Consider the following 72,089-nt stretch of genomic DNA (forward strand, 5'->3'; position numbering starts at 1 on the left):
GGTAAGATGTATTTTTAATATCTCACTGAATGGTACACTCTTGATGTGGAAAAATTTTGGATGTTTTTCCATTCTCCATTATAACCTATGAGATTCATTAAAATGAATGGGCCCATATGGTAAGGGTTAGGGTTAGGGTTAGAGTTCAGGACACACTTATATTTGGGTGAATATTGGGGTTGGGTTTAGGGTTGGGTAAGATGTATTTTTAATATCACACTGAATGTTATACGCTTGATGGGAAAATTTTTTGGATGTTTTTCCATTCTCCATTATAGCCTATGAGATTCATTAAAATGAATGGGCCCATATGGTAAGGGTTAGGGTTAGGGTTAGAGTTCAGGACACACTTATGTTTGGGTGAATATTGGGGTTGGGTAAGATGTATTTTTAATATCACACTGAATGCTACAAGCTTGATTTGGAAAATTTTTGGATGTTTTTCCATTCTCCATTATAGCCTATGTGATTCATTAAAATGAATGGGCCCATATGGTAAGGGTTAGGGTTAGGGTTAGAGTTCAGGACACACTTATATTTGGGTGAATATTGGGGTTGGGTTTAGGGTTGGGTAAGATGTATTTTTAATATCACACTGAATGTTATACGCTTGATGGGAAAATTTTTTGGATGTTTTTCCATTCTCCATTATAGCCTATGAGATTCATTAAAATGAATGGGCCCATATGGTAAGGGTTAGGGTTAGGTTTAGAGTTCAGGACACACTTATATTTTGGTGAATATTGGGGTTGGGTTTAGGGTTGGGTAAGATGTATTTTTAATATCTCACTGAATGGTACACGCTTGATGGGAAAAAAAATTGGATGTTTTTCCATTCTCCATTATAGCCTATGAGATTCATTAGAATGAATGGGCCCATATGGTAAGGGTTAGGGTAAGAGTTCAGGGCACACTTATGTTTGGGTGAATATTGGGGTTGGGTTTAGGGTTGGGTAAGATGTATTTTTAATATCTCACTGAATGGTACACTCTTGATGTGGAAAAATTTTGGATGTTTTTCCATTCTCCATTATAGCCTATGAGATTCATTAAAATGAATGGGCCCATGTGGTAAGGGTTAGCGTTAGGGTTAGAGTTCAGGACACACTTATGTTTGGGTGAATATTGGGGTTGGGTTTAGGTTTGGGTAAGATGTATTTTTAATAACACACTGAATGGTATACCCTTGATGGGAAAAAATTTTCGATGTTTTTCCATTCTCCATTATAGCCTATGAGATTCATTAAAATGAATGGGCCCATATGGTAAGGGTTAGGGTTAGGGTTAGAGTTCAGGAGACACTTATGTTTGGGTGAATATTGGTGTTGGGTTTAGGGTTGGGTAAGATGTATTTCTAATATCACACTGAATGCTACAAGCTTGATGGGGAAAATTTTTGGATGTTTTTCCATTCTCCATTATAGCCTAGGAGATTCATTAGAATTAATGGGCCCTTATGGTAAGGGTTAGGGTTAGGGTTAGAGTTCAGGACACACTTATGTTTGGGTGAATATTGGGGTTGGGTTTAGGGTTGGGTAAGATGTATTTTTAATATCACACTGAATGGTACACGCTTGATGGGAAAAAACTTGGATGTTTTTACATTCTCCATTATAGCCTATGAGATTCATTAGAATGAATGGGCCCATATGGTAAGGGTTAGGGTTAGGGTTAGAGTTCAGGACACACTTATGTTTGGGTGAATATTGGGGTTGGGTTTAGGGTTGGGTAAGATGTATTTTTAATAACACACTGAATGGTATACGCTTGATGGGAAAATTTTTTCGATGTTTTTCCATTCTCCATTATAGCCTATGAGATTCATTAAAATGAATGGGCCCATATGGTAAGGGTTAGGGTTAGGGTTAGGGTTAGGGTTAGAGTTCAGGACACACTTATGTTTGGGTGAATATTGGGGTTGGGTTTAGGGTTGGGTAAGATGTATTTTTAATATCACACTGAATAGTACACGCTTGATGGGAAAATTTTTTGGATGTTTTTCCATTCTCCATTATAGCCTATGAGATTCATTAAAATGAATGGGCCCATATGGTAAGGGTTAGGGTTAGGGTTAGAGTTCAGGACACACTTAAGTTTGGGTGAATATTGGGGTTGGGTTTAGGGTTGGGTAAGATGTATTTTTAATATCACACTGAATGCTACAAGCTTGATCTGGAAATTTTTTGGATGTTTTTCCATTCTCCATTATAGCCTATGTGATTCATTAGAATGAATGGGCCCATGTGGTAAGGGTTAGGGTTAGGGTTAGAGTTCAGGACACACTTATGTTTGGGTGAATATTGGGTTTGGGTTTAGGGTTGGGTAAGATGTATTTTTAATATCACACTGAATGGTACACGCTTGATGGGGAAAAAAATTGGATGTTTTTCCATTCTCCATTATAGCCTATGAGATTCATTAGAATGAATGGGCCCATATGGTAAGGGTTAGGGTTAGGGTTTGAGTTCAGGACACACTTATGTTTGGGTGAATATTGGGGTTGGGTTTAGGGTTGGGTAAGATGTATTTTTAATATCTCACTGAATGGTACACTCTTGATGTGGAAAAATTTTGGATGTTTTTCCATTCTCCATTATAGCCTATGAGATTCATTAAAATGAATGGGCCCATGTGGTAAGGGTTAGGGTTAGGGTTAGAGTTCAGGACACAATTATGTTTGGGTGAATATTGGGGTTGGGTTTAGTTTTGGGTAAGATGTATTTTTAATATCACACTGAATGGTACACGCTTGATGGGAAAAAAATTTGGATGTTTTTACATTCTCCATTATAGCCTATGAGATTCATTAGAATGAATGGGCCCATATGGTAAGGGTTAGGGTTAGGGTTAGAGTTCAGGACACACTTATGTTTGGGTGAATATTGGTGTTGGGTTTAGGGTTGGGTAAGATGTATTTTTTATATCTCACTGAATGGTACACTCTTGATGTGGAAAAATTTTGGATGTTTTTCCATTCTCCATTATAGCCTATGAGATTCATTAAAATGAAAGGGCCCATATGGTAAGGGTTAGGGTTAGGGTTAGAGTTCAGGACACACTTATGTTTGGGTGAATATTGGGGTTGGGTTTAGGGTTGGGTAAGATGTATTTTTAATAACACACTGAATGGTATACGCTTGATGGGAAAAATTTTTCGATGTTTTTCCATTCTCCATTATAGCCTATGAGATTCACTAAAATGAATGGGCCCATATGGTAAGGGTTAGGGTTAGAGTTCAGGACACACTTATGTTTGGGTCAATATTGGGGTTGGGTTTAGGGTTGGGTAAGATGTATTTTTAATATCACACTGAATAGTACACGCTTGATGGGAAAATTTTTTGGATGTTTTTCCATTCTCCATTATAGCCTATGAGATTCATTAGAATGAATGGGCCCATATGGTAAAGGTTAGGGTTAGGGTTAGAGTTCAGGACACACTTATGTTTGGGTCAATATTGGGGTTGGGTTTAGGGTTGGGTAAGATGTATTTTTAATATCACACTGAATGCTACAAGCTTGATGGGGAATATTTTTGGATTTTTTTCCATTCTCCATTATAGCCTATGAGATTCATTAGAATGAATGGGCCCATATGGTAAGGGTTAGGGTTAGGGTTAGAGTTCAGGACACACTTATGTTTGGGTGAATATTGGGGTTGGGTTTAGGGTTGGGTAAGATGTATTTTTAATATCTCACTGAATGGTACACTCTTGATGTGGAAAAATTTTGGATGTTTTTCCATTCTCCATTATAGCCTATGAGATTCATTAAAATGAATGGGCCCATGTGGTAAGGGTTAGGGTTAGGGTTAGAGTTCAGGACACACTTATGTTTGGGTGAATATTGGGGTTGGGTTTAGGGTTGGGTAAGATGTATTTTTAATATCACACTGAATGGTACACGCTTGATGGGAAAAAAATTTGGATGTTTTTCCATTCTCCATTATAGCCTATGAGATTCATTAAAATGAATGGGCCCATATGGTAAGGGTTAGGGTTAGGGTTACAATTCAGGACACACTTATGTTTGGGTGAATATTGGGGTTGGGTTTAGGGTTGGGTAAGATGTATTTTTAATATCACAATAAATGGTATACCCTTGATGGGAAAATTTTTTGGATGTTTTTCCATTCTCCATTATAGCCTATGAGATTCATTAAAATGAATGGGCCCATATGGTAAGGGTTAGGGTTAGGGTTAGAGTTCAGGACACACTTATGTTTGGGTGAATATTGGGGTTGGGTTTAGGGTTGGGTAAGATGTATTTTTAATATCACACTGAATGGTTTACGCTTGATGGGAAAATTTTTTCGATGTTTTTCCATTCTCCATTATAGCCTATGAGATTCATGAGAATGAATGGGCCCATATGGTAAGGGTTAGGGTTAGGGTTAGAGTTCAGGACACACTTATGTTTGGGTCAATATTGGGGTTGAGTTTAGGGTTGGGTAAGATGTATTTTTAATATCACACTGAATAGTACACGCTTGATGGGAAAATTTTTTGGATGTTTTTCCATTCTCCATTATAGCCTATGAGATTCATTAGAATGAATGGGCCCATATGGTAAGGGTTAGGGTTAGGGTTAGAGTTCAGGACACACTTATGTTTGGGTGAATATTGGGGTTGGGTTTAGGGTTGGGTAAGATGTATTTTTAATATCACACTGAATGCTACAAGCTTGATGGGGAATATTTTTGGATTTTTTTCCATTCTCCATTATAGCCTATGAGATTCATTAGAATGAATGGGCCCATATGGTAAGGGTTAGGGTTAGGGTTAGAGTTCAGGACACACTTATGTTTGGGTGAATATTGGGGTTGGGTTTAGGGTTGGGTAAGATGTATTTTTAATATCTCACTGAATGGTACACTCTTGATGTGGAAAAATTTTGGATGTTTTTCCATTCTCCATTATAGCCTATGAGATTCATTAAAATGAATGGGCCCATATGGTAAGGGTTAGGGTTATGGTTAGAGTTCAGGACACACTTATGTTTGGGTGAATATTGGGGTTGGGTTTAGGGTTGGGTAAGTTGTATTTTTAATAACACACTGAATGGTATACGCTTGATGGGAAAATTTTTTCGATGTTTTTCCATTCTCCATTATAGCCTATGAGATTCATTAAAATGAATGGGCCCATATGGTAAGGGTTAGGGTTAGGGTTAGGGTTAGAGTTCAGGACACACTTATGTTTGGGTCAATATTGGGGTTGGGTTTAGGGTTGGGTAAGATGTATTTTTAATATCACACTGAATGGTATACGCTTGATGGGAAAATTTTTTGGATGTTTTTCCATTCTCCATTATAGCCTATGAGATTCATTAAAATGAATGGGCCCATATGGTAAGGGTTAGGGTTAGGGTTAGAGTTCAGGACACACTTATGTTTGGGTGAATATTGGGGTTGGGTATAGGGTTGGGTAAGATGTATTTTTAATATCACACTGAATGCTACAAGCTTGATGGGGAATATTTTTGGATTTTTTTCCATTCTCCATTATAGCCTATGAGATTCAATAGAATGAATGGGCCCATATGGTAAGGGTTAGGGTTAGGGTTAGAGTTCAGGACACACTTATGTTTGGGTGAATATTGGGGTTGGGTTTAGGGTTGGGTAAGATGTATTTTTAATATCTCACTGAATGGTACACTCTTGATGTGGAAAAATTTTGGATGTTTTTCCATTCTCCATTATAGCCTATGAGATTCATTAAAATGAATGGGCCCATGTGGTAAGGGTTAGGGTTAGGGTTAGAGTTCAGGACACACTTATGTTTGGGTGAATATTGGGGTTGGGTTTAGGGTTGGGTAAGATGTATTTTTAATATCACACTGAATGGTACACGCTTGATGGGAAAAAAATTTGGATGTTTTTACATTCTCCATTATAGCCTATGAGATTCATTAGAATGAATGGGCCCATATGGTAAGGGTTAGGGTTAGGGTTAGAGTTCAGGACACACTTATGTTTGGGTGAATATTGGTGTTGGGTTTAGGGTTGGGTAAGATGTATTTTTAATATCTCACTTAATGGTACACTCTTGATGTGGAAAAATTTTGGATGTTTTTCCATTCTCCATTATAGCCTATGAGATTCATTAAAATGAATGGGCCCATATGGTAAGGGTTAGGGTTAGGGTTAGAGTTCAGGACACACTTATGTTTGGGTGAATATTGGGGTTGGGTTTAGGGTTGGGTAAGTTGTATTTTTAATAACACACTGAATGGTATACGCTTGATGGGAAAATTTTTTCGATGTTTTTCCATTCTCCATTATAGCCTATGAGATTCATTAAAATGAATGGGCCCATATGGTAAGGGTTAGGGTTAGGGTTAGGGTTAGAGTTCAGGACACACTTATGTTTGGGTCAATATTGGGGTTGGGTTTAGGGTTGGGTAAGATGTATTTTTAATATCACACTGAATGGTATACGCTTGATGGGAAAATTTTTTGGATGTTTTTCCATTCTCCATTATAGCCTATGAGATTCATTAAAATGAATGGGCCCATATGGTAAGGGTTAGGGTTAGGGTTAGAGTTCAGGACACACTTATGTTTGGGTGAATATTGGGGTTGGGTATAGGGTTGGGTAAGATGTATTTTTAATATCACGCTGAATGCTACAAGCTTGATGGGGAAAATTTTTGGATGTTTTTCCATTCTCCATTATATCCTATGAGATTCATTAGAATGAATGGGCCCATATGGTAAGGGTTAGGGTTAGGGTTAGAGTTCAGGACACACTTATGTTTGGGTGAATATTGGGGTTGGGTTTAGGGTTGGGTAAGATGTATTTTTAATATCACACTGAATGCTACAAGCTTGATGGGGAAAATTTTTGGATGTTTTTCCATTCTACATTATAGTCTATGAGATTCATTAGAATGAATGGGCCCATATGGTAAGGGTTAGGGTTAGAGTTCAGGACACACTTATGTTTGGGTGAATATTGTGGTTGGGTTTAGGGTTGGGTAAGATGTATTTTTAATATCACACTGAATGGTACACGCTTGATGGGAAAAAAATTTGGATGTTTTTCCATTCTCCATTATAGCCTATGAGATTCATTAGAATGAATGGGCCCATATGGTAAGGGTTAGGGTTAGAGTTCAGGACACACTTATGTTTGGGTGAATATTGGGGTTGGGTTTAGGGTTGGGTAAGATGTATTTTTAATATCACACTGAATGCTACAAGCTTGATGGGGAAAATTTTTGGATGTTTTTCCATTTTCCATTATAGCCTATGAGATTCATTAGAATGAATGGGCCCATATGGTAAGGGTTAGGGTTAGGGTTAGAGTTCAGGACACACTTATGTTTGGGTGAATATTGGGGTTGGGTTTAGGGTTGGGTAAGATGTATTTTTAATATCACACTGAATGGTACACGCTTGATGGGAAAAAAATTTGGATGTTTTTACATTCTCCATTATAGCCTATGAGATTCATTAGAGTGAATGGGCCCATATGGTAAGGGTTATTGTTAGGGTTAGAGTTCAGGACACACTTATGTTTGGGTGAATATTGGGGTTGGGTTTAGGGTTGGGTAAGATGTATTTTTAATATCTCACTGAATGGTACACTCTTGATGTGGAAAAATTTTGGATGTTTTTCCATTCTCCATTATAGCCTATGAGATTCATTAAAATGAATGGGCCCATATGGTAAGGGTTAGGGTTAGGGTTTGAGTTTAGGACACACTTATGTTTGGGTGAATATTGGGGTTGGGTTTAGGGTTGGGTAAGATGTATTTTTAATATCTCACTGAATGGTACACTCTTGATGTGGAAAAATTTTGGATGTTTTTCCATTCTCCATTATAGCCTATGAGATTCATTAAAATGAATGGGCCCATATGGTAAGGGTTAGGGTTAGGGTTACAGTTCAGGACACACTTATGTTTGGGTGAATATTGGGGTTGGGTTTAGGGTTGGGTAAGATGTATTTTTAATATCACACTGAATGGTACACGCTTGATGGGAAAAAAATTTGGATGTTTTTACATTCTCCATTATAGCCTATGAGATTCATTAGAATGAATAGGCCCATATGGTAAGGGTTAGGGTTAGGGTTAGGGTTAGAGTTCAGGACACACTTATGTTTGGGTGAATATTGGGGTTGGGTTTAGGGTTGGGTAAGATGTATTTTTAATATCTCACTGAATGGTACACTCTTGATGTGGAAAAATTTTGGATGTTTTTCCATTCTCCATTATAGCCTATGAGATTCATTAAAATGAATGGGCCCATATGGTAAGGGTTAGGGTTAGGGTTAGAGTTCAGGACACACTTATGTTTCGGTGAATATTGGGGTTGGGTTTAGGGTTGGGTAAGATGTATTTTTAATATCACACTGAATGGTACACGCTTGATGGGAAAAAATTTGGATGTTTTTACATTCTCCATTATAGCCTATGAGATTCCTTAGAATGAATGGGCCCATATGGTAAGGGTTAGGGTTAGGGTTAGAGTTCAGGACACACTTATGTTTGGGTGAATATTGGGGTTGGGTTTAGGGTTGGGTAAGATGTATTTTTAATATCTCACTGAATGGTTCACTCTTGATGTGGAAAAATTTTGGATGTTTTTCCATTCTCCATTATAGCCTATGAGATTCATTAAAATGAATGGGCCCATATGGTAAGGGTTAGGGTTAGGGTTAGAGTTCAGGACACACTTATGTTTGGGTGAATATTGGGGTTGGGTTTAGGGTTGGGTAAGATGTATTTTGAATATCACACTGAATGGTACACGCTTGATGGGAAAAAAAATTGGATGTTTTTACATTCTCCATTATAGCCTATGAGATTCATTAGAATGAATGGGCCCATATGGTAAGGGTTAGGGTTAGGGTTAGAGTTCAGGACACACTTATGTCTGGGTGAATATTGGGGTTGGGTTTAGGGTTGGGTAAGATGTATTTTTAATATCACACTGAATGGTATACCCTTGATGGGAAAATTTTTTGGATGTTTTTCCATTCTCCATTATAGCCTATGAGATTCATTAAAATGAATGGGCCCATATGGTAAGGGTTAGGGTTACGGTTAGAGTTCAGGACACACTTATGTTTGGCTGAATATTGGGGTGGGTTTAGGGTTGGGTAAGATGTATTTTTAATATCACACTGAATGCTACAAGCTTGATGGGGAAAATTTTTGGATGTTTTTCCATTCTCCATTATAGCCTATGAGATTCATTAGAATGAATGGGCCCATATGGTAAGGGTTAGGGTTAGGTTAGAGTTCAGGACACACTTATGTTTGGGTGAATATTGGGGTTGGGTTTACGGTTGGGTAAGATGTATTTTTAATATCACACTGAATGGTACACGCTTGATGGGAAAAAAATTTGGATGTTTTTACATTCTTCTTTATAGCCTATGAGATTCATTAGAATGAATGGGCTCATATGGTAAGGGTTAGGGTTAGGGATAGAGTTCAGGACACACTTATGTTTGGGTGAATATTGGTGTTGGGTTTAGGGTTGGGTAAGATGTATTTTTAATATCACACTGAATGGTACACGCTTGATGGGAAAAAAAAAATTGGATGTTTTTACATTCTCCATTATAGCCTATGAGATTCATTAGAATGAATGGGCCCATATGGTAAGGGTTAGGGTTAGGGTTAGAGTTCAGGACACACTTATGTTTGGGTGAATATTGGGGTTGGGTTTAGGGTTGGGTAAGATGTATTTTTAATATCTCACTGAATGGTACACTCTTGATGTGGAAAAATTTTGGATGTTTTTCCATTCTCCATTATAGCCTATGAGATTCATTAAAATGAATTGGCCCATATGGTAAGGGTTAGGGTTAGGGTTAGAGTTCAGGACACACTTATGTTTCGGTGAATATTGGGGTTGGGGTTAGGGTTGGGTAAGATGTATTTTTAATATCACACTGAATGGTACACGCTTGATGGGAAAAAATTTGGATGTTTTTACATTCTCCATTATAGCCTATGAGATTCCTTAGAATGAATGGGCCCATATGGTAAGGGTTAGGGTTAGGGTTAGAGTTCAGGACACACTTATGTTTGGGTGAATATTGGGGTTGGGTTTAGGGTTGGGTAAGATGTATTTTTAATATCTCACTGAATGGTTCACTCTTGATGTGGAAAAATTTTGGATGTTTTTCCATTCTCCATTATAGCCTATGAGATTCATTAAAATGAATGGGCCCATATGGTAAGGGTTAGGGTTAGGGTTAGAGTTCAGGACACACTTATGTTTGGGTGAATATTGGGGTTGGGTTTAGGGTTGGGTAAGATGTATTTTTAATATCACACTGAATGGTACACGCTTGATGGGAAAAAAAATTGGATGTTTTTACATTCTCCATTATAGCCTATGAGATTCATTAGAATGAATGGGCCCATATGGTAAGGGTTAGGGTTAGGGTTAGAGTTCAGGACACACTTATGTCTGGGTGAATATTGGGGTTGGGTTTAGGGTTGGGTAAGATGTATTTTTAATATCACACTGAATGGTATACCCTTGATGGGAAAAATTTTTGGATGTTTTTCCATTCTCCATTATAGCCTATGAGATTCATTAAAATGAATGGGCCCATATGGTAAGGGTTAGGGTTAGGGTTAGAGTTCAGGACACACTTATGTTTGGCTGAATATTGGGGTGGGTTTAGGGTTGGGTAAGATGTATTTTTAATATCACACTGAATGCTACAAGCTTGATGGGGAAAATTTTTGGATGTTTTTCCATTCTCCATTATAGCCTATGAGATTCATTAGAATGAATGGGCCCATATGGTAAGGGTTAGGGTTAGGGTTAGAGTTCAGGACACACTTATGTTTGGGTGAATATTGGGGTTGGGTTTAGGGTTGGGTAAGATGTATTTTTAATATCACACTGAATGGTACACGCTTGATGGGGAAAAAATTTGGATGTTTTTACATTCTTCTTTATAGCCTATGAGATTCATTAGAATGAATGGGCTCAGATGGTAAGGGTTAGGGTTAGGGATAGAGTTCAGGACACACTTATGTTTGGGTGAATATTGGGGTTGGGTTTAGGGTTGGGTAAGATGTATTTTTAATATCACACTGAATGGTACACGCTTGATGGGAAAAAAAAATTGGATGTTTTTACATTCTCCATTATAGCCTATGAGATTCATTAGAATGAATGGGCCCATATGGTAAGGGTTAGGGTTAGGGTTAGAGTTCAGGACACACTTATGTTTGGGTGAATATTGGGGTTGGGTTTAGGGTTGGGTAAGATGTATTTTTAATATCTCACTGAATGGTACACTCTTGATGTGGAAAAATTTTGGATGTTTTTCCATTCTCCATTATAGCCTATGAGATTCATTAAAATGAATGGGCCCATATGGTAAGGGTTAGGGTTAGGGTTAGAGTTCAGGACACACTTATGTTTCGGTGAATATTGGGGTTGGGTTTAGGGTTGGGTAAGATGTATTTTTAATATCACACTGAATGGTACACGCTTGATGGGAAAAAATTTGGATGTTTTTACATTCTTCTTTATAGCCTATGAGATTCATTAGAATGAATGGGCTCAGATGGTAAGGGTTAGGGTTAGGGATAGAGTTCAGGACACACTTATGTTTGGGTGAATATTGGGGTTGGGTTTAGGGTTGGGTAAGATGTATTTTTAATATCACACTGAATGGTACACGCTTGATGGGAAAAAAAAAATTGGATGTTTTTACATTCTCCATTATAGCCTATGAGATTCATTAGAATGAATGGGCCCATATGGTAAGGGTTAGGGTTAGGGTTAGAGTTCAGGACACACTTATGTTTGGGTGAATATTGGGGTTGGGTTTAGGGTTGGGTAAGATGTATTTTTAATATCTCACTGAATGGTACACTCTTGATGTGGAAAAATTTTGGATGTTTTTCCATTCTCCATTATAGCCTATGAGATTCATTAAAATGAATGGGCCCATATGGTAAGGGTTAGGGTTAGGGTTAGAGTTCAGGACACACTTATGTTTCGGTGAATATTGGGGTTGGGTTTAGGGTTGGGTAAGATGTATTTTTAATATCACACTGAATGGTACACGCTTGATGGGAAAAAATTTGGATGTTTTTACATTCTCCATTATAGCCTATGAGATTCCTTAGAATGAATGGGCCCATATGGTAAGGGTTAGGGTTAGGGTTAGAGTTCAGGACACACTTATGTTTGGGTGAATATTGGGGTTGGGTTTAGGGTTGGGTAAGATGTATTTTTAATATCTCACTGAATGGTTCACTCTTGATGTGGAAAAATTTTGGATGTTTTTCCATTCTCCATTATAGCCTATGAGATTCATTAAAATGAATGGGCCCATATGGTAAGGGTTAGGGTTAGAGTTCAGGACACACTTATGTTTGGGTGAATATTGGGGTTGGGTTTAGGGTTGGGTAAGATGTATTTTTAATATCACACTGAATGGTACACGCTTGATGGGAAAAAAAATTGGATGTTTTTACATTCTCCATTATAGCCTATGAGATTCATTAAAATGAATGGGCCCATATGGTAAGGGTTAGGGTTAGGGTTAGAGTTCAGGACACACTTATGTCTGGGTGAATATTGGGGTTGGGTTTAGGGTTGGGTAAGATGTATTTTTAATATCACACTGAATGGTATACCCTTGATGGGAAAATTTTTTGGATGTTTTTCCATTCTCCATTATAGCCTATGAGATTCATTAAAATGAATGGGCCCATATGGTAAGGGTTAGGGTTAGGGTTAGAGTTCAGGACACACTTATGTTTGGCTGAATATTGGGGTGGGTTTAGGGTTGGGTAAGATGTATTTTTAATATCACACTGAATGGTACACGCTTGATGGGAAAAAAATTTGGATGTTTTTACATTCTTCTTTATAGCCTATGAGATTCATTAGAATGAATGGGCTCATATGGTAAGGGTTAGGGTTAGGGATAGAGTTCAGGACACACGTATGTTTGGGTGAATATTGGGGTTGGGTTTAGGGTTGGGTAAGATGTATTTTTAATATCACACTGAATGGTACACGCTTGATGGGAAAAAAAATTGGATGTTTTTACATTCTCCATTATAGCCTATGAGATTCATTAGAATGAATGGGCCCATATGGTAAGGGTTAGGGTTAGGGTTAGAGTTCAGGACACACTTATGTTTCGGTGAATATTGGGGTTGGGTTTAGGGTTGGGTAAGATGTATTTTTAATATCTCACTGAATGGTACACTCTTGATGTGGAAAAATTTTGGATGTTTTTCCATTCTCCATTATAGCCTATGAGATTCATTAAAATGAATGGGCCCATATGGTAAGGGTTAGGGTTAGGGTTAGAGTTCAGGACACACTTATGTTTCGGTGAATATTGGGGTTGGGTTTAGGGTTGGGTAAGATGTATTTTTAATATCACACTGAATGGTACACGCTTGATGGGAAAAAATTTGGATGTTTTTACATTCTCCATTATAGCCTATGAGATTCCTTAGAATGAATGGGCCCATATGGTAAGGGTTAGGGTTAGGGTTAGAGTTCAGGACACACTTATGTTTGGGTGAATATTGGTGTTGGGTTTAGGGTTGGGTAAGATGTATTTTTAATATCTCACTGAATGGTACACTCTTGATGTGGAAAAATTTTGGATGTTTTTCCATTCTCCATTATAGCCTATGAGCTTCATTAAAATGAATGGGCCCATATGGTAAGGGTTAGGGTTAGGGTTACAGTTCAGGACACACTTATGTTTGGGTGAATATTGGGGTTGGGTTTAGGGTTGGGTAAGATGTATTTTTAATATCACACTGAATGGTACACGCTTGATGTTGAAAAATTTTGGATGTTTTTCCATTCTCCATTATAGCCTATGAGATTCATTAAAATGAATGGGCCCATATGGTAAGGGTTAGGGTTAGGGTTAGAGTTCAGGACACACTTATGTTTGGCTGAATATTGGGGTGGGTTTAGGGTTGGGTAAGATGTATTTTTAATATCACACTGAATGCTACAAGCTTGATGGGGAAAATTTTTGGATGTTTTTCCATTCTCCATTATAGCCTATAAGCTTCATTAAAATGAATGGGCCCATATGGTAAGGGTTAGGGTTAGGGTTACAGTTCAGGACACACTTATGTTTGGGTGAATATTGGGGTTGGGTTTAGGGTTGGGTAAGATGTATTTTTAATATCACACTGAATGGTACACGCTTGATGGGAAAAAAATTTGGATGTTTTTACATTCTCCATTATAGCCTATGAGATTCATTAGAATGAATAGGCCCATATGGTAAGGGTTAGGGTTAGGGTTAGTGTTCAGGACACACTTATGTTTGGGTGAATATTGGGGTTGGGTTTAGGGTTGGGTAAGATGTATTTTTAATATCTCACTGAATGGTACACTCTTGATGTTGAAAAATTTTGGATGTTTTTCCATTCTCCATTATAGCCTATGAGATTCATTAAAATGAATGGGCCCATATGGTAAGGGTTAGGGTTAGGGTTAGAGTTCAGGACACACTTATGTTTGGCTGAATATTGGGGTGGGTTTAGGGTTGGGTAAGATGTATTTTTAATATCACACTGAATGCTACAAGCTTGATGGGGAAAATTTTTGGATGTTTTTCCATTCTCCATTATAGCCTATGAGATTCATTAGAATGAATGGGCCCATATGGTAAGGGTTAGGGTTAGGTTAGAGTTCAGGACACACTTATGTTTGGGTGAATATTGGGGTTGGGTTTAGGGTTGGGTAAGATGTATTTTTAATATCACACTGAATGGTACACGCTTGATGGGAAAAAAATTTGGATGTTTTTACATTCTTCTTTATAGCCTATGAGATTCATTAGAATGAATGGGCTCATATGGTAAGGGTTAGGGTTAGGGATAGAGTTCAGGACACACTTATGTTTGGGTGAATATTGGGGTTGGGTTTAGGGTTGGGTAAGATGTATTTTTAATATCACACTGAATGGTACACGCTTGATGGGGAAAAAAAAATTGGATGTTTTTACATTCTCCATTATAGCCTATGAGATTCCTTAGAATGAATGGGCCCATATGGTTAGGGTTAGGGTTAGGGTTAGAGTTCAGGACACACTTATGTTTGGGTGAATATTGGTGTTGGGTTTAGGGTTGGGTAAGATGTATTTTTAATATCTCACTGAATGGTACACTCTTGATGTGGAAAAATTTTGGATGTTTTTCCATTCTCCATTATAGCCTATGAGCTTCATTAAAATGAATGGGCCCATATGGTAAGGGTTAGGGTTAGGGTTACAGTTCAGGACACACTTATGTTTGGGTGAATATTGGGGTTGGGTTTAGGGTTGGGTAAGATGTATTTTTAATATCACACTGAATGGTACACGCTTGATGGGAAAAAAATTTGGATGTTTTTACATTCTCCATTATAGCCTATGAGATTCATTAGAATGAATAGGCCCATATGGTAAGGGTTAGGGTTAGGGTTAGTGTTCAGGACACACTTATGTTTGGGTGAATATTGGGGTTGGGTTTAGGGTTGGGTAAGATGTATTTTTAATATCTCACTGAATGGTACACTCTTGATGTTGAAAAATTTTGGATGTTTTTCCATTCTCCATTATAGCCTATGAGATTCATTAAAATGAATGGGCCCATATGGTAAGGGTTAGGGTTAGGGTTAGAGTTCAGGACACACTTATGTTTGGGTGAATATTGGGGTTGGGTTTAGGGTTGGGTAAGATGTATTTTTAATATCTCACTGAATGGTACACTCTTGATGTTGAAAAATTTTGGATGTTTTTCCATTCTCCATTATAGCCTATGAGATTCATTAAAATGAATGGGCCCATATGGTAAGGGTTAGGGTTAGGGTTAGAGTTCAGGACACACTTATGTTTGGCTGAATATTGGGGTGGGTTTAGGGTTGGGTAAGATGTATTTTTAATATCACACTGAATGCTACAAGCTTGATGGGGAAAATTTTTGGATGTTTTTCCATTCTCCATTATAGCCTATGAGATTCATTAGAATGAATGGGCCCAAATGGTAAGGGTTAGGGTTAGGTTAGAGTTCAGGACACACTTATGTTTGGGTGAATATTGGGGTTGGGTTTAGGGTTGGGTAAGATCTATTTTTAATATCACACTGAATGGTACACGCTTGATGGGAAAAAAATTTGGATGTTTTTACATTCTTCTTTATAGCCTATGAGATTCATTAGAATGAATGGGCTCATATGGTAAGGGTTAGGGTTAGGGATAGAGTTCAGGACACACTTATGTTTGGGTGAATATTGGGGTTGGGTTTAGGGTTGGGTAAGATGTATTTTTAATATCACACTGAATGGTACACGCTTGATGGGGAAAAAAAAATTGGATGTTTTTACATTCTCCATTATAGCCTATGAGATTCCTTAGAATGAATGGGCCCATATGGTAAGGGTTAGGGTTAGGGTTAGAGTTCAGGACACACTTATGTTTGGGTGAATATTGGTGTTGGGTTTAGGGTTGGGTAAGATGTATTTTTAATATCTCACTGAATGGTACACTCTTGATGTGGAAAAATTTTGGATGTTTTTCCATTCTCCATTATAGCCTATGAGCTTCATTAAAATGAATGGGCCCATATGGTAAGGGTTAGGGTTAGGGTTACAGTTCAGGACACACTTATGTTTGGGTGAATATTGGGGTTGGGTTTAGGGTTGGGTAAGATGTATTTTTAATATCACACTGAATGGTACACGCTTGATGGGAAAAAAATTTGGATGTTTTTACATTCTCCATTATAGCCTATGAGATTCATTAGAATGAATAGGCCCATATGGTAAGGGTTAGGGTTAGGGTTAGTGTTCAGGACACACTTATGTTTGGGTGAATATTGGGGTTGGGTTTAGGGTTGGGTAAGATGTATTTTTAATATCTCACTGAATGGTACACTCTTGATGTTGAAAAATTTTGGATGTTTTTCCATTCTCCATTATAGCCTATGAGATTCATTAAAATGAATGGGCCCATATGGTAAGGGTTAGGGTTAGGGTTAGAGTTCAGGACACACTTATGTTTCGGTGAATATTGGGGTTGGGGTTAGGGTTGGGTAAGATGTATTTTTAATATCACACTGAATGGTACACGCTTGATGGGAAAAAATTTGGATGTTTTTACATTCTCCATTATAGCCTATGAGATTCCTTAGAATGAATGGGCCCATATGGTAAGGGTTAGGGTTAGGGTTAGAGTTCAGGACACACTTATGTTTGGGTGAATATTGGGGTTGGGTTTATTGTTGGGTAAGATGTATTTTTAATATCTCACTGAATGGTTCACTCTTGATGTGGAAAAATTTTGGATGTTTTTCCATTCTCCATTATAGCCTATGAGATTCATTAAAATGAATGGGCCCATATGGTAAGGGTTAGGGTTAGAGTTCAGGACACACTTATGTTTGGGTGAATATTGGGGTTGGGTTTAGGGTTGGGTAAGATGTATTTTTAATATCACACTGAATGGTACACGCTTGATGGGAAAAAAAATTGGATGTTTTTACATTCTCCATTACAGCCTATGAGATTCATTAGAATGAATGGGCCCATATGGTAAGGGTTAGGGTTAGGGTTAGAGTTCAGGACACACTTATGTCTGGGTGAATATTGGGGTTGGGTTTAGGGTTGGGTAAGATGTATTTTGAATATCACACTGAATGGTATACCCTTGATGGGAAAAATTTTTGGATGTTTTTCCATTCTCCATTATAGCCTATGAGATTCATTAAAATGAATGGGCCCATATGGTAAGGGTTAGGGTTAGGGTTAGAGTTCAGGACACACTTATGTTTGGCTGAATATTGGGGTGGGTTTAGGGTTGGGTAAGATGTATTTTTAGTATCACACTGAATGCTACAAGCTTGATGGGAAAAAAATTTGGATGTTTTTACATTCTTCTTTATAGCCTATGAGATTCATTAGAATGAATGGGCTCATATGGTAAGGGTTAGGGTTAGGGATAGAGTTCAGGACACACGTATGTTTGGGTGAATATTGGGGTTGGGTTTAGGGTTGGGTAAGATGTATTTTTAATATCACACTGAATGGTACACGCTTGATGGGAAAAAAAATTGGATGTTTTTACATTCTCCATTATAGCCTATGAGATTCATTAGAATGAATGGGCCCATATGGTAAGGGTTAGGGTTAGGGTTAGAGTTCAGGACAAACTTATGTTTCGGTGAATATTGGGGTTGGGTTTAGGGTTGGGTAAGATGTATTTTTAATATCTCACTGAATGGTACACTCTTGATGTGGAAAAATTTTGGATGTTTTTCCATTCTCCATTATAGCCTATGAGATTCATTAAAATGAATGGGCCCATATGGTAAGGGTTAGGGTTAGGGTTAGAGTTCAGGACACACTTATGTTTGGGTGAATATTGGGGTTGGGTTTAGGGTTGGGTAAGATGTATTTTTAATATCACACTGAATGGTACACGCTTGATGGGAAAAAAATTTGGATGTTTTTACATTCTCCATTATAGCCTATGAGATTCATTAGAATGAATAGGCCCATATGGTAAGGGTTAGGGTTAGTGTTCAGGACACACTTATGTTTGGGTGAATATTGGGGTTGGGTTTAGGGTTGGGTAAGATGTATTTTTAATATCTCACTGAATGGTACACTCTTGATGTTGAAAAATTTTGGATGTTTTTCCATTCTCCATTATAGCCTATGAAATTCATTAAAATGAATGGGCCCATATGGTAAGGGTTAGGGTTAGGGTTAGAGTTCAGGACACACTTATGTTTGGCTGAATATTGGGGTGGGTTTAGGGTTGGGTAAGATGTATTTTTAATATCACACTGAATGCTACAAGCTTGATGGGGAAAATTTTCGGATGTTTTTCCATTCTCCATTATAGCCTATGAGATTCATTAGAATGAATGGGCTCATATGGTAAGGGTTAGGGTTAGGGATAGAGTTCAGGACACACTTATGTTTGGGTGAATATTGGGGTTGGGTTTAGGGTTGGGTAAGATGTATTTTTAATATCACACTGAATGGTACACGCTTGATGGGAAAAAAAAAATGGGATGTTTTTACATTCTCCATTATAGCCTATGAGATTCATTAGAATGAATGGGCCCATATGGTAAGGGTTAGGGTTAGGGTTAGAGTTCAGGACACACTTATGTTTGGGTGAATATTGGGGTTGGGTTTAGGGTTGGGTAAGATGTATTTTTAATATCTCACTGAATGGTACACTCTTGATGTGGAAAAATTTTGGATGTTTTTCCATTCTCCATTATAGCCTATGAGATTCATTAAAATGAATGGGCCCATATGGTAAGGGTTAGGGTTAGGGTTAGAGTTCAGGACACACTTATGTTTCGGTGAATATTGGGGTTGGGTTTAGGGTTGGGTAAGATGTATTTTTAATATCACACTGAATGGTACACGCTTGATGGGAAAAAATTTGGATGTTTTTACATTCTCCATTATAGCCTATGAGATTCCTTAGAATGAATGGGCCCATATGGTAAGGGTTAGGGTTAGGGTTAGAGTTCAGGACACACTTTTGTTTGGGTGAATATTGGGGTTGGGTTTAGGGTTGGGTAAGATGTATTTTTAATATCTCACTGAATGGTACACTCTTGATGAGGAAAAATTTTGGATGTTTTTCCATTCTCCATTATAGCCTATGAGATTCATTAAAATGAATGGGCCCATATGGTAAGGGTTAGGGTTAGGGTTAGAGTTCAGGACACACTTATGTTTCGGTGAATATTGGGGTTGGGTTTAGGGTTGGGTAAGATGTATTTTTAATATCACACTGAATGGTACACGCTTGATGGGAAAAAATTTGGATGTTTTTACATTCTCCATTATAGCCTATGAGATTCCTTAGAATGAATGGGCCCATATGGTAAGGGTTAGGGTTAGGGTTAGAGTTCAGGACACACTTTTGTTTGGGTGAATATTGGGGTTGGGTTTAGGGTTGGGTAAGATGTATTTTTAATATCTCACTGAATGGTACACTCTTGATGTGGAAAAATTTTGGATGTTTTTCCATTCTCCATTATAGCCTATGAGATTCATTAAAATGAATGGGCCCATATGGTAAGGGTTAGGGTTAGGGTTAGAGTTCAGGACACACTTATGTTTGGGTGAATATTGGGGTTGGGTTTAGGGTTGGGTAAGATGTATTTTGAATATCACACTGAATGGTACACGCTTGATGGGAAAAAAAATTGGATGTTTTTACATTCTCCATTATAGCCTATGAGATTCATTAGAATGAATGGGCCCATATGGTAAGGGTTAGGGTTAGGGTTAGAGTTCAGGACACACTTATGTCTGGGTGAATATTGGGGTTGGGTTTAGGGTTGGGTAAGATGTATTTTTAATATCACACTGAATGGTATACCCTTGATGGGAAAATTTTTTGGATGTTTTTCCATTCTCCATTATAGCCTATGAGATTCATTAAAATGAATGGGCCCATATGGTAAGGGTTAGGGTTAGGGTTAGAGTTCAGGACACACTTATGTTTGGCTGAATATTGGGGTGGGTTTAGGGTTGGGTAAGATGTATTTTTAATATCACACTGAATGCTACAAGCTTGATGGGGAAAATCTTTGGATGTTTTTCCATTCTCCATTATAGCCTATGAGATTCATTAGAATGAATGGGCCCATATGGTAAGGGTTAGGGTTAGGGTTAGAGTTCAGGACACACTTATGTTTGGGTGAATATTGGGGTTGGGTTTAGGGTTGGGTAAGATGTATTTTTAATAACACACTGAATGGTATACGCTTGAGTGGAAAATTTTTTCGATGTTTTTCCATTCTCCATTATAGCCTATGAGATTCATTAAAATGAATGGGCCCATATGGTAAGGGTTAGGGTTAGGGTTAGAGTTCAGGACACACTTATGTTTGGGTGAATATTGGGGTTGGGTTTAGGGTTGGGAAGATGTATTTTTAATATCACACTGAATGGTACCCGCTTGATGGGAAAAAAAAATTGGATGTTTTTACATTCTCCATTATAGCCTATGAGATTCATTAGAATGAATGGGCCCATATGGTAAGGGTTAGGGTTAGGGTTAGAGTTCAGGACACACTTATGTTTGGGTGAATATTGGGGTTGGGTTTAGGGTTGGGTAAGATGTATTTTTAATATCTCACTGAATGGTACACTCTTGATGTTGAAAAATTTTGGATGTTTTTCCATTCTCCATTATAGCCTATGAGATTCATTAAAATGAATGGGCCCATATGGTAAGGGTTAGGGTTAGGGTTAGAGTTCAGGACACACTTATGTTTGGGTGAATATTGGGGTTGGGTTTAGGGTTGGGTAAGATGTATTTTTAATATCACACTGAATGGTACACGCTTGATGGGAAAAAATTTGGATGTTTTTACATTCTACATTATAGCCTATGAGATTCATTAGAATGAATGGGCCCATATGGTAAGGGTTAGGGTTAGGGTTACAGTTCAGGACACACTTATGTTTCGGTGAATATTGGGGTTGGGTTTAGGGTTGGGAAAGATGTATTTTTAATATCTCACTGAATGGTACACTCTTGATGTGGAAAAATTTTGGATGTTTTTCCATTCTCCATTATAGCCTATGAGATTCATTAAAATGAATGGGCCCATATGGTAAGGGTTAGGGTTAGGGTTAGAGTTCAGGACACACTTATGTTTGGGTGAATATTGGGGTTGGGTTTAGGGTTGGGTAAGATGTATTTTTAATAACACACTGAATGGTATACGCTTGATGGGAAAATTTTTTCGATGCTTTTCCATTCACCATTATAGCCTATGAGATTCATTAAAATGAATGGGCCCATATGGTAAGGGTTAGGGTTTGGGTTACAGTTCTGGACACACTTATGTTTGAGTGAATATTGGGGTTGGGTTTAGGGTTGGGTAAGATGTATTTTTAATATCACACTGAATGGTATACGCTTGATGGGAAAAATTTTTGGATGTTTTTCCATTCTCCATTATAGCCTATGAGATTCATTAAAATAAATGGGCCCATATGGTAAGGGTTAGGGTTAGGGTTAGAGTTCAGGACACACTTATGTTTGGGTGAATATTGGGGTTGGGTTTAGGGTTGGGTAAGATGTATTTTTAATATCACACTGAATGGTACACGCTTGATGGGGAAAAAAAATTGGATGTTTTTACATTCTCCATTATAGCCTATGAGATTCATTAGAATGAATGGGCCCATATGGTAAGGGTTAGGGTTAGGGTTAGAGGTCAGGACACACTTATGTTTGGGTGAATATTGGGGTTGGGTTTAGGGTTGGGTAAGATGTATTTTTAATATCTCACTGAATGGTACACTCTTGATGTGGAAAAATTTTGGATGTTTTTCCATTCTCCATTATAGCCTATGAGATTCATTAAAATGAATGGGCCCATATGGTAAGGGGTAGGGTTAGGGTTACAGTTCAGGACACACTTATGTTTCGGTGAATATTGGGGTTGGGTTTAGGGTTGGGTAAGATGTATTTTTAATATCACACTGAATGGTACACGCTTGATGGGAAAAAATTTGGATGTTTTTACATTATCCATTATAGCCTATGAGATTCATTAGAATGAATGGGCCCATATGGTAAGGGTTAGGGTTAGGGTTAGAGTTCAGGACACACTTATGTTTGGGTGAATATTGGGGTTGGGTTTAGGGTTGGGTAAGATGTATTTTTAATATCTCACTGAATAGTACACTCTTGATGTGGAAAAATTTTGGATGTTTTTCCATTCTCCATTATAGCCTATGAGATTCATTAAAATGAATGGGCCCATATGGTAAGGGTTAGGGTTAGGGTTACAGTTCAGGACACACTTATGTTTCGGTGAATATTGGGGTTGGGTTTAGGGTTGGGTAAGATGTATTTTTAATATCACACTGAATGGTACACGCTTGATGGGAAAAAATTTGGATGTTTTTACATTCTCCATTATAGCCTATGAGATTCATTAGAATGAATGGGCCCATATGGTAAGGGTTAGGGTTAGGGTTACAGTTCAGGACACACTTATGTTTCGGTGAATATTGGGGTTGGATTTAGGGTTGGGTAAGATGTATTTTTAATATCTCACTGAATGGTACACTCTTGATGTGGAAAAATTTTGGATGTTTTTCCATTCTCCATTATAGCCTATGAGATTCATTAAAATGAATGGGCCCATATGGTAAGGGTTAGGGTTAGGGTTAGAGTTCAGGACACACTTATGTTTGGGTGAATATTGGGGTTGGGTTTAGGGTTGGGTAAGATGTATTTTTAATAACACACTGAATGGTATACGCTTGATGGGAAAATTTTTTCGATGCTTTTCCATTCACCATTATAGCCTATGAGATTCATTAAAATGAATGGGCCCATATGGTAAGGGTTAGGGTTAGGGTTACAGTTCAGGACACACTTATGTTTGGGTGAATATTGGGGTTGGGTTTAGGGTTGGGTAAGATGTATTTTTAATATCACACTGAATGGTATACGCTTGATGGGAAAATTTTTTGGATGTTTTTCCATTCTCCATTATAGCCTATGAGATTCATTAAAATGAATGGGCCCATATGGTAAGGGTTAGGGTTAGGGTTACAGTTCAGGACACACTTATGTTTGGGTGAATATTGGGGTTGGGTTTAGGGTTGGGTAAGATGTATTTTTAATATCACACTGAATGGTATACGCTTGATGGGAAAATTTTTGGATGTTTTTCCATTCTCCATTATAGCCTATGAGATTCATTAGAATGAATGGGCCCATATGGTAAGGGTTAGGGTTAGGGTTAGAGTTCAGGACACACTTATATTTGGGTGAATATTGGGGTTGGGTTTAGGGTTGGGTAAGATGTATTTTTAATATCACACTGAATGGTACACGCTTGATGGGAAAAAAATTTGGTTGTTTTTACATTCTCCATTATAGCCTATGAGATTCTTTAGAATGAATGGGCCCATATGGTAAGGGTTAGGGTTAGGGTTAGAGTTTAGGACACACTTATGTTTGGGTGAATATTGGGGTTGGGTTTAGGGTTGGGTAAGATGTATTTTTAATATCTCACTGAATGGTACACTCTTGATGTGGAAAAATTTTGGATGTTTTTCCATTCTCCATTATAACCTATGAGATTCATTAAAATGAATGGGCCCATATGGTAAGGGTTAGGGTTAGGGTTAGAGTTCAGGACGCACTTATATTTGGGTGAATATTGGGGTTGGGTTTAGGGTTGGGTAAGATGTATTTTTAATATCACACTGAATGTTATACGCTTGATGGGAAAATTTTTTGGATGTTTTTCCATTCTCCATTATAGCCTATGAGATTCATTAGAATGAATGGGCCCATATGGTAAGGGTTAGGGTTAGAGTTCAGGACACACTTATGTTTGGGTGAATATTGGGGTTGGGTTTAGGGTTGGGTAAGATGTATTTTTAATATCTCACTGAATGGTACACTCTTGATGTGGAAAAATTTTGGATGTTTTTCCATTCTCCATTATAGCCTATGAGATTCATTAAAATGAATGGGCCCATGTGGTAAGGGTTAGGGTTAGGGTTAGAGTTCAGGACACACTTATGTTTGGGTGAATATTGGGGTTGGGTTTAGGGTTGGGTAAGATGTATTTTTAATATCTCACTGAATGGTACACTCTTGATGTGGAAAAATTTTGGATGTTTTTCCATTCTCCATTATAGCCTATGAGATTCATTAAAATGAATGGGCCCATATGGTAAGGGGTAGGGTTAGGGTTACAGTTCAGGACACACTTATGTTTCGGTGAATATTGGGGTTGGGTTTAGGGTTGGGTAAGATGTATTTTTAATATCACACTGAATGGTACACGCTTGATGGGAAAAAATTTGGATGTTTTTACATTCTCCATTATAGCCTATGAGATTCATTAGAATGAATGGGCCCATATGGTAAGGGTTAGGGTTAGGGTTAGAGTTCAGGACACACTTATGTTTGGGTGAATATTGGGGTTGGGTTTAGGGTTGGGTAAGATTTATTTTTAATATCTCACTGAATGGTACACTCTTGATGTGGAAAAATTTTGGATGTTTTTCCATTCTCCATTATAGCCTATGAGATTCATTAAAATGAATGGGCCCATATGGTAAGGGTTAGGGTTAGGGTTACAGTTCAGGACACACTTATGTTTCGGTGAATATTGGGGTTGGGTTTAGGGTTGGGTAAGATGTATTTTTAATATCACACTGAATGGTACACGCTTGATGGGAAAAAATTTGGATGTTTTTACATTCTCCATTATAGCCTATGAGATTCATTAGAATGAATGGGCCCATATGGTAAGGGTTAGGGTTAGGGTTACAGTTCAGGACACACTTATGTTTCGGTGAATATTGGGGTTGGATTTAGGGTTGGGTAAGATGTATTTTTAATATCTCACTGAATGGTACACTCTTGATGTGGAAAAATTTTGGATGTTTTTCCATTCTCCATTATAGCCTATGAGATTCATTAAAATGAATGGGCCCATATGGTAAGGGTTAGGGTTAGGGTTAGAGTTCAGGACACACTTATGTTTGGGTGAATATTGGGGTTGGGTTTAGGGTTGGGTAAGATGTATTTTTAATAACACACTGAATGGTATACGCTTGATGGGAAAAATTTTTCGATGCTTTTCCATTCACCATTATAGCCTATGAGATTCATTAAAATGAATGGGCCCATATGGTAAGGGTTAGGGTTAGGGTTACAGTTCAGGACACACTTATGTTTGGGTGAATATTGGGGTTGGGTTTAGGGTTGGGTAAGATGTATTTTTAATATCACACTGAATGGTATACGCTTGATGGGAAAATTTTTTGGATGTTTTTCCATTCTCCATTATAGCCTATGAGATTCATTAAAATGAATGGGCCCATATGGTAAGGGTTAGGGTTAGGGTTACAGTTCAGGACACACTTATGTTTCGGTGAATATTGGGGTTGGGTTTAGGGTTGGGTAAGATGTATTTTTAATATCACACTGAATAGTATACGCTTGATGGGAAAATTTTTGGATGTTTTTCCATTCTCCATTATAGCCTATGAGATTCATTAGAATGAATGGGCCCATATGGTAAGGGTTAGGGTTAGGGTTAGAGTTCAGGACACACTTATATTTGGGTGAATATTGGGGTTGGGTTTAGGGTTGGGTAAGATGTATTTTTAATATCACACTGAATGGTACACGCTTGATGGGAAAAAAATTTGGTTGTTTTTACATTCTCCATTATAGCCTATGAGATTCATTAGAATGAATGGGCCCATATGGTAAGGGTTAGGGTTAGGGTTAGAGTTCAGGACACACTTATGTTTGGGTGAATATTGGGGTTGGGTTTAGGGTTGGGTAAGATGTATTTTTAATATCTCACTGAATAGTACACTCTTGATGTGGAAAAATTTTGGATGTTTTTCCATTCTCCATTATAGCCTATGAGATTCATTAAAATGAATGGGCCCATATGGTAAGGGTTAGGGTTAGGGTTACAGTTCAGGACACACTTATGTTTCGGTGAATATTGGGGTTGGGTTTAGGGTTGGGTAAGATGTATTTTTAATATCACACTGAATGGTACACGCTTGATGGGAAAAAATTTGGATGTTTTTACATTCTCCATTATAGCCTATGAGATTCATTAGAATGAATGGGCCCATATGGTAAGGGTTAGGGTTAGGGTTACAGTTCAGGACACACTTATGTTTCGGTGAATATTGGGGTTGGATTTAGGGTTGGGTAAGATGTATTTTTAATATCTCACTGAATGGTACACTCTTGATGTGGAAAAATTTTGGATGTTTTTCCATTCTCCATTATAGCCTATGAGATTCATTAAAATGAATGGGCCCATATGGTAAGGGTTAGGGTTAGGGTTAGAGTTCAGGACACACTTATGTTTGGGTGAATATTGGGGTTGGGTTTAGGGTTGGGTAAGATGTATTTTTAATAACACACTGAATGGTATACGCTTGATGGGAAAATTTTTTCGATGCTTTTCCATTCACCATTATAGCCTATGAGATTCATTAAAATGAATGGGCCCATATGGTAAGGGTTAGGGTTAGGGTTACAGTTCAGGACACACTTATGTTTGGGTGAATATTGGGGTTGGGTTTAGGGTTGGGTAAGATGTATTTTTAATATCACACTGAATGGTATACGCTTGATGGGAAAATTTTTTGGATGTTTTTCCATTCTCCATTATAGCCTATGAGATTCATTAAAATGAATGGGCCCATATGGTAAGGGTTAGGGTTAGGGTTACAGTTCAGGACACACTTATGTTTGGGTGAATATTGGGGTTGGGTTTAGGGTTGGGTAAGATGTATTTTTAATATCACACTGAATGGTATACGCTTGATGGGAAAATTTTTGGATGTTTTTCCATTCTCCATTATAGCCTATGAGATTCATTAGAATGAATGGGCCCATATGGTAAGGGTTAGGGTTAGGGTTAGAGTTCAGGACACACTTATATTTGGGTGAATATTGGGGTTGGGTTTAGGGTTGGGTAAGATGTATTTTTAATATCACACTGAATGGTACACGCCTGATGGGAAAAAAATTTGGTTGTTTTTACATTCTCCATTATAGCCTATGAGATTCTTTAGAATGAATGGGCCCATATGGTAAGGGTTAGGGTTAGGGTTAGAGTTTAGGACACACTTATGTTTGGGTGAATATTGGGGTTGGGTTTAGGGTTGGGTAAGATGTATTTTTAATATCTCACTGAATGGTACACTCTTGATGTGGAAAAATTTTGGATGTTTTTCCATTCTCCATTATAACCTATGAGATTCATTAAAATGAATGGGCCCATATGGTAAGGGTTAGGGTTAGGGTTAGAGTTCAGGACGCACTTATATTTGGGTGAATATTGGGGTTGGGTTTAGGGTTGGGTAAGATGTATTTTTAATATCACACTGAATGTTATACGCTTGATGGGAAAATTTTTTGGATGTTTTTCCATTCTCCATTATAGCCTATGAGATTCATTAGAATGAATGGGCCCATATGGTAAGGGTTAGGGTTAGAGTTCAGGACACACTTATGTTTGGGTGAATATTGGGGTTGGGTTTAGGGTTGGGTAAGATGTATTTTTAATATCTCACTGAATGGTACACTCTTGATGTGGAAAAATTTTGGATGTTTTTCCATTCTCCATTATAGCCTATGAGATTCATTAAAATGAATGGGCCCATGTGGTAAGGGTTAGGGTTAGGGTTAGAGTTCAGGACACACTTATGTTTGGGTGAATATTGGGGTTGGGTTTAGGGTTGGGTAAGATGTATTTTTAATATCTCACTGAATGGTACACTCTTGATGTGGAAAAATTTTGGATGTTTTTCCATTCTCCATTATAGCCTATGAGATTCATTAAAATGAATGGGCCCATATGGTAAGGGGTAGGGTTAGGGTTACAGTTCAGGACACACTTATGTTTCGGTGAATATTGGGGTTGGGTTTAGGGTTGGGTAAGATGTATTTTTAATATCACACTGAATGGTACACGCTTGATGGGAAAAAATTTGGATGTTTTTACATTCTCCATTATAGCCTATGAGATTCATTAGAATGAATGGGCCCATATGGTAAGGGTTAGGGTTAGGGTTAGAGTTCAGGACACACTTATGTTTGGGTGAATATTGGGGTTGGGTTTAGGGTTGGGTAAGATGTATTTTTAATATCTCACTGAATGGTACACTCTTGATGTGGAAAAATTTTGGATGTTTTTCCATTCTCCATTATAGCCTATGAGATTCATTAAAATGAATGGGCCCATATGGTAAGGGTTAGGGTTAGGGTTACAGTTCAGGACACACTTATGTTTCGGTGAATATTGGGGTTGGGTTTAGGGTTGGGTAAGATGTATTTTTAATATCACACTGAATGGTACACGCTTGATGGGAAAAAATTTGGATGTTTTTACATTCTCCATTATAGCCTATGAGATTCATTAGAATGAATGGGCCCATATGGTAAGGGTTAGGGTTAGGGTTACAGTTCAGGACACACTTATGTTTCGGTGAATATTGGGGTTGGATTTAGGGTTGGGTAAGATGTATTTTTAATATCTCACTGAATGGTACACTCTTGATGTGGAAAAATTTTGGATGTTTTTCCATTCTCCATTATAGCCTATGAGATTCATTAAAATGAATGGGCCCATATGGTAAGGGTTAGGGTTAGGGTTAGAGTTCAGGACACACTTATGTTTGGGTGAATATTGGGGTTGGGTTTAGGGTTGGGTAAGATGTATTTTTAATAACACACTGAATGGTATACGCTTGATGGGAAAATTTTTTCGATGCTTTTCCATTCACCATTATAGCCTATGAGATTCATTAAAATGAATGGGCCCATATGGTAAGGGTTAGGGTTAGGGTTACAGTTCAGGACACACTTATGTTTGGGTGAATATTGGGGTTGGGTTTAGGGTTGGGTAAGATGTATTTTTAATATCACACTGAATGGTATACGCTTGATGGGAAAATTTTTTGGATGTTTTTCCATTCTCCATTATAGCCTATGAGATTCATTAAAATGAATGGGCCCATATGGTAAGGGTTAGGGTTAGGGTTACAGTTCAGGACACACTTATGTTTCGGTGAATATTGGGGTTGGGTTTAGGGTTGGGTAAGATGTATTTTTAATATCACACTGAATGGTATACGCTTGATGGGAAAATTTTTGGATGTTTTTCCATTCTCCATTATAGCCTATGAGATTCATTAGAATGAATGGGCCCATATGGTAAGGGTTAGGGTTAGGGTTAGAGTTCAGGACACACTTATATTTGGGTGAATATTGGGGTTGGGTTTAGGGTTGGGTAAGATGTATTTTTAATATCACACTGAATGGTACACGCTTGATGGGAAAAAAATTTGGTTGTTTTTACATTCTCCATTATAGCCTATGAGATTCTTTAGAATGAATGGGCCCATATGGTAAGGGTTAGGGTTAGGGTTAGAGTTTAGGACACACTTATGTTTGGGTGAATATTGGGGTTGGGTTTAGGGTTGGGTAAGATGTATTTTTAATATCTCACTGAATGGTACACTCTTGATGTGGAAAAATTTTGGATGTTTTTCCATTCTCCATTATAACCTATGAGATTCATTAAAATGAATGGGCCCATATGGTAAGGGTTAGGGTTAGGGTTAGAGTTCAGGATGCACTTATATTTGGGTGAATATTGGGGTTGGGTTTAGGGTTGGGTAAGATGTATTTTTAATATCACACTGAATGTTATACGCTTGATGGGAAAATTTTTTGGATGTTTTTCCATTCTCCATTATAGCCTATGAGATTCATTAGAATGAATGGGCCCATATGGTAAGGGTTAGGGTTAGAGTTCAGGACACACTTATGTTTGGGTGAATATTGGGGTTGGGTTTAGGGTTGGGTAAGATGTATTTTTAATATCTCACTGAATGGTACACTCTTGATGTGGAAAAATTTTGGATGTTTTTCCATTCTCCATTATAGCCTATGAGATTCATTAAAATGAATGGGCCCATGTGGTAAGGGTTAGGGTTAGGGTTACAGTTCAGGACACACTTATGTTTGGGTGAATATTGGTGTTGGGTTTAGGGTTGGGTAAGATGTATTTTTAATATCACACTGAATGGTATACGCTTGATGGGAAAATTTTTTGGATGTTTTTCCATTCTCCATTATAGCCTATGAGATTCATTAGAATGAATGGGCTGATATGGTAAGGGTTAGGGTTAGAGTTCAGGACACACTTATGTTTGGGTGAATATTGGGGTTGGGTTTAGGGTTGGGTAAGATGTATTTTTAATAACACACTGAATGGTATACCCTTGATGGGAAAAATTTTTCGATGTTTTTCCATTCTCCATTATAGCCTATGAGATTCATTAAAGTGAATGCGCCCATATGGTAAGGGTTAGGGTTAGAGTTCAGGACACACTTATGTTTGGGTGAATATTGGGGTTGGGTTTAGGGTTGGGTAAGATGTATTTCTAATATCACACTGAATGCTACAAGCTTGATGGGGAAAATTTTTGGATGTTTTTCCATTCTCCATTATAGCCTAGGAGATTCATTAGAATGAATGGGCCGATATGGTAAGGGTTAGGGTTAGGGTTAGAGTTCAGGACACACTTATGTTTGGGTGAATATTGGGGTTGGGTTTAGGGTTGGGTAAGATGTATTTTTAATATCACACTGAATGGTACACGCTTGATGGGAAGAAATTTGGATGTTTTTACATTCTCCATTATAGCCTATGAGATTCATTAGAATGAATGGGCCCATATGGTAAGGGTTAGGGTTAGGGTTAGAGTTCTGGACACACTTATGTTTGGGTGAATATTGGTGTTGGGTTTAGGGTTGGGTAAGATGTATTTTTAATATCTCACTGAATGGTACACTCTTGATGTGGAAAAATTTTGGATGTTTTTCCATTCTCCATAATAGCTTATGAGATTCATTAAAATGAATGGGCCCATATGGTAAGGGTTAGGGTTAGGGTTAGAGTTCAGGACACACTTATGTTTGGGTGAATATTGGGGTTGGGTTTAGGGTTGGGTAAGATGTATTTTTAATAACACACTGAATGGTATACGCTTGATGGGAAAAATTTTTCGATGTTTTTCCATTCTCCATTATAGCCTATGAGATTCATTAAAATGAATGGGCCCATATGGTAAGGGTTAGGGTTAGGGTTAGAGTTCAGGACACACTTATGTTTGGGTCAATATTGGGGTTGGGTTTAGGGTTGGGTAAGATGTATTTTTAATATCACACTGAATGGTATACGCTTGATGGGAAAATTTTTTGGATGTTTTTCCATTCTCCATTATAGCCTATGAGATTCATTAGAATGAATGGGCCCATATGGTAAGGGTTAGGGTTAGGGTTAGAGTTCAGGACACACTTATGTTTGGGTCAATATTGGGGTTGGGTTTAGGGTTGGGTAAGATGTATTTTTAATATCTCTCTGAATAGTACACGCTTGATGGGAAAATTTTTTGGATGTTTTTCCATTCTCCATTATAGCCTATGAAATTCATTTAAATGAATGGGCCCATATGGTAAGGGTTAGGGTTAGGGTTAGAGTTCAGGACACACTTATGTTTGGGTGAATATTGGGGTTGGGTATAGGGTTGGGTAAGATGTATTTTTAATATCACGCTGAATGCTACAAGCTTGATGGGGAAAATTTTTGGATGTTTTTCCATTCTCCATTATATCCTATGAGATTCATTAGAATGAATGGGCCCATATGGTAAGGGTTAGGGTTAGGGTTAGAGTTCAGGACACACTTATGTTTGGGTGAATATTGGGGTTGGGTTTAGGGTTGGGTAAGATGTATTTTTAATATCTCACTGAATGGTACACTCTTGATGTGGGAAAATTTTGGATGTTTTTCCATTCTCCATTATAGCCTATGAGATTCATTAAAATGAATGGGCCCATATGGTAAGGGTTAGGGTTAGGGTTAGAGTTCAGGACACACTTATGTTTGGGTGAATATTGGGGTTGGGTTTAGGGTTGGGTAAGATGTATTTTTAATATCACGCTGAATGCTACAAGCTTGATGGGGAAAATTTTTGGATGTTTTTCCATTCTCCATTATATCCTATGAGATTCATTAGAATGAATGGGCCCATATGGTAAGGGTTAGGGTTAGGGTTAGAGTTCAGGACACACTTATGTTTGGGTGAATATTGGGGTTGGGTTTAGGGTTGGGTAAGATGTATTTTTAATATCTCACTGAATGGTACACTCTTGATGTGGGAAAATTTTGGATGTTTTTCCATTCTCCATTATAGCCTATGAGATTCATTAAAATGAATGGGCCCATATGGTAAGGGTTAGGGTTAGGGTTAGAGTTCAGGACACACTTATGTTTGGGTGAATATTGGGGTTGGGTTTAGGGTTGGGTAAGATGTATTTCTAATATCACACTGAATGCTACAAGATTGATGGGGAAAATTTTTGGATGTTTTTCCATTCTCCATTATAGCCTAGGAGATTCATTAGAATGAATGGGCCGATATGGTAAGGGTTAGGGTTAGGGTTAGAGTTCAGGACACACTTATGTTTGGGTGAATATTGGGGTTGGGTTTAGGGTTGGGTAAGATGTATTTTTAATATCACACTGAATGGTACACGCTTGATGGGAAAAAATTTGGATGTTTTTACATTCTCCATTATAGCCTATGAGATTCATTAGAATGAATGGGCCCATATGGTAAGGGTTAGGGTTAGGGTTAGAGTTCTGGACACACTTATGTTTGGGTGAATATTGGTGTTGGGTTTAGGGTTGGGTAAGATGTATTTTTAATATCTCACTGAATGGTACACTCTTGATGTGGAAAAATTTTGGATGTTTTTCCATTCTCCATAATAGCTTATGAGATTCATTAAAATGAATGGGCCCATATGGTAAGGGTTAGGGTTAGGGTTAGAGTTCAGGACACACTTATGTTTGGGTGAATATTGGGGTTGGGTTTAGGGTTGGGTAAGATGTATTTTTAATAACACACTGAATGGTATACGCTTGATGGGAAAAATTTTTCGATGTTTTTCCATTCTCCATTATAGCCTATGAGATTCATTAAAATGAATGGGCCCATATGGTAAGGGTTAGGGTTAGGGTTAGAGTTCAGGACACACTTATGTTTGGGTCAATATTGGGGTTGGGTTTAGGGTTGGGTAAGATGTATTTTTAATATCACACTGAATGGTATACGCTTGATGGGAAAATTTTTTGGATGTTTTTCCATTCTCCATTATAGCTTATGAGATTCATTAGAATGAATGGGCCCATATGGTAAGGGTTAGGTTTAGGGTTAGAGTTCAGGACACACTTATGTTTGGGTCAATATTGGGGTTGGGTTTAGGGTTGGCTAAGATGCATTTTTAATATCTCTCTGAATAGTACACGCTTGATGGGAAAATTTTTTGGATGTTTTTCCATTCTCCATTATAGCCTATGAAATTCATTAAAATGAATGGGCCCATATGGTAAGGGTTAGGGTTAGGGTTAGAGTTCAGGACACACTTATGTTTGGGTGAATATTGGGGTTGGGTATAGTTTTGGGTAAGATGTATTTTTAATATCACGCTGAATGCTACAAGCTTGATGGGGAAAATTTTTGGATGTTTTTCCATTCTCTATTATATCCTATGAGATTCATTAGAATGAATGGGCCCATATGGTAAGGGTTAGGGTTAGGGTTAGAGTTCAGGACACATTTATGTTTGGGTGAATATTGGGGTTGGGTTTAGGGTTGGGTAAGATGTATTTTTAATATCTCACTGAATGGTACACTCTTGATGTGGGAAAATTTTGGATGTTTTTCCATTCTCCATTATAGCCTATGAGATTCATTAAAATGAATGGGCCCATATGGTAAGGGTTAGGGTTAGGGTTACAGTTCAGCACACACTTATGTTTGGGTGAATATTGGGGTTGGGTTTATGGTTGGGTAAGATGTATTTTTAATATCACACTGAATGGTATACGCTTGATGGGAAAATTTTTTGGATGTTTTTCCATTCTCCATTATAGCCTATGAGATTCATTAAAATGAATGGGCCCATATGGTAAGGGTTAGGGTTAGGGTTAGAGTTCAGGACACACTTATGTTTGGGTCAATATTGGGGTTGGGTTTAGGGTTGGGTAAGATGTATTTTTAATATCACACTGAATGCTACAAGCTTGATGGGGAACATTTTTGGATGTTTTTCTATTCTACATTATAGCCTATGAGATTCATTAGAATGAATGGGCCCATATGGTAAGGGTTAGGGTTAGGGTTAGAGTTCAGGACACACTTATGTTTGGGTGAATATTGGGGTTGGGTTTAGGGTTGGGTAAGATGTATTTTTAATATCACACTGAATGGTACACGCTTGATGGGGAAAAAATTTGGATGTTTTTACATTCTCCATTATAGACTATGAGATTCATTAGAATGAATGGGCCCATATGGTAAGGGTTAGGTTTAGGGTTAGAGTTCAGGACACACTTATGTTTGGGTGAATATTGGGGTTGGGTTTAGGGTTGGGTAAGATGTATTTTTAATATCTCACTGAATGGTACACTCTTGATGTGGAAAAATTTTGGATGTTTTTCCATTCTCTATTATAGCCTATGAGATTCATTAAAATGAATGGGCCCATATGGTAAGGGTTAGGGTTAGGGTTAGAGTTCAGGACACACTTATGTTTGGGTGAATATTGGGGTTGGGTTTAGGGTTGGGTAAGATGTATTTTTAATAACACACTGAATGGTATACGCTTGATGGGAAAATTTTTTCGATGTTTTTCCATTCTCCATTATAGCCTATGAGATTCATTAAAATGAATGGGCCCATATGGTAAGGGTTAGGGTTAGGGTTAGAGTTCAGGACACACTTATGTTTGGGTGAATATTGGGGTTGGGTTTAGGGTTGGGTAAGATGTATTTTTAATATCTCACTGAATGGTACACTCTTGATGTGGAAAAATTTTGGATGTTTTTCCATTCTCCATTATAGCCTATGAGATTCATTAAAAGGAATTGGCCCATATGGTAAGGGTTAGGGTTAGGGTTACAGTTCAGGACACACTTATGTTTGGGTGAATATTGGGGTTGGGTTTAGGGTTGGGTAAGATGTATTTTTAATATCACACTGAATTGTTTACGCTTGATGGGAAAATTTTTTGGATGTTTTTCTATTCTCCATTATAGCCTATGAGATTCATTAGAATGAATGGGCCCATATGGTAAGGGTTAGGGTTAGGGTTAGAGTTCAGGACACACTTATGTTTTGGTGAATATTGGGGTTGGGTTTAGGGTTGGGTAAGATGTATTTTTAATATCACACTGAATGGTACACTCTTGATGTGGAAAAATTTTGGATGTTTTTCCATTCTCTATTATAGCCTATGAGATTCATTAAAATGAATTGGCCCATATGGTAAGGGTTAGGGTTAGGGTTACAGTTCAGGACACACTTATGTTTGGGTGAATATTGGGGTTGGGTTTAGGGTTGGGTAAGATGTATTTTTAATATCACACTGAATGGTTTACGCTTGATGGGAAAAATTTTTGGATGTTTTTCCATTCTCCATTATAGCCTATGAGATTCATTAGAATGAATGGGCCCATATGGTAAGGGTTAGGGTTAGGGTTAGAGTTCAGGACACACTTATGTTTGGGTGAATATTGGGGTTGGGTTTAGGGTTGGGTAAGATGTATTTTTAATATCACACTGAATGGTACACGCTTGATGGGAAAAAAATTTGGATGTTTTTACATTCTCCATTATAGCCTATGAGATTCATTAGAATGAATGGCCCATATGGTAAGGGTTAGGGTTAGGGTTAGAGTTCAGGACACACTTATGTTTGGGTGAATATTGGGGTTGGGTTTAGGGTTGGGTAAGATGTATTTTTAATATCTCACTGAATGGTACACTCTTGATGTGGAAAAATTTTGGATGTTTTTCCATTCTCCATTATAGCCTATGAGATTCATTAAAATGAATGGGCCCATATGGTAAGGGTTAGGGTTAGGGTTACAGTTCAGGACACACTTATGTTTGGGTGAATATTGGGGTTGGGTTTAGGGTTGGGTAAGATGTATTTTTAATAACACACTGAATGGTATACGCTTGATGGGAAAATTTTTTGGATGTTTTTCTATTCTCCATTATAGCCTATGAGATTCATTAGAATGAATGGGCCCATATGGTAAGGGTTAGGGTTAGGGTTAGAGTTCAGGACACACTTATGTTTTGGTGAATATTGGGGTTGGGTTTAGGGTTGGGTAAGATGTATTTTTAATATCACACTGAATGGTACACTCTTGATGTGGAAAAATTTTGGATGTTTTTCCATTCTCTATTATAGCCTATGAGATTCATTAAAATGAATTGGCCCATATGGTAAGGGTTAGGGTTAGGGTTACAGTTCAGGACACACTTATGTTTGGGTGAATATTGGGGTTGGGTTTAGGGTTGGGTAAGATGTATTTTTAATATCACACTGAATGGTTTACGCTTGATGGGAAAAATTTTTGGATGTTTTTCCATTCTCCATTATAGCCTATGAGATTCATTAAAATGAATGGGCCCATATGGTAAGGGTTAGGGTTAGGGTTAGAGTTCAGGACACACTTATGTTTGGGTGAATATTGGGGTTGGGTTTAGGGTTGGGTAAGATGTATTTTTAATATCACACTGAATGGTACACGCTTGATGGGAAAAAAATTTGGATGTTTTTACATTCTCCATTATAGCCTATGAGATTCATTAGAATGAATGGCCCATATGGTAAGGGTTAGGGTTAGGGTTAGAGTTCAGGACACACTTATGTTTGGGTGAATATTGGGGTTGGGTTTAGGGTTGGGTAAGATGTATTTTTAATATCTCACTGAATGGTACACTCTTGATGTGGAAAAATTTTGGATGTTTTTCCATTCTCCACTATAGCGTATGAGATTCATTAAAATGAATGGGCCCATATGGTAAGGGTTAGGGTTAGGGTTACAGTTCAGGACACACTTATGTTTGGGTGAATATTGGGGTTGGGTTTAGGGTTGGGTAAGATGTATTTTTAATATCACACTGAATGGTATACGCTTGATGGGAAAATTTTTTGGATGTTTTTCCATTCTCCATTATAGCCTATGAGATTCATTAAAATGAATGGGCCCATATGGTAAGGGTTAGGGTTAGGGTTAGAGTTCAGGACACACTTATGTTTGGGTGAATATTGGTGTTGGGTTTAGGGTGGGTAAGATGTATTTTTAATATCACACTGAATGCTACAAGCTTGATGGGGAAAATTTTTGGATGTTTTTCCATTTTCCATTATAGCCTATGAGATTCATTAGAATGAATGGCCCATATGGTAAGGGTTAGGGTTAGGGTTAGAGTTCAGGACACACTTATGTTTGGGTGAATATTGGGGTTGGGTTTAGGGTTGGGTAAGATGTATTTTTAATATCACACTGAATGGTACACGCTTGATGGGAAAAAAATTTGGATGTTTTTACATTCTCCATTAAAGCCTAAGAGATTCATTAGAGTGAATGGGCCCATATGGTAAGGGTTATTGTTAGGGTTAGAGTTCAGGACACACTTATGTTTGGGTGAATATTGGGGTTGGGTTTAGGGTTGGGTAAGATGTATTTTTAATATCTCACTGAATGGTACAATCTTGATGTGGAAAAATTTTGGATGTTTTTCCATTCTCCATTATAGCCTATGAGATTCATTAAAATGAATGGGCCCATATGGTAAGGGTTAGGGTTAGGGTTACAGTTCAGGACACACTTATGTTTGGGTGAATATTGGGGTTGGGTTTAGGGTTGGGTAAGATGTATTTTTAATATCACACTGAATGGTATGCGCTTGATGGGAAAATTTTTTGGATGTTTTTCCATTCTCCATTATAGCCTATGAGATTCATTAAAATGAATGGGCCCATATGGTAAGGGTTAGGCTTAGGGTTAGAGTTCAGGACACACTTATGTTTGGGTGAATATTGGGGTTGGGTTTAGGGTTGGGTAAGATGTATTTTTAATATCACACTGAATGGTACACGCTTGATGGGAAAAAAATTTGGATGTTTTTACCTTCTCCATTATAGCCTATGAGATTCATTAGAATGAATGGGCCCATATGGTACAAGTTAGGGTTAGGGTTAGAGTTCAGGACACACTTATGTTTGGGTGAATATTGGGGTTGGGTTTAGGGTTGGGTAAGATGTATTTTTAATATCTCACTGAATGGTACACTCTTGATGTGGAAAAATTTTGGATGTTTTTCCATTCTCCATTATAGCCTATGAGATTCATTAAAATGAATGGGCCCATATGGTAAGGGTTAGGGTTAGAGTTCAGGACACACTTATGTTTGGGTGAATATTGGGGTTGGGTTTAGGGTTGGGTAAGATGTATTTTTAATATCACACTGAATGGTACATGCTTGATGCGAAAAAAAATTGGATGTTTTTACATTCTCCATTATAGCCTATGAGATTCATTAGAATGAATGGGCCCATATGGTAAGGGTTAGGGTTAGGGTTACAGTTCAGGACACACTTATGTTTGGGTGAATATTGGGGTTGGGTTTAGGGTTGGGTAAGATGTATTTTTAATATCTCACTGAATGGTACACTCTTGATGTGGAAAAATTTTGGATGTTTTTCCATTCTCCATTATAGCCTATGAGATTCATTAAAATGAATGGGCCCATATGGTAAGGGTTAGGGTTAGGGTTACAGTTCAGGACACACTTATGTTTGGGTGAATATTGGGGTTGGGTTTAGGGTTGGGTAAGATGTATTTTTAATATCACACTAAATGGTATACCCTTGATGGGAAAATTTTTTGGATGTTTTTCCATTCTCCATTATAGCCTATGAGATTCATTAAAATGAATGGGCCCATATGGTAAGGGTTAGGGTTAGGGTTAGAGTTCAGGACACACTTATGTTTGGGTGAATATTGGGGTTGGGTTTAGGGTTGGGTAAGATGTATTTTTAATATCACACTGAATGGTATACGCTTGATGGGAAAATTTTTGGATGTTTTTCCATTCTCCATTATAGCCTATGAGATTCATTAGAATGAATGGGCCCATATGGTAAGGGTTAGGGTTAGGGTTAGAGTTCAGGACACACTTATGTTTGGGTGAATATTGGGGTTGGGTTTAGGGTTGGGTAAGATGTATTTTTAATATCACACTGAATGGTATACGCTTGATGGGAAAATTTTTTGGATGTTTTTCCATTCTCCATAATAGCCTATGAGATTCATTAAAATGAATGGGCCCATATGGTAAGGGTTAGGGTTAGGGTTAGAGTTCAGGACACACTTATGTTTGGCTGAATATTGGGGTGGGTTTAGGGTTGGGTAAGATGTATTTTTAATATCACACTGAATGCTACAAGCTTGATGGGGAAAATTTTTGGATGTTTTTCCATTCTCCATTATAGCCTATGAGATTCATTAGAATGAATGGGCCCATATGGTAAGGGTTAGGGTTAGGGTTAGAGTTCAGGACACACTTATGTTTGGGTGAATATTGGGGTTGGGTTTAGGGTTCGGTAAGATGTATTTTTAATATCACACTGAATGGTACACGCTTGATGGGAAAAAAAATTGGATGTTTTTACATTCTTCATTATAGCCTATGAGATTCATTAGAATGAATGGGCTCATATGGTAAGGGTTAGGGTTAGGGTTAGAGTTCAGGACACACTTATGTTTGGGTGAATATTGGGGTTGGGTTAGGGTTGGGTAAGATGTATTTTTAATATCTCACTGAATGGTACACTCTTGATGTGGAGAAATTTTGGATGTTTTTCCATTCTCCATTATAGCCTATGAGATTCATTAAAATGAATGGGCCCATATGGTAAGGGTTAGGGTTAGGGTTACAGTTCAGGACACACTTATGTTTGGGTGAATATTGGGGTTGGGTTTAGGGTTGGGTAAGATGTATTTTTAATATCACACTGAATGGTACACGCTTGATGGGAAAAAAAATTGGATGTTTTTACATTCTCCATTATAGCCTATGAGATTAATTAGAATGAATGGGCCCATATGGTAAGGGTTAGGGTTAGGGTTAGAGTTCAGGACACACTTATGTTTGGGTGAATATTGGGGTTGGGTTTAGGGTTGGGTAAGATGTATTTTTAATATCTCACTGAATGGTACACTCTTGATGTGGAAAAATTTTGGATGTTTTTCCATTCTCCATTATAGCCTATGAGATTCATTAAAATGAATGGGCCCATATGGTAAGGGTTAGGGTTAGGGTTACAGTTCAGGACACACTTATGTTTGGGTGAATATTGGGGTTGGGTTTAGGGTTGGGTAAGATGTATTTTTAATATCACACTAAATGGTATACCCTTGATGGGAAAATTTTTTGGATGTTTTTCCATTCTCCATTATAGCCTATGAGATTCATTAAAATGAATGGGCCCATATGGTAAGGGTTAGGGTTAGGGTTACAGTTCAGGACACACTTATGTTTGGGTGAATATTGGGGTTGGGTTTAGGGTTGGGTAATTTGTATTTTTAATATCTCACTGAATGGTACACTCTTGATGTGGAAAAATTTTGGATGTTTTTCCATTCTCCATTATAGCCTATGAGATTCATTAAAATGAATGGGCCCATATGGTAAGGGTTAGGGTTAGGGTTACAGTTCAGGACACACTTATGTTTGGGTGAATATTGGGGTTGGGTTTAGGGTTGGGTAAGATGTATTTTTAATATCACACTGAATGGTACACGCTTGATGGGAAAAAAAATTGGATGTTTTTACATTCTCCATTATAGCCTATGAGATTAATTAGAATGAATGGGCCCATATGGTAAGGGTTAGGGTTAGGGTTAGAGTTCAGGACACACTTATGTTTGGGTGAATATTGGGGTTGGGTTTAGGGTTGGGTAAGATGTATTTTTAATATCTCACTGAATGGTACACTCTTGATATGGAAAAATTTTGGATGTTTTTCCATTCTCCATTATAGCCTATGAGATTCATTAAAATGAATGGGCCCATATGGTAAGGGTTAGGGTTAGGGTTACAGTTCAGGACACACTTATGTTTGGGTGAATATTGGGGTTGGGTTTAGGGTTGGGTAAGATGTATTTTTAATATCACACTAAATGGTATACCCTTGATGGGAAAATTTTTTGGATGTTTTTCCATTCTCCATTATAGCCTATGAGATTCATTAAAATGAATGGGCCCATATGGTAAGGGTTAGGGTTAGGGTTAGAGTTCAGGACACACTTATGTTTGGGTGAATATTGGGGTTGGGTTTAGGGTTGGGTAATTTGTATTTTTAATATCTCACTGAATGGTACACTCTTGATGTGGAAAAATTTTGGATGTTTTTCCATTCTCCATTATAGCCTATGAGATTCATTAAAATGAATTGGCCCATATGGTTAGGGTTAGGGTTAGGGTTACAGTTCAGGACACACTTATGTTTGGGTGAATATTGGGGTAGGGTTTAGGGTTGGGTAAGATGTATTTTTAATATCACACTGAATGGTTTACGCTTGATGGGAAAATTTTTTGGATGTTTTTCCATTCTCCATTATAGCCTATGAGATTCATTAGAATGAATGGGCCCATATGGTAAGGGTTAGGGTTAGGGTTAGAGTTCAGGACACACTTATGTTTTGGTGAATATTGGGGTTGGGTTTAGGGTTGGGTAAGATGTATTTTTAATATCACACTGAATGGTACACTCTTGATGTGGAAAAATTTTGGATGTTTTTCCATTCTCCATTATAGCCTATGAGATTCATTAAAATGAATGGGCCCATATGGTAAGGGTTAGGGTTAGGGTTACAGTTCAGGACACACTTATGTTTGGGTGAATATTGGGGTTGGGTTTAGGGTTGGGTAAGATGTATTTTTAATATCACACTGAATGGTATACGCTTGATGGGAAAAATTTTTGGATGTGTTTCCATTCTCCATTATAGCCTATGAGATTCATTAAAATGAATGGGCCCATATGGTAAGGGTTAGGGTTAGGGTTAGAGTTCAGGACACACTTATGTTTGGGTGAATATTGGGGTTGGGTTTAGGGTGGGTAAGATGTATTTTTAATATCACACTGAATGCTACAAGTTTGATGGGGAAAATTTTTGGATGTTTTTCCATTTTCCATTATAGCCTATGAGATTCATTAGAATGAATGGGCCCATATCGTAAGGGTTAGGGTTAGGGTTAGAGTTCAGGACACACTTATGTTTGGGTGAATATTGGGGTTGGGTTTAGGGTTGGGTAAGATGTATTTTTAATATCACACTGAATGGTACACGCTTGATGGGAAAAAAATTTGGATGTTTTTACATTCTCCATTATAGCCTATGAGATTCATTAGAGTGAATGGGCCCATATGGTAAGGGTTATTGTTAGGGTTAGAGTTCAGGACACACTTATGTTTGGGTGAATATTGGGGTTGGGTTTAGGGTTGGGTAAGATGCAGTGGTGGGATTCAAATAAATTAACAACAGGTTCTATGTCCTAATGACCATTTTAACTATATCAAAAGATATACCGAAAGGTAGTTTAATAATTCACGCATTAAATACTGCAATAAGAACAGTAAAAGAGGTAAAGACAACTAGATTATGTTTAAAGAAAGATTTATTGAAGATATTTCCGTATTGGGAGTTCTGGCCCTCACATTTAAAGGGATGGCACACCTTTTCAATGCCTTCCTTTCATAGGAAATAATGAAGGATAAGGGCACCTTCTTTTGGGGCTTATAGAATTGGACCCCCTGGTCCAATCTTTTTGAAACTGGGAGGGTATTTTGGGGAGAGGCACTACCGTCCTCCACTGCGAAGACTGCCCATTTATACTCACTCTCTGTTTACTATTACTCAGCCAGTTTTTGATCCACAAGAGGACCTGTCCTTTTACTCCATGACTCTCAAGCTTTCTAAGAAGCCTTTGATGAGGAACTTTATCAAAAGCTTTCTGGAAGTCAAGGTAAACAACATCTATTGGGTCCCCTTTGTCCACCCCCTCAAAGAACTGTAACAGGTTACTGAGGCAAGATCTTCCCTTACAGAACCCATCCTGAGTCTTCCTCAATAACCCGTGTTCATCAATGTGCCTGCTCATTCTGTCCTTGATAATGGTTTCTAACAACTTTCCCGGTATTGAAGTCAGACTGACTGGCCTGTAATTTCCCGGAAATCCTCTGGAACCCTTTTTAAAGATGGGGGTGACATTTGCTACCTTCCAGTTTTCAGGAATGGAGGCAGATTTCAATGAAAGATTACATATTTTTGTCAGAAGATCCACAAGTTCAACTTTGAGTTCTTTCAGAACTCTCGGATGTATGCCATCCGGACCTGGTGACTTATTAGTTTTTAATTTGTCTATCAGTTGTAGGACCTCCTCTCTTGTCACCTCAATCTGACTCAGGTCTTTCAACACTCCTTCCAAAATTAGTGGTTTTGAAGCGGGCAAACACTTCTCGTCTTCCACTGTGAAGGCAAAAAATGCATTCAACTTCTCAGCCATTTCCCTACCCCTGATGTAGCCCATCTTTGTATTCAGGTACTCATGATGTTATACATGGTTTACTAGCCTTCCCCTTTAAATCCGCACAACCTTGTGCAGTAGGTGGGGCTGACAGACACAGCACCATCCTTAGGAGATCTAACTCAGACTCTCACGCAGGTCTATGCAACTGGGCTGCATAGGGAAATGGCTTTTGGATTGCACTGATAGTGACTGATTGAAATCAGCCTGTGAGTTTTGCAGGAATCTGACCTTCAGTCTTCCCAGTCCAGAATTCTGATTGCAACAAATCTTGGCTGCTTCTTCTGGCCAATTAAATAAAACACGATTGCTCCTAACTTTGAACAATTTGAACAATTGCTTTGAACAATTTTGAGGAAGAGAAGAAGAAAAAGAAGACCATAGATTTATACCCCACTCTTCTCTCTGAATCAGTCTCAGAGTGGCTTACAATTTCCATTATCTTCTTCCCCCACAACTGACTCCCTGTGAGGTAGGTGGAGCTGAGAGCTCTTCCAGAAGCTGCTGTTTCAAAGACAACCTCTGCAAGAACTATAGCTGATCCAAGGCCATTCCAGCAGCTGCAAGTGGAGGAGTGGGGAATAAAACCCAGTTCTTCCAGACAAGAGTCTGCACACTTCACCACCACAACAAACTGGCTCTTGATAGAAAGAATAAACAGGATAGAAACCTGGTAAACTAGTCACTAACTGCTGTTAATACACCTATGTCCTTAGTAATGTTTGATTTTTTCCCTCTTCAGTGTTGGATCCAACCATTTTCTCGCCATAAATACCAACAACTGTCCATAACAATATAATTCCCAGGGTCCTGGGTGGGACGTGCCAAAAAAGTACCTTTTCAGGTTCAGGTATATTGGACTGGGAATATATTGGTAATTCCAATATTCCTGAATTCCAGATACCTGTATGGTAATTGGATTTGGAGGGTTCCCCCCCCCCCCATTTCCAGTTTTTTCAGGACCATTATTCTGAATGGGGAATGGCTGGGGAAATGGAACAGTTGTTTTGAAAGATTTCCAGGTGGCCGGGGGAGTTGTTTTTAGAAGAAGAAGATATTGGATTTATATCCCGCCCTCCACTCTGAAGAGTCTCAGAGGGGCTCACAATCTCCTTTCCCTTCCTCCCCCACAAAAAACACCCTGCGAGGTGGGTGGGGCTGGAGAGGGCTCTCCCAGCAGCTGCCCTTTCAAGGACAACCTCTGCCAGAGCTATGGCTGACCGAAGACCATTTCAGCAGGTGCAAGTGGAGGAGTGGGGAATCAAACCCAGTTCTCCCAGATAAGAGTCCGCACACTTAACCACTACACCAAACTGGCTTTTAGAGGCACAAGCACCACAATCGCAGGGAAGCTGCTGGTGCCTGTCCTTTCAATCAGTGGCTCCCAACCTTTTTGGCACCAGGGACCAGTTTTGTAGCAGACAATTTTTCCACAGACTGTGGGGGGTGGTGCAGGGGTTCTTGCTGCCCCAGGCCACCCTGCTCCCATGTCCCTGCCCCCATGGGGGTCTTTAAATACGGGGGAGACTGGGGCTGCTTCTGGCCACCTCCCCTGGAAGAGGAGGCAGCCTCAGAGCGAGGCCACACTGCCTCTTTCGTCCACCACCGTCTTTGGAGTGAGGCTGTGTGGGTGGGCAAAAGGGGTGGTGGAGCAAGCCTGCTGTCCTCTATGCCTGGGAAGCAGGGCTTGGAGGAGAGCACACGCCGCTGATCCATCCCACCGCTCTCAGCTTCCCAGATCTGTGACCCAGGAAGCCAAGAGTGCTGTCCCTGTGCAGCCTGGATGCTAACACACCACGGACCGGGACCGGTCCATGGCCTGGGGGTTGGGGACCCCTGCTTTAAATAACCCCCAAGTTTCAAGTCGATTGGACCAAGGAGTGAGTCCAGTTTTATGGGCCTCTGAACATTATTTCCAGTGGAAGGGGGGACAGAAAACCCTGCAAGCTGCTTCCAGGGCAACACCCCCCCCCCCATGTCTGCAAGTAGGAATCACTGACAGACAGCGAGTTCAGCAGAACTTCTACAGAACTCAGTAATCCAGGAGGAACCACAAGCCAATGTGTCAAGCCAGAGAACCAAAATCAAACCAGAGAATCTTGCAGTGGAACCTGAAGCAGGGTGGGGGTGGGAGGTTCAAGCCTGTTACAACCAGTGTACAGACTGCTATGGAAGTGTCAAACTCATTTTGTTATGAGGGCCGAATCTGACATAAAGGAGACCTTGTCTGGCTGAGACATGTGTGTTCCTATTTAAAGATTAGGTAGCAAAGATACAAACTTTATAAAGGACACAAACACAAATATATTTCCTAAAAAACTTAAAACATGCTAAAAGCATTAGCACTTGTTGGTCTTAAAGGTGCTTTCTTTGTATTTCTCCCACGGGATCCAGGGAACTGGGCAAAGGAAGCTCTGGCTCTTTCCTTCCTTCCCCAGGGGACTGGGGGGGGGAGCCTCAGCAAATAGAAGGAAGAGAGGCTTCACTCAGTATCTCTGCTGTGCGATTGAGGGAGCCTGGCAAAGCAAGCTATTCCTCCTCCTTCCTCCCCAAGGGAGGAGCCTCAGCCAATGGAGAAAATAGAAGTTTTGCTCTGCAGTTCCTGTGCAATTGAGGGAGCCTTGCAAAGCAAGCTGTTATACAGAAAGGAGAAAGAAGGAAGCAGATGACAGTCAGTTGCTCAGGGGCCTGATAGGAGCCCTCCGAGGGCCTGATTCGGCCCCCAGGTCAGATATTTGACACCCCGGCTTTGCAGAACGAAGTGTCACTCTGGCAATGTGAGCTTAAGAGGCTGGCCTCCCTAAAAAAGCAGTGTGCCAACCAAAGCTGGTTATACAAGCTTGAGCAAACACGGGTGGAGGACTCACATGTCCAGGCAGAGGGTTTTTTTTACCATCACCTGAAAGCTACTACAGTTGGGGCACCCAAACGCATGCCACAGAACCCATCTGAACAGATCAACCGTTGGCTGGGGAAAAGCCCGGCTATCAAGCCTTGTTTTGCATACATGGCAACACGCTCCAATATTTATCTCTCTGCAAAAAGAAAAATCTGTCACCTAATTTGACTGCCATTTGCAAAAAAACCAAACAAGCCCGACGCCCCCACAAGCGTTTGCAGCCCACAGACCTTCGCCTACTCATCCTTCCAGGAATGAAAGTGGGCGGGGCTTCCTGACTCCGTGAGCGCGCACGAGCGAGCGGAGCCCTTCTTTGCCGAGGGGCATACCGGGTCTGGTAGTCTTTCGAGCCTCCTGCCTGCTGCGCTACCGAGCGCAAGGACTACGAGTCCCAGAAGGCGCCGCAGTGGTTAGCTTGAGCTGCTTTTTCCTCGGCGCCTGGGTTTTAATCACACGTGGGAGTGGTGAAGCTGGAAGGGGCTGGAGGGAGTGAGACGCAATTCCTGGCAGGGTGCGCGTCTAACTTGTTCACTTGGGCTTTTTTGCAGTCTGGTGGGGAAAAGAAACTGGTGAGTTTTAGGCACTTAGAGGGGAAAGTGATCCGAGGGTGCCCGACCAACAAACGGTTCTATAGAACCGATAGCGCATTAGGTAACGGTTCCATAGAACTGGTGCGAACCTGCTGAATCCCACCACTGGAAAGATGTATTTTTAATATCTCACTGAATGGTACAATCTTGATGTGGAAAAATTTTGGATGTTTTTCCATTCTCCATTATAGCCTATGAGATTCATTAAAATGAATGGGCCCATATGGTAAGGGTTAGGGTTACAGTTCAGGACACACTTATGTTTGGGTGAATATTGGGGTTGGGTTTAGGGTTGGGTAAGATGTATTTTTAATATCACACTGAATGGTATGCGCTTGATGGGAAAATTTTTTGGATGTTTTTCCATTCTCCATTATAGCCTATGAGATTCATTAAAATGAATGGGCCCATATGGTAAGGGTTAGGCTTAGGGTTAGAGTTCAGGACACACTTATGTTTGGGTGAATATTGGAGTTGGGTTTAGGGTGGGTAAGATGTATTTTTAATATCACACTGAATGCTACAAGCTTGATGGGGAAAATTTTTGGATGTTTTTCCATTTTCCATTATAGCCTATGAGATTCATTAGAATGAATGGGCCCATATCGTAAGGGTTAGGGTTAGGGTTAGAGTTCAGGACACACTTATGTTTGGGTGAATATTGGGGTTGGGTTTAGGGTTGGGTAAGATGTATTTTTAATATCACACTGAATGGTACACGCTTGATGGGAAAAAAATTTGGATGTTTTTACATTCTCCATTATAGCCTATGAGATTCATTAGAGTGAATGGGCCCATATGGTAAGGGTTATTGTTAGGGTTAGAGTTCAGGACACACTTATGTTTGGGTGAATATTGGGGTTGGGTTTAGGGTTGGGTAAGATGTATTTTTAATATCTCACTGAATGGTACAATCTTGATGTGGAAAAATTTTGGATGTTTTTCCATTCTCCATTATAGCCTATGAGATTCATTAAAATGAATGGGCCCATATGGTAAGGGTTAGGGTTAGGGTTACAGTTCAGGACACACTTATGTTTGGGTGAATATTGGGGTTGGGTTTAGGGTTGGGTAAGATGTATTTTTAATATCACACTGAATGGTATGCGCTTGATGGGAAAATTTTTTGGATGTTTTTCCATTCTCCATTATAGCCTATGAGATTCATTAGAATGAATGGGCCCATATGGTAAAGGTTAGGGTTAGGGTTACAGTTCAGGACACACTTATGTTTGGGTGAATATTGGGGTTGGGTTTAGGTTTGGGTAAGATGTATTTTTAATATCACACTGAATGGTACACGCTTGATGGGGAAAAAATTTGGATGTTTTTACATTCTCCATTATAGCCTATGAGATTCATTAGAATGAATAGGCCCATATGGTAAGGGTTAGGGTTAGGGTTAGAGTTCAGGACACACTTATGTTTGGGTGAATATTGGGGTTGGGTTTAGGGTTGGGTAAGATGTATTTTTAATATCTCAGTGAATGGTACACTCTTGATGTGGAAAAATTTTGGATGTTTTTCCATTCTCCATTATAGCCTATGAGATTCATTAAAATGAATGGGCCCATATGGTTAGGGTTAGGGTTAGGGTTAGAGTTCAGGACACACTTATGTTTGGGTGAATATTGGGGTTGGGTTTAGGGTTGGGTAAGATTTATTTTTAATATCAAACTGAATGGTACACGCTTGATGGGAAAAAAAATTGGATGTTTTTACATTCTCCATTATAGCCTAAGAGATTCATTTGAATGAATGGGCCCATATGGTAAGGGTTAGGGTTAGGGTTAGAGTTCAGGACACACTTATGTTTGGGTGAATATTGGGGTTGGGTTTAGGGTTGGGTAAGATGTATTTTTAATATCTCACTGAATGGTACACTCTTGATGTGGAAAAATTTTGGATGATTTTCCATTCTCCATTATAGCCTATGAGATTCATTAAAATGAATGGGCCCATATGGTAAGGGTTAAGGTTAGGGTTACAGTTCAGGACACACTTATGTTTGGGTGAATATTGGGGTTGGGTTTAGGGTTGGGTAAGATGTATTTTTAATATCACACTAAATGGTATACCCTTGATGGGAAAATTTTTTGGATGTTTTTCCATTCTCCATTATAGCCTATGAGATTCATTAAAATGAATGGGCCCATAAGGTAAGGGTTAGGGTTAGGGTTAGAGTTCAGGACACACTTATGTTTGGGTGAATATTGGGGTTGGGTTTAGGGTTGGGTAAGATGTATTTTTAATATCACACTGAATGGTACACGCTTGATGGGAAAATTTTTTGGATGTTTTTCCATTCTCCATTATAGCCTATGAGATTCATTAGAATGAATGGGCCCATATGGTAAGGGTTAGGGTTAGGGTTAGAGTTCAGGACACACTTATGTTTTGGTGAATATTGGGGTTGGGTTTAGGGTTGGGTAAGATGTATTTTTAATATCACACTGAATGGTACACGCTTGATGGGAAAAAAATTTGGATGTTTTTACATTCTCCATTATAGCCTATGAGATTCATTAGAATGAATGGGCCCATATGGTAAGGGTTAGGGTTAGGGTTAGAGTTCAGGACACACTTATGTTTGGGTGAATATTGGGGTTGGGTTTAGGGTTGGGTAAGATGTATTTTTAATATCTCACTGAATGGTACACTCTTGATGTGGAAAAATTTTGGATGTTTTTCCATTCTCCATTATAGCCTATGAGATTCATTAAAATGAATGGGCCCATGTGGTAAGGGTTAGGGTTAGGGTTAGAGTTCAGGACACACTTATGTTTGGGTGAATATTGGGGTTGGGTTTAGGGTTGGGTAAGATGTATTTTTAATATCTCACTGAATGGTACACTCTTGATGTGGAAAAATTTTGGATGTTTTTCCATTCTCCATTATAGCGTATGAGATTCATTAAAATGAATGGGCCCATATGGTAAGGGTTAGGGTTAGGGTTACAGTTCAGGACACACTTATGTTTGGGTGAATATTGGGGTTGGGTTTAGGGTTGGGTAAGATGTATTTTTAATATCACACTGAATGGTATACGCTTGATGGGAAAAATTTTTGGATGTTTTTCCATTCTCCATTATAGCCTATGAGATTCATTAAAATGAATGGGCCCATATGGTAAGGGTTAGGGTTAGGGTTAAAGTTCAGGACACACTTATGTTTGGGTGAATATTGGTGTTGGGTTTAGGGTTGGTAAGATGTATTTTTAATATCACACTGAATGCTACAAGCTTGATGGGGAAAATTTTTGGATGTTTTTCCATTTTCCATTATAGCCTATGAGATTCATTAGAATGAATGGGCCCATATCGTAAGGGTTAGGGTTAGGGTTAGAGTTCAGGACACACTTATGTTTGGGTGAATATTGGGGTTGGGTTTAGGGTTGGGTAAGATGTATTTTTAATATCACACTGAATGGTACACGCTTGATGGGAAAAAATTTTGGATGTTTTTACATTCTCCATTATAGCCTATGAGATTCATTAGAGTGAATGGGCCCATATGGTAAGGGTTATTGTTAGGGTTAGAGTTCAGGACACACTTATGTTTGGGTGAATATTGGGGTTGGGTTTAGGGTTGGGTAAGATGTATTTTTAATATCTCACTGAATGGTACAATCTTGATGTGGAAAATTTTTGGATGTTTTTCCATTCTCCATTATAGCCTATGAGATTCATTAAAATGAATGGGCCCATATGGTAAGGGTTAGGGTTAGGGTTACAGTTCAGGACACACTTATGTTTGGGTGAATATTGGGGTTGGGTTTAGGGTTGGGTAAGATGTATTTTTAATATCACACTGAATGGTATGCGCTTGATGGGAAAATTTTTTGGATGTTTTTCCATTCTCCATTATAGCCTATGAGATTCATTAAAATGAATGGGCCCATATGGTAAGGGTTAGGCTTAGGGTTAGAGTTCAGGACACACTTATGTTTGGGTGAATATTGGGGTTGGGTTTAGGGTTGGGTAAGATGTATTTTTAATATCACACTGAATGGTACACGCTTGATGGGAAAAAAATTTGGATGTTTTTACATTCTCCATTATAGCCTATGAGATTCATTAGAATGAATGGGCCCATATGGTAAGAGTTAGGGTTAGGGTTAGAGTTCAGGACACACTTATGTTTGGGTGAATATTGGGGTTGGGTTTAGGGTTGGGTAAGATGTATTTTTAATATCTCACTGAATGGTACACTCTTGATGTGGAAAAATTTTGGATGTTTTTCCATTCTCCATTATAGCCTATGAGATTCATTAAAATGAATGGGCCCATATGGTAAGGGTTAGGGTTAGGGTTAGAGTTCAGGACACACTTATGTTTGGGTGAATATTGGGGTTGGGTTTAGGGTTGGGTAAGATGTATTTTTAATATCACACTGAATGGTTTACGCTTGATGGGAAAATTTTTTGGATGTTTTTCCATTCTCCATTATAGCCTATGAGATTCATTAGAATGAATGGGCCCATATGGTAAGGGTTAGGGTTAGGGTTAGAGTTCAGGACACACTTATGTTTTGGTGAATATTGGGGTTGGGTTTAGGGTTGGGTAAGATGTATTTTTAATATCACACTGAATGGTACACGCTTGATGGGAAAAAAATTTGGATGTTTTTACATTCTCCATTATAGCCTATGAGATTCATTAGAATGAATGGGCCCATATGGTAAGGGTTAGGGTTAGGGTTAGAGTTCAGGACACACTTATGTTTGGGTGAATATTGGGGTTGGGTTTAGGGTTGGGTAAGATGTATTTTTAATATCTCACTGAATGGTACACTCTTGATGTGGAAAAATTTTGGATGTTTTTCCATTCTCCATTATAGCGTATGAGATTCATTAAAATGAATGGGCCCATATGGTAAGGGTTAGGGTTAGGGTTAGAGTTCAGGACACACTTATGTTTGGGTGAATATTGGGGTTGGGTTTAGGGTTGGGTAAGATGTATTTTTAATATCACACTGAATGGTACACGCTTGATGGGAAAAAAATTTGGATGTTTTTACATTCTCCATTATAGCCTATGAGATTCATTAGAATGAATGGGCCCATATGGTAAGGGTTAGGGTTAGGGTTAGAGTTCAGGACACACTTATGTTTGGGTGAATATTGGGGTTGGGTTTAGGGTTGGGTAAGATGTATTTTTAATATCTCACTGAATGGTACACTCTTGATGTGGAAAAATTTTGGATGTTTTTCCATTCTCCATTATAGCCTATGAGATTCATTAAAATGAATGGGCCCATGTGGTAAGGGTTAGGGTTAGGGTTAGAGTTCAGGACACACTTATGTTTGGGTGAATATTGGGGTTGGGTTTAGGGTTGGGTAAGATGTATTTTTAATATCTCACTGAATGGTACACTCTTGATGTGGAAAAATTTTGGATGTTTTTCCATTCTCCATTATAGCGTATGAGATTCATTAAAATGAATGGGCCCATATGGTAAGGGTTAGGGTTAGGGTTACAGTTCAGGACACACTTATGTTTGGGTGAATATTGGGGTTGGGTTTAGGGTTGGGTAAGATGTATTTTTAATATCACACTGAATGGTATACGCTTGATGGGAAAAATTTTTGGATGTTTTTCCATTCTCCATTATAGCCTATGAGATTCATTAAAATGAATGGGGCCCATATGGTAAGGGTTAGGGTTAGGGTTAAAGTTCAGGACACACTTATGTTTGGGTGAATATTGGTGTTGGGTTTAGGGTTGGTAAGATGTATTTTTAATATCACACTGAATGCTACAAGTTTGATGGGGAAAATTTTTGGATGTTTTTCCATTTTCCATTATAGCCTATGAGATTCATTAGAATGAATGGGCCCATATCGTAAGGGTTAGGGTTAGGGTTAGAGTTCAGGACACACTTATGTTTGGGTGAATATTGGGGTTGGGTTAGGGTTGGGTAAGATGTATTTTTAATATCTCACTGAATGGTACACTCTTGATGTGGAGAAATTTTGGATGTTTTTCCATTCTCCATTATAGCCTATGAGATTCATTAAAATGAATGGGCCCATATGGTAAGGGTTAGGGTTAGGGTTACAGTTCAGGACACACTTATGTTTGGGTGAATATTGGGGTTGGGTTTAGGTTGGGTAAGATGTATTTTTAATATCACACTGAATGGTACACGCTTGATGGGAAAAAAAATTGGATGTTTTTACATTCTCCATTATAGCCTATGAGATTAATTAGAATGAATGGGCCCATATGGTAAGGGTTAGGGTTAGGGTTAGAGTTCAGGACACACTTATGTTTGGGTGAATATTGGGTTGGGTTTAGGGTTGGGTAAGATGTATTTTTAATATCACACTGAATGGTATGCGCTTGATGGGAAAATTTTTTGGATGTTTTTCCATTCTCCATTATAGCCTATGAGATTCATTAAAATGAATGGGCCCATATGGTAAGGGTTAGGCTTAGGGTTAGAGTTCAGGACACACTTATGTTTGGGTGAATATTGGGGTTGGGTTTAGGGTTGGGTAAGATGTATTTTTAATATCACACTGAATGGTACACGCTTGATGGGAAAAAAATTTGGATGTTTTTACCTTCTCCATTATAGCCTATGAGATTCATTAGAATGAATGGGCCCATATGGTAAGAGTTAGGGTTAGGGTTAGAGTTCAGGACACACTTATGTTTGGGTGAATATTGGGGTTGGGTTTAGGGTTGGGTAAGATGTATTTTTAATATCTCACTGAATGGTACACTCTTGATGTGGAAAATTTTGGATGTTTTTCCATTCTCCATTATAGCCTATGGGATTCATTAAAATGAATGGGCCCATATGGTAAGGGTTAGGGTTAGGGTTAGAGTTCAGGACACACTTATGTTTGGGTGAATATTGGGGTTGGGTTTAGGGTTGGGTAAGATGTATTTTTAATATCACACTGAATGGTTTACGCTTGATGGGAAAATTTTTTGGATGTTTTTCCATTCTCCATTATAGCCTATGAGATTCATTAGAATGAATGGGCCCATATGGTAAGGGTTAGGGTTAGGGTTAGAGTTCAGGACACACTTATGTTTTGGTGAATATTGGGGTTGGGTTTAGGGTTGGGTAAGATGTATTTTTAATATCACACTGAATGGTACACGCTTGATGGGAAAAAAATTTGGATGTTTTTACATTCTCCATTATAGCCTATGAGATTCATTAGAATGAATGGGCCCATATGGTAAGGGTTAGGGTTAGGGTTAGAGTTCAGGACACACTTATGTTTGGGTGAATATTGGGGTTGGGTTTAGGGTTGGGTAAGATGTATTTTTAATATCTCACTGAATGGTACACTCTTGATGTGGAAAAATTTTGGATGTTTTTCCATTCTCCATTATAGCGTATGAGATTCATTAAAATGAATGGGCCCATATGGTAAGGGTTAGGGTTAGGGTTACAGTTCAGGACACACTTATGTTTGGGTGAATATTGGGGTTGGGTTTAGGGTTGGGTAAGATGTATTTTTAATATCACACTGAATGGTATACGCTTGATGGGAAAAATTTTTGGATGTTTTTCCATTCTCCATTATAGCCTATGAGATTCATTAAAATGAGTGGGCCCATATGGTAAGGGTTAGGGTTAGGGTTACAGTTCAGGACACACTTATGTTTGGGTGAATATTGGTGTTGGGTTTAGGGTGGGTAAGATGTATTTTTAATATCACACTGAATGCTACAAGCTTGATGGGGAAAATTTTTGGATGTTTTTCCATTTTCCATTATAGCCTATGAGATTCATTAGAATGAATGGGCCCATATCGTAAGGGTTAGGGTTAGGGTTACAGTTCAGGACACACTTATGTTTGGGTGAATATTGGGGTTGGGTTTAGGGTTGGGTAAGATGTATTTTTAATATCACACTGAATGGTATACGCTTGATGGGAAAAATTTTTGGATGTTTTTCCATTCTCCATTATAGCCTATGAGATTCATTAAAATGAATGGGCCCATATGGTAAGGGTTAGGGTTAGGGTTAAAGTTCAGGACACACTTATGTTTGGGTGAATATTGGTGTTGGGTTTAGGGTTGGTAAGATGTATTTTTAATATCACACTGAATGCTACAAGCTTGATGGGGAAAATTTTTGGATGTTTTTCCATTTTCCATTATAGCCTATGAGATTCATTAGAATGAATGGGCCCATATCGTAAGGGTTAGGGTTAGGGTTAGAGTTCAGGACACACTTATGTTTGGGTGAATATTGGGGTTGGGTTTAGGGTTGGGTAAGATGTATTTTTAATATCACACTGAATCGTACACGCTTGATGGGAAAAATTTTTGGATGTTTTTACATTCTCCATTATAGCCTATGAGATTCATTAGAGTGAATGGGCCCATATGGTAAGGGTTATTGTTAGGGTTAGAGTTCAGGACACACTTATGTTTGGGTGAATATTGGGGTTGGGTTTAGGGTTGGGTAAGATGTATTTTTAATATCTCACTGAATGGTACAATCTTGATGTGGAAAAATTTTGGATGTTTTTCCATTCTCCATTATAGCCTATGAGATTCATTAAAATGAATGGGCCCATATGGTAAGGGTTAGGGTTAGGGTTACAGTTCAGGACACACTTATGTTTGGGTGAATATTGGGGTTGGGTTTAGGGTTGGGTAAGATGTATTTTTAATATCACACTGAATGGTATGCGCTTGATGGGAAAATTTTTTGGATGTTTTTCCATTCTCCATTATAGCCTATGAGATTCATTAAAATGAATGGGCCCATATGGTAAGGGTTAGGCTTAGGGTTAGAGTTCAGGACACACTTATGTTTGGGTGAATATTGGGGTTGGGTTTAGGGTTGGGTAAGATGTATTTTTAATATCACACTGAATGGTACACGCTTGATGGGAAAAAAATTTGGATGTTTTTACATTCTCCATTATAGCCTATGAGATTCATTAGAATGAATGGGCCCATATGGTAAGAGTTAGGGTTAGGGTTAGAGTTCAGGACACACTTATGTTTGGGTGAATATTGGGGTTGGGTTTAGGGTTGGGTAAGATGTATTTTTAATATCTCACTGAATGGTACACTCTTGATGTGGAAAATTTTTGGATGTTTTTCCATTCTCCATTATAGCCTATGAGATTCATTAAAATGAATGGGCCCATATGGTAAGGGTTAGGGTTAGGGTTAGAGTTCAGGACACACTTATGTTTGGGTGAATATTGGGGTTGGGTTTAGGGTTGGGTAAGATGTATTTTTAATATCACACTGAATGGTTTACGCTTGACGGGAAAATTTTTTGGATGTTTTTCCATTCTCCATTATAGCCTATGAGATTCATTAGAATGAATGGGCCCATATGGTAAGGGTTAGGGTTAGGGTTAGAGTTCAGGACACACTTATGTTTTGGTGAATATTGGGGTTGGGTTTAGGGTTGGGTAAGATGTATTTTTAATATCACACTGAATGGTACACGCTTGATGGGAAAAAAATTTGGATGTTTTTACATTCTCCATTATAGCATATGAGATCCATTAGAATGAATGGGCCCATATGGTAAGGGTTAGGGTTAGGGTTAGAGTTCAGGACACACTTATGTTTGGGTGAATATTGGGGTTGGGTTTAGGGTTGGGTAAGATGTATTTTTAATATCTCACTGAATGGTACACTCTTGATGTGGAAAAATTTTGGATGTTTTTCCATTCTCCATTATAGCGTATGAGATTCATTAAAATGAATGGGCCCATATGGTAAGGGTTAGGGTTAGGGTTACAGTTCAGGACACACTTATGTTTGGGTGAATATTGGGGTTGGGTTTAGGGTTGGGTAAGATGTATTTTTAATATCACACTGAATGGTATACGCTTGATGGGAAAATTTTTTGGATGTTTTTCCATTCTCCATTATAGCCTATGAGATTCATTAAAATGAGTGGGCCCATATGGTAAGGGTTAGGGTTAGGGTTACAGTTCAGGACACACTTATGTTTGGGTGAATATTGGTGTTGGGTTTAGGGTGGGTAAGATGTATTTTTAATATCACACTGAATGCTACAAGGTTGATGGGGAAAATTTTTGGATGTTTTTCCATTTTCCATTATAGCCTATGAGATTCATTAGAATGAATGGGCCCATATCGTAAGGGTTAGGGTTAGGGTTAGAGTTCAGGACACACTTATGTTTGGGTGAATATTGGGGTTGGGTTTAGGGTTGGGTAAGATGTATTTTTAATATCACACTGAATGGTACACGCTTGATGGGAAAAAATTTTGGATGTTTTTACATTCTCCATTATAGCCTATGAGATTCATTAGAGTGAATGGGCCCATATGGTAAGGGTTATTGTTAGGGTTAGAGTTCAGGACACACTTATGTTTGGGTGAATATTGGGGTTGGGTTTAGGGTTGGGTAAGATGTATTTTTAATATCACACTGAATGGTATGCGCTTGATGGGAAAAATTTTTGGATGTTTTTCCATTCTCCATTATAGCCTATGAGATTCATTAAAATGAATGGGCCCATATGGTAAGGGTTAGGGTTAGGGTTAGAGTTCAGGACACACTTATGTTTGGGTGAATATTGGGGTTGGGTTTAGGGTTGGGTAAGATGTATTTTTAATATCACACTGAATGGTACACGCTTGATGGGAAAAAAATTTGGATGTTTTTACATTCTCCATTATAGCCTATGAGATTCATTAGAATGAATGGGCCCATATGGTAAGAGTTAGGGTTAGGGTTAGAGTTCAGGACACACTTATGTTTGGGTGAATATTGGGGTTGGGTTTAGGGTTGGGTAAGATGTATTTTTAATATCTCACTGAATGGTACACTCTTGATGTGGAAAAATTTTGGATGTTTTTCCATTCTCCATTATAGCCTATGAGATTCATTAGAATGAATGGGCCCATATGGTAAGGGTTAGGGTTAGGGTTACAGTTCAGGACACACTTATGTTTGGGTGAATATTGGGGTTGGGTTTAGGTTTGGGTAAGATGTATTTTTAATATCACACTGAATGGTACACGCTTGATGGGAAAAAAATTTGGATGTTTTTACATTCTCCATTATAGCCTATGAGATTCATTAGAATGAATAGGCCCATATGGTAAGGGTTAGGGTTAGGGTTAGAGTTCAGGACACACTTATGTTTGGGTGAATATTGGGGTTGGGTTTAGGGTTGGGTAAGATGTATTTTTAATATCTCACTGAATGGTACACTCTTGATGTGGAAAATTTTTGGATGTTTTTCCATTCTCCATTATAGCCTATGAGATTCATTAAAATGAATGGGCCCATATGGTTAGGGTTAGGGTTAGGGTTAGAGTTCAGGACACACTTATGTTTGGGTGAATATTGGGGTTGGGTTTAGGGTTGGGTAAGATGTATTTTTAATATCACACTGAATGGTACACGCTTGATGGGAAAAAAAATTGGATGTTTTTACATTCTCCATTATAGCCTATGAGATTCATTAGAATGAATGGGCCCATATGGTAAGGGTTAGGGTTAGGGTTAAAGTTCAGGACACACTTATGTTTGGGTGAATATTGGGGTTGGGTTTAGGGTTGGTAAGATGTATTTTTAATATCTCACTGAATGGTACACTCTTGATGTGGAAAAATTTTGGATGTTTTTCCATTCTCTATTATAGCCTATGAGATTCATTAAAATGAATGGGCCCATATGGTAAGGGTTAGGGTTAGGGTTACAGTTCAGGACACACTTATGTTTGGGTGAATATTGGGGTTGGGTTTAGGGTTGGGTAAGATTTATTTTTAATATCACACTAAATGGTATACCCTTGATGGGAAAATTTTTTGGATGTTTTTCCATTCTCCATTATAGCCTATGAGATTCATTAAAATGAATGGGCCCATATGGTAAGGGTTAGGGTTAGGGTTAGAGTTCAGGACACACTTATGTTTGGGTGAATATTGGGGTTGGGTTTAGGGTTGGGTAAGATGTATTTTTAATATCACACTGAATGGTATACGCTTGATGGGAAAATTTTTGGATGTTTTTCCATTCTCCATTATAGCCTATGAGATTCATGAGAATGAATGGGCCCATATGGTAAGGGTTAGGGTTAGGGTTAGAGTTCAGGACACACTTATGTTTGGGTGAATATTGGGGTTGGGTTTAGGGTTGGGTAAGATGTATTTTTAATATCACACTGAATGGTATACGCTTGATGGGAAAATTTTTTGGATGTTTTTCCATTCTCCATTATAGCCTATGAGATTCATTAAAATGAATGGGCCCATATGGTAAGGGTTAGGGTTAGGGTTAGAGTTCAGGACACACTTATGTTTGGCTGAATATTGGGGTGGGTTTAGGGTTGGGTAAGATGTATTTTTAATATCACACTGAATGCTACAAGCTTGATGGGGAAAATTTTTGGATGTTTTTCCATTCTCCATTATAGCCTATGAGATTCATTAGAATGAATGGGCCCATATGGTAAGGGTTAGGGTTAGGGTTAGAGTTCAGGACACACTTATGTTTGGGTGAATATTGGGGTTGGGTTTAGGGTTGGGTAAGATGTATTTTTAATATCACACTGAATGGTACACGCTTGATGGGAAAAATTTTTGGATGTTTTTACATTCTCCATTATAGCCTATGAGATTCATTAGAGTGAATGGGCCCATATGGTAAGGGTTATTGTTAGGGTTAGAGTTCAGGACACACTTATGTTTGGGTGAATATTGGGGTTGGGTTTAGGGTTGGGTAAGATGTATTTTTAATATCACACTGAATGGTATGCGCTTGATGGGAAAAATTTTTGGATGTTTTTCCATTCTCCATTATAGCCTATGAGATTCATTAAAATGAATGGGCCCATATGGTAAGGGTTAGGCTTAGGGTTAGAGTTCAGGACACACTTATGTTTGGGTGAATATTGGGGTTGGGTTTAGGGTTGGGTAAGATGTATTTTTAATATCACACTGAATGGTACACGCTTGATGGGAAAAAAATTTGGATGTTTTTACATTCTCCATTATAGCCTATGAGATTCATTAGAATGAATGGGCCCATATGGTAGAGTTAGGGTTAGGGTTAGAGTTCAGGACACACTTATGTTTGGGTGAATATTGGGGTTGGGTTTAGGGTTGGGTAAGATGTATTTTTAATATCTCACTGAATGGTACACTCTTGATGTGGAAAAATTTTGGATGTTTTTCCATTCTCCATTATAGCCTATGAGATTCATTAGAATGAATGGGCCCATATGGTAAGGGTTAGCGTTAGGGTTACAGTTCAGGACACACTTATGTTTGGGTGAATATTGGGGTTGGGTTAGGTTTGGGTAAGATGTATTTTAATATCACACTGAATGGTACACGCTTGATGGGAAAAAAATTTGGATGTTTTTACATTCTCCATTATAGCCTATGAGATTCATTAGAATGAATAGGCCCATATGGTAAGGGTTAGGGTTAGGGTTAGAGTTCAGGACACACTTATGTTTGGGGTGAATATTGGGGTTGGGTTTAGGGTTGGGTAAGATGTATTTTTAATATCTCACTGAATGGTACACTCTTGATGTGGAAAATTTTTGGATGTTTTTCCATTCTCCATTATAGCCTATGAGATTCATTAAAATGAATGGGCCCATATGGTTAGGGTTAGGGTTAGAGTTCAGGACACACTTATGTTTGGGTGAATATTGGGGTTGGGTTTAGGGTTGGGTAAGATGTATTTTTAATATCACACTGAATGGTACACGCTTGATGGGAAAAAAAATTGGATGTTTTTACATTCTCCATTATAGCCTATGAGATTCATTAGAATGAATGGGCCCATATGGTAAGGGTTAGGGTTAGGGTTAAAGTTCAGGACACACTTATGTTTGGGTGAATATTGGGGTTGGGTTTAGGGTTGGGTAAGATGTATTTTTAATATCTCACTGAATGGTACACTCTTGATGTGGAAAAATTTTGGATGTTTTTCCATTCTCCATTATAGCCTATGAGATTCATTAAAATGAATGGGCCCATATGGTAAGGGTTAGGGTTAGGGTTACAGTTCAGGACACACTTATGTTTGGGTGAATATTGGGGTTGGGTTTAGGGTTGGGTAAGATTTATTTTTAATATCACACTAAATGGTATACCCTTGATGGGAAAATTTTTTGGATGTTTTTCCATTCTCCATTATAGCCTATGAGATTCATTAAAATGAATGGGCCCATATGGTAAGGGTTAGGGTTAGGGTTAGAGTTCAGGACACACTTATGTTTGGGTGAATATTGGGGTTGGGTTTAGGGTTGGGTAAGATGTATTTTTAATATCACACTGAATGGTATACGCTTGATGGGAAAATTTTTGGATGTTTTTCCATTCTCCATTATAGCCTATGAGATTCATGAGAATGAATGGGCCCATATGGTAAGGGTTAGGGTTAGGGTTAGAGTTCAGGACACACTTATGTTTGGGTGAATATTGGGGTTGGGTTTAGGGTTGGGTAAGATGTATTTTTAATATCACACTGAATGGTATACGCTTGATGGGAAAAATTTTTGGATGTTTTTCCATTCTCCATTATAGCCTATGAGATTCATTAAAATGAATGGGCCCATATGGTAAGGGTTAGGGTTAGGGTTAGAGTTCAGGACACACTTATGTTTGGGTGAATATTGGGGTTGGGTTTAGGGTTGGGTAAGATGTATTTTTAATATCACACTGAATGCTACAAGCTTGATGGGGAAAATTTTTGGATGTTTTTCCATTCTCCATTATAGCCTATGAGATTCATTAGAATGAATGGGCCCATATGGTAAGGGTTAGGGTTAGGGTTAGAGTTCAGGACACACTTATGTTTGGGTGAATATTGGGGTTGGGTTTAGGGTTGGGTAAGATGTATTTTTAATATCACACTGAATGGTACACGCTTGATGGGAAAAAAATTTGGATGTTTTTACATTCTCCATTATAGCCTATGAGATTCATTAGAATGAATGGGCCCATATGGTAAGAGTTAGGGTTAGGGTTAGAGTTCAGGACACACTTATGTTTGGGTGAATATTGGGGTTGGGTTTAGGGTTGGGTAAGATGTATTTTTAATATCTCACTGAATGGTACACTCTTGATGTGGAAAAATTTTGGATGTTTTTCCATTCTCCATTATAGCCTATGAGATTCATTAGAATGAATGGGCCCATATGGTAAGGGTTAGGGTTAGGGTTACAGTTCAGGACACACTTATGTTTGGGTGAATATTGGGGTTGGGTTTAGGTTTGGGTAAGATGTATTTTTAATATCACACTGAATGGTACACGCTTGATGGGAAAAAAATTTGGATGTTTTTACATTCTCCATTATAGCCTATGAGATTCATTAGAATGAATAGGCCCATATGGTAAGGGTTAGGGTTAGGGTTAGAGTTCAGGACACACTTATGTTTGGGTGAATATTGGGGTTGGGTTTAGGGTTGGGTAAGATTTATTTTTAATATCACACTAAATGGTATACCCTTGATGGGAAAATTTTTTGGATGTTTTTCCATTCTCCATTATAGCCTATGAGATTCATTAAAATGAATGGGCCCATATGGTAAGGGTTAGGGTTAGGGTTAGAGTTCAGGACACACTTATGTTTGGGTGAATATTGGGGTTGGGTTTAGGGTTGGGTAAGATGTATTTTTAATATCACACTGAATGGTATACGCTTGATGGGAAAATTTTTGGATGTTTTTCCATTCTCCATTATAGCCTATGAGATTCATGAGAATGAATGGGCCCATATGGTAAGGGTTAGGGTTAGGGTTAGAGTTCAGGACACACTTATGTTTGGGTGAATATTGGGGTTGGGTTTAGGGTTGGGTAAGATGTATTTTTAATATCACACTGAATGGTATACGCTTGATGGGAAAATTTTTTGGATGTTTTTCCATTCTCCATTATAGCCTATGAGATTCATTAAAATGAATGGGCCCATATGGTAAGGGTTAGGGTTAGGGTTAGAGTTCAGGACACACTTATGTTTGGGTGAATATTGGGGTTGGGTTTAGGGTTGGGTAAGATGTATTTTAATATCACACTGAATGCTACAAGCTTGATGGGGAAAATTTTTGGATGTTTTTCCATTCTCCATTATAGCCTATGAGATTCATTAGAATGAATGGGCCCATATGGTAAGGGTTAGGGTTAGGGTTAGAGTTCAGGACACACTTATGTTTGGGTGAATATTGGGGTTGGGTTTAGGGTTGGGTAAGATGTATTTTTAATATCACACTGAATGGTACACGCTTGATGGGAAAAAAATTTGGATGTTTTTACATTCTCCATTATAGCCTATGAGATTCATTAGAATGAATGGGCCCATATGGTAAGAGTTAGGGTTAGGGTTAGAGTTCAGGACACACTTATGTTTGGGTGAATATTGGGGTTGGGTTTAGGGTTGGGTAAGATGTATTTTTAATATCTCACTGAATGGTACACTCTTGATGTGGAAAAATTTTGGATGTTTTTCCATTCTCCATTATAGCCTATGAGATTCATTAGAATGAATGGGCCCATATGGTAAGGGTTAGGGTTAGGGTTACAGTTCAGGACACACTTATGTTTGGGTGAATATTGGGGTTGGGTTTAGGTTTGGGTAAGATGTATTTTTAATATCACACTGAATGGTACACGCTTGATGGGAAAAAAATTTGGATGTTTTTACATTCTCCATTATAGCCTATGAGATTCATTAGAATGAATAGGCCCATATGGTAAGGGTTAGGGTTAGGGTTAGAGTTCAGGACACACTTATGTTTGGGTGAATATTGGGGTTGGGTTTAGGGTTGGGTAAGATGTATTTTTAATATCTCACTGAATGGTACACTCTTGATGTGGAAAACTTTTGGATGTTTTTCCATTCTCCATTATAGCCTATGAGATTCATTAAAATGAATGGGCCCATATGGTTAGGGTTAGGGTTAGGGTTAGAGTTCAGGACACACTTATGTTTGGGTGAATATTGGGGTTGGGTTTAGGGTTGGGTAAGATGTATTTTTAATATCACACTGAATGGTACACGCTTGATGGGAAAAAAAATTGGATGTTTTTACATTCTCCATTATAGCCTATGAGATTCATTAGAATGAATGGGCCCATATGGTAAGGGTTAGGGTTAGGGTTAAAGTTCAGGACACACTTATGTTTGGGTGAATATTGGGGTTGGGTTTAGGGTTGGGTAAGATGTATTTTTAATATCTCACTGAATGGTACACTCTTGATGTGGAAAAATTTTGGATGTTTTTCCATTCTCCATTATAGCCTATGAGATTCATTAAAATGAATGGGCCCATATGGTAAGGGTTAGGGTTAGGGTTACAGTTCAGGACACACTTATGTTTGGGTGAATATTGGGGTTGGGTTTAGGGTTGGGTAAGATTTATTTTTAATATCACACTAAATGGTATACCCTTGATGGGAAAATTTTTTGGATGTTTTTCCATTCTCCATTATAGCCTATGAGATTCATTAAAATGAATGGGCCCATATGGTAAGGGTTAGGGTTAGGGTTAGAGTTCAGGACACACTTATGTTTGGGTGAATATTGGGGTTGGGTTTAGGGTTGGGTAAGATGTATTTTTAATATCACACTGAATGGTATACGCTTGATGGGAAAATTTTTGGATGTTTTTCCATTCTCCATTATAGCCTATGAGATTCATGAGAATGAATGGGCCCATATGGTAAGGGTTAGGGTTAGGGTTAGAGTTCAGGACACACTTATGTTTGGGTGAATATTGGGGTTGGGTTTAGGGTTGGGTAAGATGTATTTTTAATATCACACTGAATGGTATACGCTTGATGGGAAAAATTTTTGGATGTTTTTCCATTCTCCATTATAGCCTATGAGATTCATTAAAATGAATGGGCCCATATGGTAAGGGTTAGGGTTAGGGTTAGAGTTCAGGACACACTTATGTTTGGGTGAATATTGGGGTTGGGTTTAGGGTTGGGTAAGATGTATTTTTAATATCACACTGAATGCTACAAGCTTGATGGGGAAAATTTTTGGATGTTTTTCCATTCTCCATTATAGCCTATGAGATTCATTAGAATGAATGGGCCCATATGGTAAGGGTTAGGGTTAGGGTTAGAGTTCAGGACACACTTATGTTTGGGTGAATATTGGGGTTGGGTTTAGGGTTGGGTAAGATGTATTTTTAATATCACACTGAATGGTACACGCTTGATGGGAAAAAAATTTGGATGTTTTTACATTCTCCATTATAGCCTATGAGATTCATTAGAATGAATGGGCCCATATGGTAAGAGTTAGGGTTAGGGTTAGAGTTCAGGACACACTTATGTTTGGGTGAATATTGGGGTTGGGTTTAGGGTTGGGTAAGATGTATTTTTAATATCTCACTGAATGGTACACTCTTGATGTGGAAAAATTTTGGATGTTTTTCCATTCTCCATTATAGCCTATGAGATTCATTAGAATGAATGGGCCCATATGGTAAGGGTTAGGGTTAGGGTTACAGTTCAGGACACACTTATGTTTGGGTGAATATTGGGGTTGGGTTTAGGTTTGGGTAAGATGTATTTTTAATATCACACTGAATGGTACACGCTTGATGGGAAAAAAATTTGGATGTTTTTACATTCTCCATTATAGCCTATGAGATTCATTAGAATGAATAGGCCCATATGGTAAGGGTTAGGGTTAGGGTTAGAGTTCAGGACACACTTATGTTTGGGTGAATATTGGGGTTGGGTTTAGGGTTGGGTAAGATTTATTTTTAATATCACACTAAATGGTATACCCTTGATGGGAAAATTTTTTGGATGTTTTTCCATTCTCCATTATAGCCTATGAGATTCATTAAAATGAATGGGCCCATATGGTAAGGGTTAGGGTTAGGGTTAGAGTTCAGGACACACTTATGTTTGGGTGAATATTGGGGTTGGGTTTAGGGTTGGGTAAGATGTATTTTTAATATCACACTGAATGGTATACGCTTGATGGGAAAATTTTTGGATGTTTTTCCATTCTCCATTATAGCCTATGAGATTCATGAGAATGAATGGGCCCATATGGTAAGGGTTAGGGTTAGGGTTAGAGTTCAGGACACACTTATGTTTGGGTGAATATTGGGGTTGGGTTTAGGGTTGGGTAAGATGTATTTTTAATATCACACTGAATGGTATACGCTTGATGGGAAAATTTTTTGGATGTTTTTCCATTCTCCATTATAGCCTATGAGATTCATTAAAATGAATGGGCCCATATGGTAAGGGTTAGGGTTAGGGTTAGAGTTCAGGACACACTTATGTTTGGGTGAATATTGGGGTTGGGTTTAGGGTTGGGTAAGATGTATTTTTAATATCACACTGAATGCTACAAGCTTGATGGGGAAAATTTTTGGATGTTTTTCCATTCTCCATTATAGCCTATGAGATTCATTAGAATGAATGGGCCCATATGGTAAGGGTTAGGGTTAGGGTTAGAGTTCAGGACACACTTATGTTTGGGTGAATATTGGGGTTGGGTTTAGGGTTGGGTAAGATGTATTTTTAATATCACACTGAATGGTACACGCTTGATGGGAAAAAAATTTGGATGTTTTTACATTCTCCATTATAGCCTATGAGATTCATTAGAATGAATGGGCCCATATGGTAAGAGTTAGGGTTAGGGTTAGAGTTCAGGACACACTTATGTTTGGGTGAATATTGGGGTTGGGTTTAGGGTTGGGTAAGATGTATTTTTAATATCTCACTGAATGGTACACTCTTGATGTGGAAAAATTTTGGATGTTTTTCCATTCTCCATTATAGCCTATGAGATTCATTAGAATGAATGGGCCCATATGGTAAGGGTTAGGGTTAGGGTTACAGTTCAGGACACACTTATGTTTGGGTGAATATTGGGGTTGGGTTTAGGTTTGGGTAAGATGTATTTTTAATATCACACTGAATGGTACACGCTTGATGGGAAAAAAATTTGGATGTTTTTACATTCTCCATTATAGCCTATGAGATTCATTAGAATGAATAGGCCCATATGGTAAGGGTTAGGGTTAGGGTTAGAGTTCATGACACACTTATGTTTGGGTGAATATTGGGGTTGGGTTTAGGGTTGGGTAAGATGTATTTTTAATATCTCACTGAATGGTACACTCTTGATGTGGAAAATTTTTGGATGTTTTTCCATTCTCCATTATAGCCTATGAGATTCATTAAAATGAATGGGCCCATATGGTTAGGGTTAGGGTTAGGGTTAGAGTTCAGGACACACTTATGTTTGGGTGAATATTGGGGTTGGGGTTTAGGTTGGGTAAGATGTATTTTTAATATCACACTGAATGGTACACGCTTGATGGGAAAAAAATTGTATGTTTTTACATTCTCCATTATAGCCTATGAGATTCATTAGAATGAATGGGCCCATATGGTAAGGGTTAGGGTTAGGGTTAAAGTTCAGGACACACTTATGTTTGGGTGAATATTGGGGTTGGGTTTAGGGTTGGGTAAGATGTATTTTTAATATCTCACTGAATGGTACACTCTTGATGTGGAAAAATTTTGGATGTTTTTCCATTCTCCATTATAGCCTATGAGATTCATTAAAATGAATGGGCCCATATGGTAAGTGTTAGGGTTAGGGTTACAGTTCAGGACACACTTATGTTTGGGTGAATATTGGGGTTGGGTTTAGGGTTGGGTAAGATTTATTTTTAATATCACACTAAATGGTATACCCTTGATGGGAAAATTTTTTGGATGTTTTTCCATTCTCCATTATAGCCTATGAGATTCATTAAAATGAATGGGCCCATATGGTAAGGGTTAGGGTTAGGTTAGAGTTCAGGACACACTTATGTTTGGGTGAATATTGGGGTTGGGTTTAGGGTTGGGTAAGATGTATTTTTAATATCACACTGAATGGTATACGCTTGATGGGAAATTTTTGGATGTTTTTCCATTCTCCATTATAGCCTATGAGATTCATGAGAATGAATGGGCCCATATGGTAAGGGTTAGGGTTAGGGTTAGAGTTCAGGACACACTTATGTTTGGGTGAATATTGGGGTTGGGTTTAGGGTTGGGTAAGATGTATTTTTAATATCACACTGAATGGTATACGCTTGATGGGAAAATTTTTTGGATGTTTTTCCATTCTCCATTATAGCCTATGAGATTCATTAAAATGAATGGGCCCATATGGTAAGGGTTAGGGTTAGGGTTAGAGTTCAGGACACACTTATGTTTGGCTGAATATTGGGGTGGGTTTAGGGTTGGGTAAGATGTATTTTTAATATCACACTGAATGCTACAAGCTTGATGGGGAAAATTTTTGGATGTTTTTCCATTCTCCATTATAGCCTATGAGATTCATTAGAATGAATGGGCCCATATGGTAAGGGTTAGGGTTAGGGTTAGAGTTCAGGACACACTTATATTTGGGTGAATATTGGGGTTGGGTTTAGGGTTGGGTAAGATGTATTTTTAATATCACACTGAATGGTACACGCTTGATGGGAAAAAAATTTGGATGTTTTTACATTCTTCATTATAGCCTATGAGATTCATTAGAATGAATGGGCTCATATGGTAAGCGTTAGGGTTAGGGTTAGAGTTCAGGACACACTTATGTTTGGGTGAATATTGGGGTTGGGTTTAGGGTTGGGTAAGATGTATTTTTAATATCTCACTGAATGGTACACTCTTGATGTGGAAAAATTTTGGATGTTTTTCCATTCTCCATTATAGCCTATGAGATTCATTAAAATGAATGGGCCCATATGGTAAGGGTTAGGGTTAGGGTTAGAGTTCAGGACACACTTATGTTTGGGTGAATATTGGGGTTGGGTTTAGGGTTGGGTAAGATGTATTTTTAATATCACACTGAATGCTACAAGCTTGATGGGGAAAATTTTTGGATGTTTTTCCATTCTCCATTATAGCCTATGAGATTCATTAGAATGAATGGGCCCATATGGTAAGGGTTAGGGTTAGGGTTAGAGTTCAGGACACACTTATGTTTGGGTGAATATTGGGGTTGGGTTTAGGGTTGGGTAAGATGTATTTTTAATATCACACTGAATGGTACACGCTTGATGCGAAAAAAATTTGGATGTTTTTACATTCTTCATTATAGCCTATGAGATTCATTAGAATGAATGGGCTCATATGGTAAGGGTTAGGGTTAGGGTTAGAGTTCAGGACACACTTATGTTTGGGTGAATATTGGGGTTGGGTTTAGGGTTGGGTAAGATGTATTTTTAATATCTCACTGAATGGTACACTCTTGATGTGGAAAAATTTTGGATGTTTTTCCATTCTCCATTATAGCCTATGAGATTCATTAAAATGAATGGGCCCATATGGTAAGGGTTAGGGTTAGGGTTACAGTTCAGGACACACTTATGTTTGGGTGAATATTGGGGTTGGGTAAGATGTATTTTTAATATCACACTAAATGGTATACCCTTAATGGGAAAATTTTTTGGATGTTTTTCCATTCTCCATTATAGCCTATGAGATTCATTACAATGAATGGGCCCATATGGTAAGGGTTAGGGTTAGGGTTAGAGTTCAGGACACACTTATGTTTGGCTGAATATTGGGGTTGGCTTTAGGGTTGGGTAAGATGTATTTTTAATATCAAACTGAATGGTATACCCTTGATGGGAAAATTTTTTGGATGTTTTTCCATTCTCCATTATAGCCTATGAGATTCATTAAAATGAATGGGCCCATATGGTAAGGGTTAGGGTTAGGGTTACATTTCAGGGCACACTTATGTTTGGGTGAATATTGGGGTTGGGTTTAGGGTTGGGTAAGATGTATTTTTAATATCACACTGAATGGTATACCCTTGATGGGAAAAATTTTTGGATGTTTTTCCATTCTCCATTATAGCCTATGAGATTCATTAAAATGAATGGGCCCATATGGTAAGGGTTAGGGTTAGAGTTCAGGACACACTTATGTTTGGCTGAATATTGGGGTTGGGTTTAGGGTTGGGTAAGATGTATTTTTAATATCACACTGAATGCTACAAGCTTGATGGGGAAAATTTTTGGATGTTTTTCCATTCTCCATTATAGCCTATGAGATTTATTAGAATGAATGGGCCCATATGGTAAGGGTTAGGGTTAGGGTTAGAGTTCAGGACACACTTATGTTTGGGTGAATATTGGGGTTGGGTTTAGGGTTGGGTAAGATGTATCTTTAATATCACACTGAATGGTACACGCTTGATGGGAAAAAAATTTGGATGTTTTTACATTCTCCATTATAGCCTATGAGATTCATTAGAGTGAATGGGCCCATATGGTAAGGGTTAGGGTTAGGGTTAGAGTTCAGGACACACTTATGTTTGGGTGAATATTGGGGTTGGGTTTAGGGTTGGGTAAGATGTATTTTTAATATCTCACTGAATGGTACACTCTTGATGTGGAAAAATTTTGGATGTTTTTCCATTCTCCATTATAGCCTATGAGATTCATTAAAATGAATGGGCCCATATGGTAAGTGTTAGGGTTAGGGTTACAGTTCAGGACACACTTATGTTTGGGTGAATATTGGGGTTGGGTTTAGGGTTGGGTAAGATGTATTTTTAATATCACACTGAATGGTATACGCTTGATGGGAAAAATTTTTGGATGTTTTTCCATTCTCCATTATAGCCTATGAGATTCATTAAAATGAATGGGCCCATATGGTAAGTGTTAGGGTTAGGGTTAGAGTTCAGGACACACTTATGTTTGGGTGAATATTGGGGTTGGGTTTAGGGTTGGGTAAGATGTATTTTTAATATCACACTGAATGATACACGCTTGATGGGAAAAAAATTTGGATGTTTTTACATTCTCCATTATAGCCTATGAGATTCATGAGAATGAATGGGCCCATATGGTAAGGGTTAGGGTTAGGGTTACAGTTCAGGACACACTTATGTTTGGGTGAATATTGGGGTTGGGTTTAGGGTTGGGTAAGATGTATTTTTAATATCACACTGAATGGTACACGCTTGATGGGAAAAAAATTTGGATGTTTTTACATTCTCCATTATAGCCTATGAGATTCATTAGAATGAATGGGCTCATATGGTAAGGGTTAGGGTTAGGGTTAGAGTTCAGGACACACTTATATTTGGGTGAATATTGGGGTTGGGTTTAGGGTTGGGTAAGATGTATTTTTAATATCTCACTGAATGGTACACTCTTGATGTGGAAAAATTTTGGATGTCATTCCATTCTCCATTATAGCCTATGAGATTCATTAAAATGTATGGGCCCATATGGTAAGGGTTAGGGTAAGGGTTACAGTTCAGGACACACTTATGTTTGGGTGAATATTGGGGTTGGGTTTAGGGTTGGGTAAGATGTATTTTTAATATCACACTGAATGGTACACGCTTGATGGGAAAAAAATTTGGATGTTTTTACATTCTCCATTATAGCCTATGAGATTCATTAGAGTGAATGGGCCCATATGGTAAGGGTTAGGGTTAGGGTTAGAGTTCAGGACACACTTATGTTTGGGTGAATATTGGGGTTGGGTTTAGGGTTGGGTAAGATGTATTTTTAATATCTCACTGAATGGTACACTCTTGA

This window comes from Heteronotia binoei, chromosome 3 (genome assembly GCF_032191835.1).
Source record: "Heteronotia binoei isolate CCM8104 ecotype False Entrance Well chromosome 3, APGP_CSIRO_Hbin_v1, whole genome shotgun sequence".
In the NCBI taxonomy this organism is placed as follows: domain Eukaryota; kingdom Metazoa; phylum Chordata; class Lepidosauria; order Squamata; family Gekkonidae; genus Heteronotia; species Heteronotia binoei.